The 72,089-nt window shown below is 38.5% G+C and overlaps 4 protein-coding genes across 8 annotated transcripts; 1 reads left to right on the top strand and 3 right to left on the bottom strand.

The window, feature by feature from the left end:
* Positions 1-29,525: 29,525 nt before the first annotated feature.
* LOC142174860 (uncharacterized) lies at positions 29,526-31,329 on the bottom strand. Its single transcript, XM_075241239.1, has 2 exons — positions 30,650-31,329; positions 29,526-30,576 (listed from the first exon to the last, which is right to left on the bottom strand). The coding sequence occupies exons 1-2, from the start codon at positions 30,742-30,744 to the stop codon at positions 30,228-30,230; spliced, it is 444 nt and encodes a 147-aa protein (XP_075097340.1). The 5' UTR covers positions 30,745-31,329; the 3' UTR covers positions 29,526-30,227.
* A 2,902-nt stretch (positions 31,330-34,231) lies between these two features.
* LOC107813557 (PLASMODESMATA CALLOSE-BINDING PROTEIN 2-like) lies at positions 34,232-36,978 on the top strand. The gene is made up of 4 exons (XM_016638838.2): positions 34,232-34,528; positions 34,882-35,127; positions 35,225-35,258; positions 36,332-36,978. The coding sequence occupies exons 1-4, from the start codon at positions 34,471-34,473 to the stop codon at positions 36,597-36,599; spliced, it is 606 nt and encodes a 201-aa protein (XP_016494324.1). The 5' UTR covers positions 34,232-34,470; the 3' UTR covers positions 36,600-36,978.
* A 2,282-nt stretch (positions 36,979-39,260) lies between these two features.
* LOC107813556 (alpha/beta hydrolase domain-containing protein VTE7) lies at positions 39,261-44,162 on the bottom strand. Its single transcript, XM_016638837.2, has 10 exons — positions 43,856-44,162; positions 42,234-42,328; positions 42,059-42,156; positions 41,891-41,940; positions 41,356-41,451; positions 41,158-41,247; positions 40,709-40,801; positions 40,503-40,598; positions 39,770-39,835; positions 39,261-39,663 (listed from the first exon to the last, which is right to left on the bottom strand). The coding sequence occupies exons 1-10, from the start codon at positions 44,051-44,053 to the stop codon at positions 39,490-39,492; spliced, it is 1,056 nt and encodes a 351-aa protein (XP_016494323.1). The 5' UTR covers positions 44,054-44,162; the 3' UTR covers positions 39,261-39,489.
* A 2,248-nt stretch (positions 44,163-46,410) lies between these two features.
* On the bottom strand, positions 46,411-51,302 carry LOC107813554 (alpha/beta hydrolase domain-containing protein VTE7-like). 5 transcript variants are annotated; one of them, XM_016638835.2, is made up of 10 exons: positions 50,989-51,297; positions 49,780-49,874; positions 49,603-49,700; positions 49,436-49,485; positions 48,616-48,711; positions 48,416-48,505; positions 47,905-47,997; positions 47,691-47,786; positions 46,715-46,780; positions 46,411-46,608 (listed from the first exon to the last, which is right to left on the bottom strand). In XM_016638835.2, the coding sequence occupies exons 1-10, from the start codon at positions 51,247-51,249 to the stop codon at positions 46,480-46,482; spliced, it is 1,074 nt and encodes a 357-aa protein (XP_016494321.1). In that variant the 5' UTR covers positions 51,250-51,297; the 3' UTR covers positions 46,411-46,479. The 5 variants fall into 5 exon arrangements, 4 of the variants coding, with proteins under 4 accessions (XP_016494321.1, XP_075095963.1, XP_075095964.1 ...); XM_075239862.1 differs by having other exon boundaries at positions 49,780-49,922; positions 50,989-51,126; XM_075239863.1 differs by having other exon boundaries at positions 49,780-49,895; positions 50,989-51,116.
* Positions 51,303-72,089: the final 20,787 nt, after the last annotated feature.

Below are 72,089 nucleotides of genomic sequence, written 5' to 3'. Positions count from 1 at the left end.
TACTTTCCAGGCCTATCGACCGTTGCTGAGGATCGACCGACCCGAGATGTGGATAGTGGTTGCCGACTGAGTTATGGTTTATCACCGACGGGTGCTGGGGATCTTTCACATGTGCAGGTATGTTTGTATTACTATTAAATTTAAATTTATTTTTATCTTTTTGATTCACCATAAATAACTTTATAATTTTCTTATTAAGGCTTCATCCCCGCCTGTCACGGAGGTCACTTTGTGCGATGCTGACCTGGATGCGACAGATGCTTATATTCAGGAGCCCGATGAAACCATGGTAAGACAATTTAAATTTTTTGGACTTAACACGTATATTACTAATATATATTTTCATATACTGAGCTGACTTATTCTTCTGTAGGTTGTTGTTGGACCGACGACCCCTTATACCGATCCTACCAGTACTACTAACGATCATGTTGTAGCGCATCCTGCGATAAAGAGGCGACGTGATGAGGATGATCCTGATAGCGTAGCCGGGCGAGATAGGATGCGCCTCAGGCCAGCGGCTGCATTGAAGCACACAGGTTGTGGAATACATTGATTTTTTTTTGTATTTTATGTAAATAATAACAATAAATTTTTATGTTTACATTATATGCGCATTATCATTTTTATTTCCCCGTTTTTTCGTAATTTTAATACTACAACATAAACACAAATACAAACACAAACATAGAAACTTAACAAAATTTAAATTCAGTACAACTAACGAAAAAATATGACATGGAAAACATAAAGATAAAGTACTACACTCAACATATACATGTCATTGTTTAGTCACGATCGCCTAGTATTCTCAGCCCCAACCACTTAAATTTCTCTTCGAACTTATTTTTTTCTTTTTCCGCCTCTTTTAGTTTCTCCTTCAATGCCACAATTTCTCATTTCATTTCAATCTCATCACGTTTGTATCTTTTGTTCATATCATGATAATATTACAAAGATCGTTTGTAGCATTCCTACTTATGGGGCTTATCAAGATATACCTCAAAATTATAATAATTTCCGTTGTTGCTTCCAAATCTATTTACACACATCCGGTATCTGCGCCCAACATGACCATCCTCCCAACAATCCGCCACCATACAACGTTTGCCACAAATAGCACATTGGTGCATAAATGCGTTCAAACATTTATTAATGAAAAAAAAACACTTCTAGTGATAGAAACATTTGCTATTTGTTTTGGTTAAGCGCAAATAATAACTAAAATGCGCAAGTTATTTATAGGCAAGGTAACACACATAACGTGGTATGTAACCGCGCTATGCTTCGCGTGTTAATGATTCTTTACTGTACATGTCACGACCCGAATTTTCCACCATCGGAAGTCATGATGGCGCCTACTATTGGAACTAGGCTAGCCAAGTATTAATACATTGCTGATAACATTCGCAACAATATAAATAAAACAAGACAATTAAATAAAAGCGGAAGTCTTTAAACTTAGATAACGGAAATCGAATGCGGAAGTCTAAATACATCTCTACCCAGAGTCTGGTGTCACTAACTCACGAACTACTAGAGAGTACTACAAACAAGGTTTGAATAAAAGATTCAATGCTTTGTTCCGATACAAAAAGGAAACAATCTAAGTAAAATAGGAAGGGACTCCGGCCAGCGGACGTCAGCTAGGCTACCTCGAAAGTCCCTGGACTGAAGTCAGCTCCCGATCAAATCCTACTGCTGAGGTCCAAAAGCTGCTCCTGGATCTGTGCAAAAAGATGCACAGAGTGTAGCATCAGCACAACCGACCCCATGTGCTGGTAAGTGCCCGGCCTAACCCCGGCGAAGTAGTGATGAGGCTAGACGGAGCCTACCAAAAATAACCTGTGCAGATATATGCAATAAAAAGGAATACACAGAATTTAAACAGCTAAGAGGGAGGAGGGAACATGCTATGGGGTGTAGCAGTTCAGATATAAAGTCAACAGATAGAGAAGTGAAACTGTACAATAACAACAGTTAAGGAGAACAGGTTAATCGACAGTTGCACAGCATCAACCTTCGTGCTTTTACTCTCGTTCTCACCAAAACAATCATATAAGGTACACGGCATTAACCTTCGTGCTCTTCCTCACATAAACTCTCATATCAAGGTACAGAATGACCCTTCGTGCATAAATGTTCAAAACATGGCACGGAATGACCCTTCGTGCATAATATTCAAAACATGGCACGAAATGACCCTTCGTGCATAATATTCAAAACATGGCACGGAATGACCCTTCGTGCATAATCATTCAAAACATGGCACGGAATGACCCTTCGTGCATAATTATTCAAAACATGGCACGGAATGACCCTTCGTGCTTTTACACTCTTTCCTCACAATAACAAACAATGCACGGCATCACCCTTCGTGTTCTATCGCTCTTCATCACCCAACAACAATCACAAACAAAGGGGCAAGGGAGTGAACAAATAATGATAGGAAATCCCGGCAAGGGAATGCAATTAAACAGCTAAATCCCGGAAAGGGAGCACAATTAAACAATCAAAGCCCGACAAGGGAAATAACCAACAAAAGGGCAAACATCCCGGCTAGGGAACAATTCGATAATTCTTTCTCTTTCTTTCACTTTTGCCTCTTATCTCACTTTACCACCTGAGCCAACGCTCCAAAGGGGTTCAATCATTTCATATACTTTCACGCTTTATAATATACTCGAGCCAATGCTCCAAGAATGTACAAATCATAATTCTTCCTCAAACTCTTCACATCATATGAAATTTATCAATTTAACAAGGAAGAGATATTACAAAATCCGAATAAACACAAATAAGACTCACGGTCATGCTAGATTCCGGTGTATAGATACTCGTCACCATGCCTATACACCATACTCAACAATTAGCAAGTAGCAAATAACATCCTAATCCTATTCCCTCAAGCCAAAGTTAGAACAAACACTTACCTCGAATGCTCCAAACTCAACTCACGCTTCTAGTATAGCTTTACCTCTTGATTCCACCACCAATCCGCTCGAATCTAGTCATAAGTTACTTAATCACATTAATAATTACTAAATGAATCACTCCCCATGCATGAAAAATAAATTTTACAAGGTTTTTCCTAAAATGGTCAAAAACACCCCCGGACCCACGTGGTCGAAACTCGAGGTTCGGATCAAAACCCGGTTGCCCATTCCCCCACGAGTCCAAATATATGATTTGTTTTTAAATCAGACCCCAAATTGAGGTCCAACTTCTTAATTTGTAGAAAATCTAGGTTCTACCCAAAACACCCAATTTCACCCCTGAAAATCTTTGACTTGAAGTTGAAATTATGTTAAAAGATGTTAAGGAATAAAGAAATTAAGTTAGAAATCACTTACCAATCGTTTTGGAGAAGAAAGGTTGTTTGGAAAATCGCCTCTTAGGTTTTGTGTTTTTGAAAAGTGAAAAATGACTGAGATTTTCCGAACTTGTATACCTTTCTGAGGACCTGGCGCGGACCGCACAAAAATGTGCTGCGGCCGCGCCGAGTGGGAGAAAAATTGGGGCTTTTCTGAACCCTTCCAGCGCGAACCGCACTGTTTTGGTGCGCGACCGCGCTGGTTAACCTGAAACCCTAGCCCTCAGACTCAGCCACGCGAACCGCACATAAAGGCATCGCGACCGCGCGGCTCCAGCGCGGACCGCGCGGAAATGACCGCGGCCGCGCTGGTGTCTGCAACACCTGAACCTGCATTTTCTTAAGTCCAAGACCTCCCGGTCCCCATTCAAAACTCACCCGAGCCCTCGGGGCTCCAAACCAAACATGCACACAACCTTAAAAACATCTTACGGACTTACTCGTGCGATCAAATCGCCAAAATAACATCATATACATAGGATCAAGCCTCAAACACATGATTTTCTTTCTTCAACTTTCATAACTCAAATTCTCCATTTTTAGTCCGAAACACGTCATATGACGTCCGTTTTTAGCCAAACTTTACAGATAGTACTTAATACATATTTAAGACTTGTACCGGGCGTCGGAACCAAAATACGAGCCCGATACCTATATTTTCTAACTTCTTTTCACTTCAAATTTTCATATCAAATTTCAGAAAAACAATTTCTTTCAAAAATTCATTTCTCGGGCTTGGGACCTCAGAATTTGATTCCGGGCACACGCCCAAGTCCCATATTTTTCTACGGACCCTCTGGGACCGTCGAATCACAGGTCCGGGTCCGTTTACCCAAAATGTTGACCGAAGTCAACATTATGCATATTAATACCAAAATTCATCAAATGTTTCACATAAATTCTAACATAAAAACTTTCTGGCTATGCGCCCGAACTACACACGCCAATCGAGGCAACTAAAAGCGAGGTTTTCAAGGCCTCGAAAGCACGGAACAAGGAAGAACTACGGTGATGACCCTTCGGGTCGTCACATTCTGCACCTCTAAAACAACCGTTCGTCCTCGAACGGACAAAAGAAAGAGGTACTTTAGTCGAGAAATAAACGAGGATAGCGACTCTGCATATCGGACTCGGACTCCCAGGTCGATGCCTCAGGAGGCTGACCTCTCCACTGAACACGCACCGAAGGAAAACTCTTCGACCTCAACTGTCGAACCTGCCAGTCTAGAATAGCCACCGACTCCTCCTCATATGACAGATCCTTGTCCAATTGGACAGTGCTGAAATCTAACACGTGCGATGGATTGCCGCGATACTTCCGGAGCATAGATTCATGAAACACAGGATGCACAGCTGACAAGCTAGGTGGCAAGGCAAGTCTATAAGCCACCTCTCCCACATGATCAAGGATCTCAAATGGACCGATGAATCTAGGGCTGAGCTTGCCCTTCTTCCCAAATCTCATCACGCCCTTCATAGGCGATACACGGAGCAATACCCGCTCACCAACCATGAAAGCAACATCTCTGACCTTGCGGTCTGCATAACTCTTCTATCTGGACTGAGCTGTACGAAGTCTATCCTGAATAATCATGACCTTGTCCAAGGCCTCCTAAACCAGATCCGTACCCAATAATCGAGCATCTCCCAGCTCAAACCATCCAACTGGAGACCGACATCGCCTACCATACAATGCCTCATACGGAGCCGTAGTCAGAGTCGTCTTGAGCTTCTGAAAGCTTGCCTCACACTCGTCTGACCACCTGAACTGGGCACCCTTCTGGGTCAATCTGGTCATAAGGGCTGCAATAGATGAAAACCCCTCTACGACCCGACGGTAGTAACCTGCTAACCCAGGAGACTCCGAATCTCCATAGCTGAAGCTGGTCGAGGCCAGTTCTTGACTGCCTCTATCTTCTTCGGGTCTACCTGAATACCTGTTGCTGATACGACATGACCCAGGAATGCGACCGAACTCAACCAAAACTCGCACTTTGAGAACTTAGCATACAACTGACTACCCTTCAGGGTCTGAAGAACCACCCTGAGGTGCTGCTCATGCTCCTCCTGACTGCAGGAGTATATCAGAATATCGTCAATAAAAACAATCACGAACCAATCCAGATAGGGCCTGAACACTCGGTTCATCAATTCCATAAATGTTGCTAGGGCATTGGTCAACCCAAATGACATGACCAAAAACTCATAATGCCCATACCGAGTACGAAATGCTATCTTAGGGACATCAGACGCCCTAATCCTCAACTGATGATAACCAGATCTCAAATCTATCTTCGAGAACACCCTCGCACCCTGAAGCTGGTCGAATAAATCATCAATCCTCGGAAGTGGATACTTATTCTTAATTGTAACCTTGTTCAATTGCCGGTAGTCGATGAACATTCTCATCGAACCATCCTTTTTCTTCACAAATAACACTGGTGCGCCCCAAGGCGAAACACTGGGTCTAATGAAACCTTTCTCAAGCAAATCCTGCAGTTGTTCCTTTAACTCTTTCAACTCCGGCAGGGCCATACGATATGGTGGGATAGAAATGGGTTGAGTGCCCGGAGCCAAATCAATACAAAAGTCGATATCCCTGTTGGGCGGCATACCCAACAAATCTGAAGGGAAAACCTCAGGAAACTCTCGAACAACGGGCATAGAATCAATAGAAGGGGACCTCATCGCTGGAGTCGCGAACATAAGCCAGATAAGCTAGACACCCCTTCTCGACCATGCGTCGAGCCTTCACATAAGAAATAACACTGCGAGTAGAATGACCAGGAGTCCCTCTCCATTCTAAACGGGGCAAATCCGGTAAGGCTAAGGTCACGGTCTTGGCATGACAATCCAAGATCGCATGATACGGGGACAACCAATCCATCCCTAATATGACGTCGAAATCCACCATATCCAAGAGCAACAAGTCAACACGGGTCTCAAGACCCCAGAATACCACAACATATGAATGATGAACCCGGTCCACTACTATAGAATCCCCCGCTGGCGTAGACACATATACAGGAATACTCAAGGCCTCACTAGGCATAACCAAATAGGGTGCAAAATAGAACGACACATATGAATACGTAGATTCGAGATCAAATAGCACAGAAGCATCCCTATCGCAGACCAGAATAGTACATGTAATCACAACATCTGACGACTCAGCCTCTGGCCTGGCTGGCAAAGCATAACAACGGGGTTGGGCCCCACTTCCAAGAATCATATCCCTGGGACGATCTGCTGCTGGCTGACCCCTACCTCTAGCGGTCTGAGCTCCACCTCTAAGACCTCTACCTCCACATTTATGTCCTCTACCCCCGCCTTTAGCTGGTTGGGCAAGCTGTGGGGCAACTGGTGCCTGGATCATCGGGCGAGGACCCTGTTGCTACGAGCTGATGGAAGCTCGAGGGTAATATCTGGCAATGTGACTCACATCGCCGCAAGTATAACAAGCCCTCGGCTGCTGAGAATAACGGAGTGGTGGTGCACTGATAGGTGCTGATGGTGAACTGAAGAGCTGTTGGTCAGAATACTGCGGCTGAGAACCACGACCACCTGGTGTACCATGAGAAGCCTGGAGAGCTGACTGAAAGGGTCTCGGAGGATGGCCTCTACCATAAGAATCCCTACATCCAGATGAGGTACCACTGAATCTACCAGAATAACGGGGCCTCTTATCAGACCCATGACCACCTCCCTGAGCAAGTGCCATCTCTACCCCGCGGGCACCATCTGCCGCTTCCTGAAATGAAATCTCACTACCGGCACACATGGCCATCTGAACACAGATCGGTTGAACTGCTGAAACCTGAGCCTGAGGAGCTACCGGCTCTGGAGTACGAGTATCGGGAGTCTGAACTCCTCCCCCAGCCTGAAATGTGGTTGGAGCTACGGGAAGCAAACCCACCCTAGAAATGCCATCCATAAAGCCTACCAGTCGGACCAAAGCGTCCTGAAGCACTGGAATGGCTATGAAACCCTCTGGGACCTGAGCTGGGCCCACTGGAGCTGCTGGAGCTGGAACCTCCTCGTCATAGTCAGTACAATGCTCCACCTCTGGGACTGCTACTCGGGGCTGAGCTCTGCCTCGGCCTCGCCCTCTGCCCCTGATAGGAGCTGGAGGCTCATGCTGCGGCGCGGTAGAAGAGGAAGCATGTGTTCTCACCATCTGCAAAAGAACAGAGTAGGAGGACGATCAATACTTGAGAATCAGAATCGCACGACACGAATGAACAAAGTGAAGTTTTCCTAACTCAGTAGCCTCTACGGGATAAATATAGACGTCTCCGTACCGATCCCTCAGACTCTACCGAGTTGTCCGTGAGTTGTGAGACCTAAGTAACCTAGTGCTCTGATACCAACTTATCACGACCCGGATTTTACACCATCGGGAGTCGTGATGGCGCCTACTGTTAGAACTAGGCCAGCCAAGTATTAATACATAGCTGATAACATTCGCAATAATATAAATAAAACAAGACAATTAAATAAAAGCAGAAGTCTTTAAACTTACATAACGGAAATCGAATGCGGAAGTCTAAATACATATCTACCCAGAGTCTGGTGTCACTAACTCACGAACTACTAGAGAGTACTACAAACAAAGTTTGAATAAAAGATACAATGCTTTGTTCCGACACAAAAAGGAAACAATCTAAGTAAAATAGGAAGGGACTCCGGCCTACGGACGTTAGCTAGGCTACCTCGAAAGTCCCTGGACTGAAGTCAGCTCCCGATCAAATCCTACTGCTGAGGTCCAAAAGCTGCTCCTGGTTTTGTGCAAAAAGATGCACAGAGTGTAGCATCAGTACAACCGACCCCATGTGCTGGTAAGTGCCCGGCCTAACCCCGGCGAAGTAGTGACGAGGCTAGACAGAGCCTACCAAAAACAACTTGTGCAGATATATGCAATAAAAGGGAATACACAGAATTTAAACAGCTAAGAGCGAGGAGGGAACCTGCTATGAGGGTGTAGCAGTTCAGATATAAAGTCAACAGATAGAGAAGTGAAACTGTACAATAGCAACAGTTAAGGAGAACAGGTTAATCGACAGTTGCACAACATCAACCTTCGTGCTTTTACTCTCGTTCTCACCAAAACAATCATATAAGGTACACGACATTAACCTTCGTGCTCTTACTCACATAAACTCTCATATCAAGGCACGGAATGACCCTTCGTGCATAAATGTTCAAAACATGGCACGGAATGACCCTTCGTGCATAATATTCAAAACATGGCACGGGATGACCCTTCATGCATAATCATTCAAAACATGGCACGGAATGACCTTTCGTGCATAATTATTCAAAACATGGCACGGAATGACCCTTCGTGCTATTACACTCTTTCCTCACAATAACAAACAATGCGTGGCATCACCCTTCGTGTTCTATCGCTCTTCATCACCCAACAACAATCACAAACAAAGGGGCAAGGGAGTGTACAAATAATGATAGGAAATCCCGGCAAGGGAATGCAATTAAACAGCTAAATCCCGGCAAGGGAGCACAATTAAACAATCAAAGCCCGGCAAGGGAAATAATCAACAAAAGGGCAAACATCCCGGCTAGGGAACAATTCGATAATTCTTTCTCTTTCTTTCACTTTGCCTCTTATCTCACTTTACCACCTGAGCCAATGCTCCAAAGGGGTTCAATTATTTCATATACTTTCATGCTTTATAATATACTCGAGCCAATGCTCCAAGAATGTACAAATCATAATTCTTCCTCAAACTCTTCACATCATATGAAATTTATCAATTTAACAAGGAAGAGATATCACAAAATCCGAATAAACACAAATAAGACTCACGGTCATGCTAGACTCCAGTGTATAGATACTCGTCACCATGCCTATACACCGTACTCAACAATTATCAAATAGAAAACAACACTCTAATCCTATTCCCTCAAGCCAAAGTTAGAACAAACACTTACCTTGAATGCTCCAAACTCAACTCACACTTCTAGTATAGCTTTACCTCTTGATTCCACCACCAATCTACTCGAATCTAGTTATAAGTTACTTAATCACATTAATAATTACTAAATGAATCACTCCCCATGCATGAAAAATAAATTTTACAAGGTTTTTCCCAAAATGGTCAAAAACATCCCCGGACCCACGTGGTCGAAACTCGAGGTTCGGACCAAAACCCGGTTGCCCATTCCCCCACGAGTCCAAATATATGATTTGTTTTTAAATCGGACCCCAAATTGAGGTCCAACTTTTCAATTTGTAGAAAACCTAGGTTCTATCCAAAACACTCAATTTCACCCCTGAAAATCTTTGATTTGAAGTTGAAATTATGTTAAAAGATGTTAAGGAATAAAGAAATTAAGTTAGAAATCACTTACCAATCGTTTTGGAGAAGAAAAGTTGTTTGGAAAATCGCCTCTTAGGTTTTGTGTTTTTGAAAAGTGAAAAATGACTAAGATTTTCGAACTTGTATACCTTTCTGAGGACCTGGCGCGGACCGCACAAAAATGTGTTGCGGCCGCGCCTAGTGGGAGAAAAATTGGGGCTTTTCTGAACCCTTCCAGCGCGGACCGCACTGTTTTGGTGCGCGTCCGCGCTGGTTAACCTGAAACCCTAGCCCTCAGACTCAGCCACGCGGACCGCACAGAAAGACATCGCGGCCGCGCGGCTCCAGTGCGGACCGCCCGGAAATGACCGCGATCGCGCTGGTGTCTGCAACACCTGAACCTGCATTTTCTTAAGTCCAAGACCTCCCGAGCCCCATTCAAAACTCACCCGAGCCCTCGGGGCTCCAAACCAAACATGCACACAACCTTAAAAACATCTTACGGACTTACTCGTGCGATCAAATTGCCAAAATAACGTCATATACATAGGATCAAGCCTCAAACACATGATTTTCTTTCTTCAACTTTCATAACTCAAATTCTCCATTTTTAGTCCGAAACACGTCATATGACGTCCGTGTTTAGCCAAACTTTACAGATAGTGCTTAACACATATTTAAGACTTGTACCGGGCGTCGAAACCAAAATACGAGCCCGATACCTATATTTTCTAACTCCTTTTCACTTCAAATTTTCATATCAAATTTCAGAAAAACAATTTCTTTCAAAAATTCATTTCTCGGGCTTGGGACCTCAGAATTTGATTCCGGGCACACGCCCAAGTCCCATATTTTTCTACGGACCCTCCGGGACCGTCGAATCATAGGTCCGGGTCCGTTTACCCAAAATGTTGACCGAAGTCAATATTATGCATATTAATACCAAAATTCATCAAATTTTTCACATAATTCATATATTCTAACATAAAAAAACTTTCCGGCTATGCGCCCGAACTGTGCACGCCGATCGAGGCAACTAAAAGCGAGGTTTTCAAGGCCTCAAAAGCACGGAACAAGGAAGAACTACGGTGATGACCCTTCGGGTCGTCACAGTACAATACCAACTTTTCCAGAAGACAGCTTTTGCAGAATGGAAGCTTTATCAGGTCGACAAGACAATCCACATAATGTGGTATGTAACCGCGCTATACTTCGCGTGTTAGTGATTCTTTACGATACAATACAACTTTTCCAGAAGATAACTTTTGCAGAATGGCAGCTTTATCAGGTCGACAAGACAATACACATAACATGGTATATAACCGCGCTATGCTTCGCGTGTTAATGATTCTTTACGTTATAATACAACTTTTTCAAAAGACAGCTTTTTCAGAATGGCAGCTTTATCAGGTCGACAAGACAATACACTTAACGTGGTATGTAACCGTGCTATGCTTCGCATGCTAATCATTATTTCGGTTATAAGAAAGCTTCTTAAACTGAACTAAGTCATATCTATCTCAAAAATCTTTTGAATAAACATTACAACATCTATTAAAAAAATGTCACTAACATTTAACAAGTGGTTCAAAAAGAGGCAAAATGGTGAATGTAGCTCAAATGAGTTTATGTTAGATTGTTGTACTGAAGAATTAATGTTAAATATCAAAAAGATATAACACTAATGGAAACATAATGTTCTTTCATACATTCTGCAAGATAAACAATTATATATACTCATCTTAAAAACACATTACGAAAACAAAACACTACGTGTATTCTTGATAGTTGGGCACATTAGATGAACTTCCACCAGAAGCTGGATTACCACTGCCATCCAAAACTAGCTGAAGGATATTTATGACGGTCGTGTCCTGTTTGCGAGCATATGCCACATTTACGCGCATAAACGGTATCACCAACATCCATTTGGTTCTGTATATGCGTTCTTTTCTAAACTTGTCGCTGACGTAAAAACTCCTTGTTACACACCATTTTAAATGGTTCCGGCGGCTAATAATGCTCAGCACCCACTAGCTGCAACTGCTCACTATAGGTGTTTAAGTATGCAACAACACTATATTGTTTATCAACGTAGTTGGTTGACCCTAAACCTGTATGTTGAAAGCACCTGATGGCATGTGAGCATGACATGTGATAGATGGACCATTTTCCACAAGAGCATAACCGCTAGATTCATTTATGGTGTGTAAATTATTCCCCCAGTTTTCGTGGATAGCGGTGCAAACTTCAAAAATATTACGGTCATGATCATATTGTAAAAATGAATGTCGATGTGCTCGCCGCCTGTATTTATCAAATCTTTTCATTGGTAGTGGCATAAATTCAACACCCTTTTCCATCAATGACGTTGCAGCTGTAGCCCTTTCAACAAACCTCTCAGCCATCTGCTTGAATGACATCCACACCATGGCAGTGTCAGGAAATCCTCGTGCAGACTTCAATAACCCGTTGAAAGACTCTAACACATTTGTAGTCAGAATTCCCCATCTTTTGCAACCATCTACATGCAAAGTCCACTTTTCAGGCTTATGTCGTAGTAACCAACGATACACTGCCATGTCTTCCTGCCTGATAGATTCCATGTGCCTTCGGAATTTATGCTCTTGGTGATCTGTTGCAGCCATCCACATTAAATCATGTAGATCCTTGTTGGGATGTGCCTTCAGGAAATTGGCCTTCAGGCGCCTCACACAGTAATAGTGGTAGCATACGGTTCCTGCCATTCAGAAAAATGCTCTACATAACTGAATATACCCCCATGCCAATCAGAAATTTGACAAATACCTGAATATTGTTTGACAACGTGCTTCTTCAAGTGGTTCAAAATTAGCGTCCATGTCTCTTGGCTTTCATTGGAACATATGGCAAAAACTAGGGGAAATATTTTTCCATTGGCATATACTGCTGTCACACCTCCTTTTTCCGCCCCCGCGAGGGTACAAGGAGTTTTTTCCAATTAAAGGACAATCAAAACGGGATTTGTTTATTTATTTCAGAGTCGCCACTTGGGAGATTTTAGGGTGTCCCAAGTCATCAATTTAATCCCGAATCGAGGAAAAGAATGACTCCATAATATAGTCTGCGTACCAGAAATCCGGATAAGGAATTCTGTTAACCCGGGAGAAGGTGTTAGGTATTCTCGAGTTCCGTGGTTCTAGCACGGTCGCTCAACTGTCATATTCGGCTTGATTATCTGATTTTTATACAAATATGAACTTATGTGCAAGTTTTAACTCTTTACCGCTTTTATTATTATATTTTTAAAAGAATGTGAACATCGTTTAAAAACATGTCTTTGGATTGCGTCACATGAAATGCACCCGCAATCCGGAACACAGTTTTATTCAATGTTTTGGGATTTGGATTTGGGTCGCATGAAATGCGCACCCGAGTTTAAGAAGGTAAGATTAATTAAATCGCGCCTAAAACGATTAGCGTATTTATTATTTGGGGACAGCCATGAAGTTCGCTAAACGGCCGATCCCGACTTCTAAGTAATTAACACATACATTTTATGAGGGCCCCACAATCTATACATTTTATTAAGCGAGGCTCATCTCATTTATTTTAAATGGACAAATCTTAAAGCGACTACATTTTTCTATTAAAATTAGTCTCTAAAATAAAGAAAGAAAATCCTAATTAATTACTAGCTTTTTTTATTATTTTAAGAAAACATGGCATGCTAATTGCTAGATTAATACAAATGTTGATGAAAAAGGAATTTTACTCAAAATTTCGAAATTATAAATAAAATAAAAATTCGACAACTAATATCCAAAAGAATCAAATACAACTCAGCATTGTTATAAAAAATTTATTGAGATTAATTATTCACAACCATTTGAAACTAGATTTAATCATAATTACTAAAGCTTATTAGAAAGTTTATTAGACTTAAACGTTCTTCTAATCCTGCTTGAACTCAAATCATGACTTAATGCCTAATTTACGAAATTTAATTTAAATTCATGCCTTAACTAAATTTATCTACTTATTCATGATTAACCTACTATTGATAATCTTGAAACCTTCATAACTAGTGAATTAACCCGTTTTGCCAAACCGATTCATTAAAGACTAACTTATGTTATTTTTTCTTATTCCAATTATTATTCAGTAATACATGAAATAGCTTAAATACAATCAACAAAAGGAACAAAGAAAAAAAAATTAAAACTTCAAAATTTCATTCTTCATATGTATTCATGCTTCCACATTATTAGCTTGCAATAGCTAGTATTACAGTCGTGTACCTGGTATTGGAAATAAAAGAAGATGAAGATGAGAATCAGCAGCAGTAATAACAGTACAACACAGCAACAACAGCCCAGCAACAACAGCCCAGGAACAGATCTGAAAATCAAAATAAAATCCAGAAACACCGACAACAAACAACGGACAGAAACCAAGGGAATTTTCAGATTTGAAAGGCTAATTAATGTTTAACCCTTAATTTCTAAACCTGTATATCAGAATATTTATCAGGTGTGTACTACTCTCTCTTCTAATTTCCAGCTCCCTTTTTTATTTATATTTTTTTTTCTTTTCTTTTCTTTTTTCTTGAAAGTTTTAATATTTTTCGGAATTTTCTTTCTCTCTTAAATATTCAGTTCTTTTTTTCTCTCTCTCTCTCTATCTGTCCGTCCTCCTCTATTCTCTGTTCGTCCTTCTGTATTCCCCTCAAAACTCTTTCCCAAAATCTGATCAAGTTCTTTTATTTATATCCCATCCCAAACCCTTTAATCAATTAATAAAACCACACCTTCTCATACCAAACCCATTATCTTCCAACTCATCCCCCACTACATTAAACAAATATATCAACCCCACCCCATTACATCTTGTCCCCCATGCCTAACATAAACAATTACCATATTCCCCTCCACTACATTATGTTTTGTCCCCCATTTATATTAAACAATTATATCACTCACATCCCATTACATTTTGTCCCCCATACTTAACATAAAGAATTATTCAAAATGTTCAATTATCAATCTACCCCTCCGACCTTACTAAAATTACCAATTTGCCCCCTGAACGTGCTGCAAATTACCAAACTACCCCATCAGCTATAACCAATTCACCTAAACAATCTTAACCAAAATATACCAATATGATCAATTTCTAACAATGTTCAACAACAAATTCAAACTAAATGATGAACAACAAGGAAACAACTAAAATTATCTTGATTGAACAACATCTTTAACAACAAACAAACCTACTTTCAGATTCAACAACAACAACAACAACAAACAAATATATTCAGATTTCTAAATTCAATAATCATTTGAACTTAAAATCTAACAACTTTACAACCAACAATTCCTATATTAAAACTTAAACAAAATCATGAAGCAAACTGAAGAAATAATCAAAAATGATAATCAACAAACAAGAAGATCAAACTATACTAATTTCGGATTCAAGATCAATCAAACAAAGTATGAACATAAATGAAAAGATTCAACAACAATAACAAACAAGCTTTATTCAAACTTCGAATTAAACTTAAACAAAATAAATAAACATATTCAAATCACTAAACTTCAAATAATCAATTAATCTTTTTAAATTAAATCCAACAAAATTATAACAAAGATACATGATCCAAAAATTAGAAACCAAAACATAACTTCACATTAAATCACTGAATTAAAACGAACTTCAAAAAAAATGAATACGAATTAAATCTATATTAACAACAAACAACGGATTCAAACGATTTAAGCTAACACTTTTCTATATTAAAACTAAATCCTCTTAATATTAATAAAACAAACTGAAAAATAATTAATTGAATCCTCAACTTAAATCTAATAACAATATAATTAAACTAACATTTTTATCTAAAAATAAATAAGAAAATGAAACAAACTTATACTGATTTCAAATCTGAAAATATCAAACAAATTACGGACGAAATAAAACTTAAACCAACTAACTGGATCAGAACGATGATGAACTCGAACGAAAACAAATCTGCCCGAAAACAAATATCGCACCAAAACCATTTGACGCCGAAGACGATCACGAACGGACAAACTAAGAACTTGAAGGAGAAGTAGCGGACAGTAATGGCAGCAATGGTCTTGAGCCAGATGCTCGATGAACTTGGATGCAGCAGGAGCAGCAGAAGAAACCGGCTACGGAGAAACAACGGCAAAACACTGTTGGGACGCGAGCGGCAGCAGCAGTGGTGGAAGCAGCAGCGACGATGGTCGTTTGGACGCGACGACGATGGTGTAGTTGTTGGGGGTCATTGAGGTCGTCATGGCTGCTCGTTCATGGCTGCTTGGGGCTGTTTGAGGTCGTCCATGACTGGACGTGGTGGAGAAGACGACGAAGAAACAAGGGGGGGAACAGCCATGGATGTCGAAGCTTGAAGGTGGTCGTTTGGTTTTAATGGCGGACGGAGGGTCGACTTGGGTGGTCCGACGAGGGGGTTGTGCGTGTGTGTGAAGGTGAGGCAGAGGGGGAAAGGGTAGCTGCCATGGTTGCTTGCTTGAAGCTTGAGGAAGAAGAAGGAAAGAGAGGAGGGGGGCGGATGGGTAGTGTAGGTTTTTTTAGGTTTTTTTGTTTTGTTTTGTTTTTTGAAATGCAAGATAGGGGGTGTTGGGTCTTTGGGGTTATGGACCGGGTCGACCCGGTTTGAAATGGACCGGGTCGTGGGGAAGGTTGGACAATTTTTTGGGCTTGTGGTTTGAAATTGAAGAAGAGGCCCAATTCCGATTTTCTTTATATTTTCGCTCTCTTTTCTTCTTTTATTTTTCTAAAACTAAATTATAAAAATACTTAAATTATTATTAAGAACTAAATTAAGTTATAAAAGCACAAATTAACTCCCAATAACAATTAACGCTCAATCAAGTAATAATTAAGCATAAAATTGTATATTTGGACATTAAATGCTAAATATGCAAAAGATGCCTATTTTTGTAATTTTTAATTTTTGTAAAACAAACTCAATTACTAAAAATTGTAGAATTAAATCCTACATGAAAAATGCGACATATTTTTGTATTGTTTTATTAATTTAACAAATAAACATGCACAGACAAACACAAATAATTATCCAAAAATGTCATAAAAATTCTCAAAGTTGCACACCAAGGAAAATCATTTTATTTTGAATTTTTTGGGAGTAATTCTCATATAGGGCAAAAATCACGTGCTTAAAGCTGCCCCTCTTTGCCCGAAGACACGAAGGGTTTTCGTGCAAAGATAAAGTGAGCGATTTTTGCCCATCCGAGTACTCCGTGTGAAGCATTTTTTGAAAAAGATTTAACCGAACCTTTGCTTCAAAGGTTTCCTACATATCCCTGGCTAAAGGGGAATCAGGTTAATGTAGTTCGGGAAGTTTTGGTAGCTGGAACTACCGTGGGACTGCAAGGTTACTGCTGTTGCATGCTATTAACAATGCTTACCGATCTCCTTGTTACACCGTGCTTAAAAGAAAACAAGAAGCTAGGCTAGACTGCAATTTGTTCTTGTTGCCTTGCTTTCTTGTCGGCTTGTGTTTTCCTCCGGTGCTTTTCTTCTGTGAATGTGGGGATGACACTGGCCTTTTGCTTTTCTGAATACCAGTTTTCATCATTTTGTTCGGTCCGCTGGGGATATGGCTTTCTTCATTAAGCTTTTCGGCGGTTCCTCTGGGGATACGACTTTCTTCATCAGATTTGTTATGCTGAGCATGATTTAATGTTCACCAGCCGCTTCTTTCAAGACACGTCCTTTCTTCCTTTTGACTCAGGCGCTTGAATTTGTGCTGGGACCTCTTGTTGCAACCTTTTGCTTCCCGGTGCTGGGGATTTTTATTGTTTCCTGCTGGGGATTCCTGTTGTAACCTTCTGCTTTACTGTTTTCTGACTTGATCTTGAAATGTATTCCTCTGTTGTATGGGCGGGCTCCCAACTTCAATACTTGAAAAGTAATACTGAAATGTATTCCTCTGTTATATGGGCGAGCTCTCAACTTCAACACTTGAAATGAAAAGACTGAAATGTATTCCTCTGTTATATGGGCGGGCTCCCAACTTCAACACTTGAAATGAAAAGACCGAAATGTATTCCTCTGTTCTATGGGCGGGCTCCCAACTTCAACACTTGAAATGAAAATACTGAAATGTATTCCTCTGTTCTATGGGCGGGCTCCCAACTTCAACACTTGAAATGAAAATACTGAAATGTATTCCTCTGTTCTATGGGCGGGCTCCCAACTTTAACGCTTGAAATAAAAAGACTGAAATGTATTCCTCTGTTATATGGGCGGGCTCCCAACTTCAACAACAACTTTAAAATAAAATGCCATTCCTTTCTTTAGGTTGGCGAGATTTCAACAACTTTTAAAAATAAAACGTCTTTCCTCTCTTCAGGCGGGCTCCTGACTTCAACAACAATTTTGAAAAATAAAACGCCTTTCCTCTCTTCAGGCGGGCTCCTGACTTCAACAACAACTTTAAAAATAAACGTCATTCCTCTCTTCAGGCGGGCTCCTAACTTCAACAACAACTTTGAAAAATAAAATGTCATTCCTTTCTTTAGGTTGGCGAGATTTCAACAACTTTTTTTAGAAATAAAACGACATTCCTCTCTTCAGGCGGGCTCCTGACTTCAACAACAACTTTAAAAATAAACGTCATTCCTCTCTTCAGGCGGGCTCCTGACTTCAACAACAACTTTAAAAATAAAACGTCTTTCCTCTCTTCAGGCGGGCTCCTGACTTCAACAACAACTTTAAAATAAACGTCATTCCTCTCTTCAGGCGGGCTCCTGACTTCAACAACAACTTTAAAATAAACGCCTTTCCTCTCTTCAGGTAGGCGAGATTTAAACAACTCTAAAATAAAACGCTTTTCCTCTCTTCAGGCGGTCTCCTGACTTCAAACAAACAACTTTTAAAATAAACACCATTCGTCTCTTCAGGCAGGCTCCTGACTTAAACAACAACTTTAAAAATAAAATGCCATTCCTTTCTTTAGGTTGGCGAGATTTCAACAACTTTTAAAAATAAAACGCCTTTCCTCTCTTCAGGCGGGCTCCTGATTTCAACAACAACTTTGAAAAATAAACGTCTTTCCTCTCTTCAGGCGGGCTCCTGATTTCAACAACAACTTAGGAGGAAATGCATCTCCTATGGGTAAAAAAAAACTTAGGAGGAAATGTCTCTCCTATGGGTAAAACTAAACTTAGGAGGAAATGCCTCTCCTATGGGTAAAAATAAACTTAGGAGGAAATGCCTCTCCTATGGGTAAAACTAAACTTAGGAGGAAATGCCTCTCCTATGAGTAAAACTAAACTTAGGAGGAAATGCCTCTCCTATGGGTAAAAAAAAACAAACTTAGGAGGAAATGCCTCTCCTATGGGTAAAACTAAACTTAGGAGGAAATGTCTCTCCTATGGGTAAAACTAATTTAGGAGAAAATGCATCTCCTATGGGTGAACCATTTCCTTCTTCCTGAATTATTTACTTACCTGTGTTGTCTTCCCTCGAAACTGCTGGGGATTATTTTGCTGGGGATGAATTTTCCTTTTCTTCCTTACCCACTCTGGGTTGTCCGACCCTCTTGAAACTTGGTCGAAACTCTGTCGAGGATGCTTCTACATCTCGATGGTCCGCTGGGGATAACACTGCGAACTGCTGAGTAACCCTGCTGGGGATAACACTGCTGAGGATAACTCTGCTGAGTAAATATGTTATCTTACTCCTTCCAAAATTACCTCCTTTTAAGTAGGATGTTTCATTCCTCTGCAAACTACTTCCCCCTTTTTTCTTTTTCTTTTTTTTTTTTTTTTGCATAGCTTCTTCCTTCGAAGACTACCTCCCTTAAGACTCGTTTTGCCTTTCCCCGAAAGGAACCGCTGAGGATACCGATTTTCACCAAACTTGTGTTGGACTCCTCGAAACTGCTGGGGATAACCCTGTTGGGGAATTATTTACTTACCTGTTGGGGGATAAAATGTTATCACTGGGGATAACGCTGCCGAGGATAAAACTGCTGGGGGATTCTGATTCCTTCAAAACTAGTGTTTCACTCTTCGGAAGGCTGTTGGGAATGATACTGGCCTTTTGCTTTTCTGAGCACAAGTGTCATCCCTTTGTTCTGTCTGCTGGGGAACAACTTCCTCCATTGAAACTTATTATGTTAGGGGCAACACTGGTTCAAAGACCACTTCCCTTGAGACTGGTGTTATCTTTATTCTTCCTCGAATGGGTACCTGACTTCCAGAAAATTTTCTAAATGAAAGAAAAATTTTCTGCCCCAGTTTGACAGTCTCCCTTATGGCATGCATTTCTGTCATCAATGCCATTTCCTTTACTTGTTTCAAATCAAACAAAATTTGTTAGTTTAAAACGCGGTGGTTGGTTGTGATACTCCTACTGGGGATGGTTTTCCCTTTCTCCTTCCTTGCTCTGCGTTTCACAACTTGTTGGGGATAATATTATTTGCTGGGGATAATCCCTTTCTGCTGGGGATATCTCTCTTCTTTTGTGGCATAGCTCGGAAACTGGCATTTCCCCGACCTTTTAGTCTAGTATGAATTTTCCCAAATCATGCTCACTGCTCTCCTTGCTTTGTCCACGGGCCTCGGCCTTGAGGTTTAATAACCTTTGATTTCGGCTGGGATATCTTTCTTGACACTGGCCTCGCGCTTGTTCCTTGCTGACTACACCACTTGGATGTACTAGCCAGATCTCATCTTGCATAATTGTAAAGCTGATGGCATATTTTGAAGTCAATTCTCACTTGTTCTAACCAAACAGACTCTACTGGGGAATTTTTCTATGAAAGGAAAAGATAAAAGGGAACAAAATAAAAAAGAAAAAGGAAAAAGATGACTCTTTAACAAAAGAAACTATAAATAAAAACCTATCAAACGCAGATACCGACTCTAATGGTCATGACATGCACATGTGGCCTATCCTCCACCGTCAATCGTCTTTCAAGACCTTCAATTGAAAATTCCCCATCTGATTCTCAATCTTATTCGACTTGTAGTGCCCGAAGGGTTTTCACTATCAAGCCTCTCTCATTTGGTTTTTCCCTCAGCTTTCATCGCCTTATGGTGTTCGTGAAGATTTTTACCGATAAGACTCTATCATTTATATCACTTTCTAGCTGGGGATTTGGAGTGTTGCCGGGATGACTCTCTCTGCCGGAGATTAGAGTCCTTTCTGCTGTGGAACAGAATGTTATGTTCATCGGTAAGACTCTCATTTGTCTGACTTGGCATCTTTCGAAGACTGATCAAAAGGTCTTTCTTTTGACCGTAATGTGGGTTTTTGGACAGGCTAGAAAGAAAGGGTATTTAAAGGCTCAAAAACAAATTAATTTGAGGTTCAAAATTACAACCTTCAGAACCATATTTGTTTACAACAAACGCAACCCTTGCCCCAATTTCTTGCTTGGGGATTATTTATTTATATATATATATATATATTTTAATTTTATTTATTTTTTTAATTTTTATTTCACCATGACCGAGCCGTGAGGCGCCTACGTATCCTCTTTGAGGAATCAGGTCGAACGTAGTTCCCCATTCCTTTGTTTTCTTCTGACTTTCTTTTGTTTTTGTTATCATTTTCTTCTCTCTTTTTTTCATTTTTCTTTTGTCGTTTTGTTGATTTTTTTTCTTTTTGTGTTTTTTTTCTTTTTCTTTTCTTATCTTTTTATGTTTGTGTTTCTACTCTTTGCTACTGATTCCGAAAGAGGGGTATGAAAGAAAAAATAAACAAGACTCAAAAGGGGTAACGAAGGATAAAGTGTTTAGGTAGCAGAACGAAATGCCTTCGTCATTCCAGTCTTCAAAACATGTCAAGTGCAAACAACACAATTGAACAAGGATTTATAGTCTCTTCTGATGGTGCTGGACTTGACAATTATATTCAACATTTGCTTTTCATTTGTCATTTCTAAAGCACCGTTGGGCGACACTCTCACTCTTATTATCATGAACGACCCTCATGCCAATTTGGCGAATCTTGCTTTTAAACGGGTTTCTTTGTGTTTTACTTGCCCTAGTTCCACATGACTCGAGCTCCGAATAATCTCAATCGTCCTTATTTCCTTTAAATGTTATGACCACCTTTCCGGGATTTTATGATTAACTTTTAAGATTAGGCCCAAACTGTGTGCGCATATCATGTCACTAGAATCGGCGTTGTATTAAAGTGATAAAAGGACTATACAAAAAGATGACGGGAAATAATAAAAGACCGGATTTGCATTAGATTACCGGTGAAATGGTTGGAATAGCAAAACAAACGAAACAAACCAGAATAAAATCCTAAAATAGCCTGGACAAAACTTAAACAAACCGCTATGACAAAAATGGAAAGATAAGAAGGTTTGACACAAGACAAAATCCGAATTACAACCTTAATAATCATTAGAACAGAAATGACAACAAAATAAACCATCAAAAGCTTCTCTCTTGATAACCAAGGAACGAAGCGCCCTCCCAATTATCAAACCTGGCATCTTAGCCACTGAGCTTTGCATCAATACTGCCCAGACCATTACCAGCTTCAACATCATCCACCTCCGTCAACAAGTTCTCGATAGGGTTAGAGTGCTCCATGTCACTGTTATTGATCACAATCCGCCCTTTTTGGATCATTTTCTCTACTTCCCTTTTCAGATTACGACAACTCTCAATGTTGTGCCCTCTGACATTGGAATGGTATGCACATCGTGCTGCCGGATCAAAGTTTCTTGCACGTGGATCTGCAGTATACGCGGGGAGCGGCTCAATCAGGCCAGCATGCCTTAGCCTTTCAAACAGACTTGCATAAGATACTCCGATAGGGGTGAGAGCCTTTCCTCGTTTCAGCAACCTCTCGTTCCTAAATGCTTGATTGGGCCGGAAACCTGATCCAGGGGGCTTCCGGTAGGTTTGTGAGGGTGGATAGGCCTTTTGTGGAGCTGGGTATTTGAAAAGTGAAGCATGTCTTTGGGAGTCTCGTGGAGAGAAGTAGTGTTGGGGAGGGGAGTAGCGTTGACGAGTGATGGAGCTACTCGGGTAGCTGGGAAAGCTGCCATAAGTGGGTTGGGATGGAGAGTATGGGGGATCTTCCGTTATGGTGTTGGGTGCTTGGGTAATAACAGAGTTCGAAAGGCTTGGCGGTGGAGGGGGTGGTGCTTTCCCAGTTATCCATGCCTGATACATGTCTGCCACATGTTGTCTCAGCATTTTCACTTCTTCTACCAACCCGTTGTTCCGTTCGACCAATTGTTGTCGGTCATCAGTACCGACCCACTCTGTTTTGCGGTTCTGAGCCATTGTCCTTTGACTTTGCTTTGCAGGGAGGAGTGACCACAACCAATCACTTTTCTATATATGAACAACAGCAAAGTTAAGCCATCACGTTAGTGTTAGGGCATTTGACAGATAATCATATATCAGAGATACAATGCACCTTGTAATTGTGCCCCTTTGAAAATCTCCCACGCTTTCCTTTATTTTTCTTCTTTTTTTTTTGATTTTTTTGATTTTTTTTCCAGTGGTGGTCGAATCTTATGGAGATTGCCTACGTATCATGACCCGCATGAATCAGACCTTGCGTAGTTCGGACTAATAAAAGATAAATAATAATAAAACATTTTTTTTCTGGAATTTTCAATTTTCATATTAAAACAAACTTGATTACAAAAATTTTAAAAAAAAACTGACCATACTAACAGACCAAGCCTCGAAAACCAAATAACGCGCATACTCTAATCAAAGAATTACAAACTCAAAAACAAACGGCCAGTTCCTTTCCCCGTTTGACAAATGCAACCAAACGGTTATTTTTTTAAATGTGGCCCCTTCCAAATTTCACATGAATTTTGAGGCCGGGGAGGATTATTTTATGACACTTAACAAACTTGCCCATTCTTTTACGAAATAGCCTTTCGACAACTGAAAGATACTTGAGGCTATTTCGGCAAGAACGGTTTAAGACGCGGCCGAAGCTGGCTTGGCTTATTTTTGACTAAAAATCCAAACGGTGTTCACCTGACCGCTGACTCTTTGTTTTTTTTTCTTCAAATTACAATGAAAACGTGGTGTTGCAAACACGGCCCTCAACGCCTCGGGGACGAAGATTTTTAAGGTTGTGTGGGTCAACTGGACCAAAATCCTAAAAAAAATGACCCAAGGTGGCTGTTTATACAAAGTCAGCCTTCCGGCGTCCCTTTCGGGAACATTTGGCTATTTTAGACAAAAACAGCATCACCCGACTTATTTATGACTCTTTTTATCGTTTTTCAAATTAGAAAACTCAATATTGCAAACACGGCCTTTCAACGTCTCGGGGACGAAGATTTTTAAGGCTGTGTGGGTCAACAGGACCTAATCATCACCCGACTTATTTATGACAAAATTAAAATTTTGACATGTTTTTTTTTTGTTTATTTATTTGTTTTTGGCTATTTTAGCAAAAGGAGAGGTTGGACCCGATGAGGGTTGCCTACGTATCTCACATCTGGTGAGAATCAAACCCGCGTAGTTCGGGACATTAACATAAACTATTTTAAACTCTTTTTTTTTTCATTCATTTTTGGCAACAAATATCAAACCCACTTTCAAAGCACGACTCTTTTCCTTTTCGATTTTGGGCGTTTTCATAAAAATAAAAATAAACTATTTTAAAAAAAATAAGACCCTTTTTTTTTCATTTTCCATGGCAAGACAAACTATTTTCCTTTTCTATTTTTTTTTTCATTTTGAAAACAAAACAAAGTGAAGATTTTTTTTTTCGTTTCAACAAAATGAAACTTATTCTTCAATCTAAAAATAAGAGACTCTTTTCTATTTTTTCTTTTGTTTTTTTTTGAGTGAAACAAACTATATAAAAAAAATATTTTTTTTTTCATTTTTCCCAAAATTTCGCCAGTATTTGGGGCATTGTTTTTTTTTTTCCGAAAATAGGCAATTAACTCTCTACACAGTTACTTCCTTCTTTTTCGCAATTTTCCAATATTCCCGATTTTTTGAAGCCGGTCAGCATGCAAGTCCGAAACAAGTAAATGCATAAAGCATACAGTATGCAGCAGGATGGTCTTTTCACTTCAGGTTGCTAGTCCTAGACGGACCCAACCCCTGTGTTGAGTCCCCTAAGTCAAATGCGCATGATGCAAATTAGCGTTCCTAATAGGGATCCGACATGTGGCTTTGTTATACTAGGTTCAGAACCTGGGTGTTTGTTCTAGACCTGGCTTACCCGAGCGGACAGCTCGAGCCGGGGGGGGGGCAGCGTACCGGGAATACAGAAGCTTCACCGGCTTAGCTACTTGTCCGAACCTCGTTCTAAATTGGGATTTGACACTATACAGAAAAGAAGTCGTACGAAGTACACCCTCCTTCATGATTCAGAAGACTCAGAGAGGAGATGGGTTTCGGCACAATTTATATACAGTTCACATAATATCAAAGCGGTAAAAGGCAACCAATTAGCACATTGAGCCCAAACATGTAACAAAATCAGATAAAACCAAATATAACAATTTATATAAGCTCGAATTTCTAACCTGAACCAGTGGTTCTGTGTCTGATCCCCAACAGAGTCGTCAGAGCTGTCACACCTCCTTTTTCTGCCCCCGCGAGGGTACAAGGAGTTTTTTCCAATTAAAGGACAATCAAAACGGGATTTGTTTATTTATTTCAGAGTTGCCACTTGGGAGATTTTAGGGTGTCCCAAGTCACCAATTTAATCCCGAATCGAGGAAAAGAATGACTTCATATTACAGTCTGCGTACCAGAAATCCGGATAAGGAATTCTGTTAACCCGGGAGAAGGTGTTAGGCATTCCCGAGTTCCGTGGTTCTAGCACGGTCGCTCAACTGTCATATTCGGCTTGATTATATGATTTAATGCATATTGAACCTATGTGCGAATTTTAACTTTTAACCGCTTTTATTATTATATTTTTAAAAGAATGTGAACATCGTTTAAAAATATATCTTTGGATTGCGTCACATGAAATGCACCCGCAATCCGGAACACAGTTTTATTCAATGTTTTGGGATTTGGATTTGGGTCGCATGAAATGCACACCCGAGTTTAAGAAGGTAAGATTAATTAAATCGCGCCTAAAGCGATTAGCGTATTTATTATTTGGGGACAACCATGAAGAAGCGGCCGATCCCGACTTCTAAGTAATTAACACATACATTTTATGAGGGCCCCACAATCTATACATTTTATTAAGCGAGGCTCATCTTATTTATTTTAAATGACAAATCTTAAAGCGACTACATTTTTCTATTAAAATTAGTCTCTAAAATAAAGAAAGAAAATCCTAATTAATTACTAGCTATTTTTTGTTATTTTAAGAAAACATGGCATGCTAATTGCTAGATTAATACAAATGTTGATGAAAAAGGAATTTTACTCAAAATTTCGAAATTATAAATAAAATAAAAATTCGACAACTAATATCCAAAACAATCAAATACAACTCAGCATTGTTATAAAAAATTTATTGAGATTAATTATTCACAACCATTTGAAACTAGATTTAACCATGATTACTAAAGCTTATTAGAAAGTTTATTAGACTTAAACGTTCTTCTAATCCTGCTTGAACTCAAATCATGCCTTAATGCCTAATTTACGAAATTTAATTTAAATTCATGCCTTAGCTAAATTTAGCTACTTATTCATGATTAACCTACCGTTGATAATCTTGAAACCTTCATAACTAGTGAATTAACCCGTTTTTCCAAACCGATTCATTAAAGACTAACTTATGTTATTTTTTCTTATTCCAATTATTATTCAGTAATACATGAAATAGCTTAAATACAATCAACAAAAGGAACAAAGAAAAAAAAATTAAAACTTCAAAATTTCATTCTTCATATGTATTCATGCTTCCACATTATTAGCTTGCAATAGCTAGTATTACAGTCGTGTACCTGGTATTGGAAACAAAAGAAGATGAAGATGAGAATCAGCAGTAGTAATAACAATACAGCACAGCAACAACATCCCAGCAACAACAGCCCAGGAACAGATTTGAAAATCAATATAAAATCCAGAAACACCGACAACAAACAACGGACAGAAACCAAGGGAATTTTCAGATTTGAAAGGCTAATTAATGTTTAACCCTTAATTTCTAAACCCGTATATCAAAATATTTATCAGGTGTGTACTACTCTCTCTTCTAATTTCCAACTCCCTTTTTTATTTATATTTTTTTTCTTTTCTTTTCTTTTTTCTTGAAAGTTTTAATATTTTTCGGAATTTTCTTTCTCTCTTAAATATTCAGCTCTTTTTTCTCTCTCTCACTATCTGTTCGTCCTCCTCTATTCTCTGTTCGTCCTTCTGTATTCCCCTCAAAAATCTTTCCCAAAATCTGATCAAGTTCTTTTATTTATATCACATCCCAAACCCTTTAATCAATTAATAAAATCACACCTTCTCATACCAAACCCATTATCTTCCCACTCATCCCCCACTACATTAAACAAATATATCAACTCCACCCCATTACATCTTGTCCCCCATGCCTAACATAAACAATTACCATATTCCCTCCCACTACATTATGTCTTGTCCCCCATTTATATTAAACAATTATATCACCCACATCTCATTACATTTTGTCCCCTATGCTTAACATAAAGAATTATTCAAAATGTTCAATTACCAAACTACCCCTCCGACCTTACTAAAATTACCAATTTGCCCCCTGAACGTGCTGCAAATTACCAAACTACCCCATCAGCTATAACCAATTCACCTAAACAATCTTAACCAAAATATAGCCAATATGATCAATTTCTAACAATGTTCAACAACAAATTCAAACTAAATGATGAACAACAAGGAAACAACTAAAATTATCTTGATTGAACAACATCTTTAACAACAAACAAACCTACTTTCAGATTCAACAACAACAACAACAACAAACAAATATATTCAGATTTCTAAATTCAATAATCATTTGAACTTAAAATCTAACAACTTTACAACCAACAATTCCTATATTAAAACTTAAACAAAATCATGAAGCAAACTGAAGAAATAATCAAAAATGATAATCAACAAACAAGAAGATCAAACTATACTAATTTCGGATTCAAGATCAATCAAACAAAGTATGAACATAAATGAAAAGATTCAACAACAATAACAAACAAGCTTTATTCAAACTTCGAATTAAACTTAAACAAAATAAATAAACATATTCAAATCACTAAACTTCAAATAATCAATTAATCTTTTTAAATTAAATCCAACAAAATTATAACAAAGATACATGATCCAAAAATTAGAAACCAAAACATAACTTCACATTAAATCACTGAATTAAAACGAACTTAAAAAAATGAATACGAATTAAATCTATATTAACAACAAACAACGGATTCAAACGATTTAAGCTAACACTTTTCTATATTAAAACTAAATCCTCTTAAAATTAATAAAACAAACTGAAAAATAATTAATTGAATCCTCAACTTAAATCTAATAACAATATAATTAAACTAACCATTTTTATCTAAAAATAAATAAGAAAATGAAACAAACTTATACTAATTTCAAATCTGAAAATATCAAACAAATTACAGACGAAATAAAACTTAAACCAACTAACCGGATCGGAACGATGATGAACTCGAACGAAAACAAATCTACCCGGAAACAAATATCGCACCAAAACCATTTGACGCCGAAGACGATCACGAACGGACAAACTAAGAACTTGAAGGAGAAGTAGCGGACAGTAATGGCAGCAATGGTCTTGAGCCAGATGCTCGATGAACATGGATGCAGCAGGAGCAGCAGAAGAAACTGGCGACGGAGAAACATCGGCAAAAACAATGCTGGGACGCGAGCGGCAGCAGCAGTGGTGGAAGCAGCAGCGATGATGATCGTTTGGACGCGACGACGATGGTGTAGCTGCTGGGAGTCATTGAGGTCGTCATGGCTGCTTGGGGCTGTTTGAGGTCGTCCATGACTGGACGTGGTGGAGAAGACGACGAAGAAACAAGGGGGGGGGGGGCAACCATGGATGTCGAAGCTTGAAGGTGGTCGTTTGGTTTTAATGGCGGACGGAGGGTCGACTTGGGTGGTCCGACGAGGGGGCTGTGCGTGTGTGCGAAGGTGAGGCAGAGGGGGAAAGGGTAGCTGCCATGGTTGCTTGCTTGAAGCTTGAGGAAGAAGAAGGAAAGAGAGGAGGGGGGCGGATGGGTAGTGTAGGTTTTTTTAGGTTTTTTTGTTTTGTTTTGTTTTTTGAAATGCAAGATAGGGGGTGTTGGGTCTTTGGGGTTATGGACCGGGTCGACCCGGTTTGAAATGGACCGGGTCGTGGGGAAGGTTGGATAATTTTTTGGGCTTGTGGTTTGAAATTGAAGAAGAGGCCCAATTCCGATTTTCTTTATATTTTCGCTCTCTTTTCTTCTTTTATTTTTCTAAAACTAAATTATAAAAATACTTAAATTATTATTAAGAACTAAATTAAGTTATAAAAGCGCAAATTAACTCCCAATAACAATTAACGCACAATTAAGTAATAATTAAACATAAAATTGTATATTTGGACATTAAATGCTAAAAATGCAAAAGATGCCTATTTTTGTAATTTTTAATTTTTGTAAAACAAACTCAATTACTAACAATTGTATAATTAAATCCTACATGAAAAATGCGACATATTTTTGTATTTTTTATTAATTTAACAAATAAACATGCACCGACAAACACAAATAATTATCCAAAAATGTCACAAAAATTCTCAAAATTGCACACCAAAGAAAATCATTTTATTTTGAATTTTTTGGGAGTAATTCTCATATAGGGCAAAAATCACGTGCTTACAACTGCAATGACGACCAACAACTTCATATCATACTTTTCACAGAGATGAGTACCGTCTATGAATATTATCGGATGACAACGCACAAAACCATCAATTGTTGGTTTAGATGCCTAAAACACGTATTTGAATATATATTCCGGTATTCCCGAACTACGCTCAAGTTTCCATTCAACAACTGTCCCCAGGTTAAAGTGTTGCAATGCGGTCATGTACCTGGGTAGAGCTGCAAATGACTTATCTCAGTTACCATAAACAATTTCAAACGTACGTTTGTGCCTGAGAAATGCCTTTCTTTTGGTAATGGTATGGTCGTATTCCTGGTGGACGGATGTAATACACTATTTGATCTTGTACCTTATGGACGCTTCAATGTGTGGAATCAGGACAAGAGAAATCAAGTCAACATCCAAGTTGAAGTGATTCCTATTGAATGTGTCCATTTCATAAGTGTGGGTGCCAATATATTTCCCTACTTTCCACAAATCCATTTTCTTCTTGCTCGCACGCAACATCCAATGACAACCCGTAAACCATCTACGGCAAACAACCTTGTATACATCCGGACTTGACTCTCATACCATCATCTCACGACACTCTTTTACGCTGTATATTTTCGCTGCCCTGCTTAGTCGCGCTTTATCAGGAAAAAGCATGCCCTTTGCTAGCACCATTGGTCTAGACTCATCCTACATTGCTGTTCGAATTTCATCAAAATCCCTTGTAAGGGCATCCACATCCGGCATACTAGGCAAATGATCAAGGTAAGGAATATGTCTTGAATGAAACGACACGTGAGACTCGTACACTCTTGGTCTAACGGGGGATGGAGCATGCTCCCTCGTCAAATCATGTCCATCATTCTCTTCTTCCTCATCACCACCCTCATCATGAAAGGGCGTGTCATCTTCGGACTCATCGGTATTGTTGTCATAATTAATGTTCTCTTCCTGACTCTGTGCATCTGCTAGATCCAGATTAAATATGTTGTCTTCGGGAAATTGAGTCAAGACAGGTGGTTCAACTTGCTCGTTTTCACTGCACAAACAACAAAATAATAAGCTACTCAAATTGATAAATACTTTACATATAGCTATATCACTTCACTTACAAGTCGTAATGTGTTGACATTCCATGATGAACATTATCCTGTTGGTGATGACTCTCGGATCGACCACCATGATCCAACACACCAAAACTACGCATATTCCAACTAGGCGTGGTTCATAACTTGTAAAATTCATATCTGGATGTACCCCATGTGGAATATATGAGTGTTAATACAAATTCAATACAACAAAAATAAATATCGTAACACAAAGGAAAATTGAAGTTTACCAGTCGTCTTGTGGATTATGTAAAACATGAGAGAAATTATTTCCTCGCTCCTCATTCGCCCGTGGAGATAAGTTTAGATCCGGCCAATCTTTTTTAGCCGGAACCTGTTCGGCTGAAACTGCTTCAGAATAACCACCCGATGATTAAGGGCTATCCCTGCTTTGCGCAACCTCATTATTGCGAACGTCTTCAACCTTCACGTACTTTCCAATTTTTTTATCAAAATGAATTCCCGGTATTCATCCAGAGTCCCCAAAAAATCTCTCAGAGTTTCATCATCCTCGATGTTAAACTTAGCGTAACTAGCAACCCCTTGCGGAGTGATAGAATACGGATATCTTCCGGTTACTTTAAGGTTCACCAAAAGTTTGCTCACACTTGTTTTATTACACAATAATGATACAAGTCTATCGTACTCCATTGTAAGTGGTAATTTAACATGATTCTGTGGAGATAAACTATAGCTAACTGAGTTATTTGCCACCACAACCCCTCCCCCCCCTCCCCCCTCCCAATATAATGAAACCCTTACTTTTCGCTCTTCAGATATTATGACAAAATGCTTAAGAATTTAACAAGAAGAAAAATTTACTAGGAGTTGAGAATATTTCTAAATGGATTTTTGCAAAACCTTTATCACCTTTAAATAGAGCAATGCCCAATCCGGGGTGGTCGAATTTTTTGAGGTAAAATGCCCTTTTAAAATGTGTTTTACCTATTTGAATTATTGTTATGTCAGTTAAGCGTAGAAAAATTATTGGTGGGCCCACAAAACATGTATAGAATATTTCAAAAATGCGTTTTATATAAAACATGCTTTACCTTAACGTCCAAAACAGACGTTAAAGTAATACGCGCTTGAAAACCGCATTTTATATAGTTTGGTCACTTAATTATTTTTCACTAAAGACCACATTTAGATTTTGGACTCTACTAGGCTGTCCTTTTTATGTTATAAATAAGTTCATTTGCAAATGGTCATTTGAAATTAAAATAACCATTAATTTGACAAATAGACCGATTTACAACTGGTTGTTCAAAAATAGCCCAATTTTAAAAGTAATCGAAATTTAGCTACTTTTCATGTAAAGATAAATCTGAGCAAAAACACTGTTCAAAACCCGAAAAATACGCTAGTATATTATGCTGAAGTTCCAGCATAAGTATACTTGAACTCCAACATATTATACTGGAGTTCTAGGATAAGTATGCTGGAACTCTAGCATAATATGATGGAGTTCCAACATAAGTACACTAGAACTCCAGCAAAATATACTGGAGTTCCAGCAAGTATATCTGTCCAGCATAATATACTGGAGTTTGGAGCACCGGTGCTCCAGTCTCTAGTATATTATACTGGAGCCAACAAAGTATACTAGTCGAGCATAATATGCTGGAGTTAATACACAGGTGCACCAAACTCCAGTATATTATGCTGGACCGGTCTCTGTTGCAGCAAAATAGTGGCTATTTTTTATTGACTTGGTAAACGCTGGCTATTTTTGAATGACCAGTCCGAAAACTGGCTATACCGTGCTATTTTTACGTACTTTTCTATTTCTGTCCAATTTCATACTCCATTGAATATTTGTCAGTGTGTATAAGAATATTAGCAAATACAGTATAATAGTAATATTGAAATTAGTAATGTTGAGATTAGTTATGTTGAGATTATCTTATCAACTATTTGGTTAGGTCATATTAAAAATAAAATGTATTGCATAATTTTTTTAATTATTTGTTTATAAAAATGCCCTCTACATTCTTTGAAAATGATTTGGAAAAAGGTTTTGAAAGGACACTTTTATCTTTATACATGCTTATCCATGTTTTAAATGTTATGGTATTGCTAGTGCCATAGTTTGTTATGTATAAAAGTAACACTGAATATGATGTATAACTAGTACATGTATTAGCTATACATAGTAAAAAAAAAATACAACCAAAGAAATTAATAATATCAAAGTTACAATATGTATTATTTTCTCTAATACATCCTACCAAAGCGAGGAAATGGGCCATCGTATCCCTTTACAATTTCAAAATTTAAAAATTACCTTTTAGATCTCTTATGTGTAAATGACAAATCTCTTATGTGTAAAATCTCCCATATTTATATATAAAAAAGAGAGGTAACATTATAAAACTAAAAATAAATTTGTAAGAAGCCACAAAATTGATTAACTATTTTGGAATTAATTATCCCATATTTCTATGGAGATAAAAAAATCACTATAATTTTGGAATAACTAATCCCGAGATTGATTATATTATAATTTTATCTCAATTAAACGTAAAATAAACTTATTTCAAATTTATTATCGAAATTAATTATACCTTATCTCTTGTACTAGACGAGCCCTTAAAATAATAATAATATGTTAAGGAGATTCTGAGATTTTCTGGTACCACCATTGAATGGCAAAGGGACACCAGTGCAAACTCAAACAGTGACAGCACACCAGGAAAAGGTGTGCTAAAACAAACCAGCCTCGTGGGGGCCTCTTCTGTTTCAAGGCTAGACTCGTGCCCCTCCATTATTCTGTAATTAAATGACAAAAAGGTCCCTTAATGTTTGTGATGGATTTACAATAGCCTCTCCAAAACATTTACGGACACTCTTGGTCCTTTGATTTTACCAAAAGTGAGTGCTTTTGGTCTTCCTAAAATACTTAACAAACTCTACCTGTTAGATCTACCAATAAATTTTTTTAACAAAACATCAGAAAAATCTCGTTAGATTTCAGAAACTGCAACACAAAAATTTACACCAGCTACAACAAATTACGTATACAAAAGATAACAAAACTACACAAGAAAACTGCACCAAACAGTTAGATGTTTAAAATATATTATATATTTGACGAAATGTAAAGGTATTCATTTTAAAGAATCAAAATTGCTACGAGGACTATTTTGCTTTCCAGGGAGCCTTGGAGTAATGATTAAGTTGTTTTATGCGACATATAAGTTATGGATTCGAGCAATGTAATTTTTTTTTGCAACAGGGTGGCTGACGCATCCCCAAACCCTGCCTGAACACATAATACTTTGCTCACCAAACTATCTTTTACTATTTTGCACCTACCCAAACAGGAGGGATCAATTTTTGTCATTTTCTTGGAAATATTTTCGACTTACATTATGACCGTTTGGCTGAATTGGAACCATAGAGTTAATTTATGACCGTTTGAGAAACAATACCACTGACATATTACATAGTACAGAGTACAGTCAAATACTTATATGACAAAAAAGCTTTGCCATTGCTGCTCACTTTCCTAAATCACAGTCCCCTATATTACTATTCTTTTAACACCCATATAGTAATTTGTGTGCTAAATACATAAAATTTTATACATATAAAAAGCCACCCAAAATAGACATTGAGCTCCACCTTGCACCGTCTACTATACCATTTTTCTTGTCTCGAGAACTCCTTTTCCCTATAACAACACCCCTTTTGGAGCTTCTTTGTTAAAATCTCTTCTTTCTTCTTATTCTTCTTACTCACTAGCTCTATTAATATTCTTGAAAAGACAGGGAACAAGAATTTCTTCATAACTTGTTCTAAGTTCTTGGCACAAAACAATCATGGCTACTGCTTTTGTACTGTCTTTAATACTTTTCTTGGCTTTCACTGGTTACTCAAGTAAGCTGCTTGTTGCTACTACTTTCACTTCAAGATTTTTTTTTTTTTTTTTTTTTTTGCATTTTCCATGTGTTTCTTATGACGGGGTTTCATCAGATTTTGCTCTTAGTTTGTGTATCCAACAATTTTTCATTTAAAGATTGAATTTTTAGCTCTCCCACTTCAAGATTCTCTGTTTTCCTGCATTTTCCATGTGTTTCTTCATAAAGGGTTTCACCAGATTTTGCTTTTAGTACTGTATACAAGAATTTCTTATACAAAGTTTGAGTCTTTTTTTTCCTTAACAAAATTTCAATATTTCTGTTTTTTGAGCTGATTTATTTTGGTGGCTTTCTTTTGTTTTGTTTTTCTAGGTGGTGCTAATTACTGTTTGTGCAAAGATGGGGTAGGAGACAGTCTTATGCAGAAGAGCATAGATTATGCTTGTGGAAATGGAGCTGACTGTACTGGTATCCTTCAAAATGGACCTTGTTACAACCCTAACACTATCAAAGATCACTGCAGTTATGCTGTAAATAGCTATTATCAGAAGAAAGCTGCATCTGGTGCAACCTGTGACTTTTCTGGAACTGCAACTTTGAGTTCAAATCCACCATCTTGTAAGTTCCTAAAAGATCTTTTTTTCCTTTGTTTTAACACACTTATTCCTCTCTCAGTCACTGATATTGTTCTTATGTTTAATTTTTTAATCAACAGCCTCTACTTCTGGATGTTATCAGACAACTCCTGGGTATGTTTCTTAAGATTTTGTTGTTTTTGATGCTAGATCTTGTATTTATCTTGTCAATATTGAATGAAGCATCTCCTTAAACTTGCATCTAATTCTCATTTCAAAATCTTTTTGTATTTTCTCAACAAAAAAAGGAAGAGTTTCTCTCCCTTTAGATTGCAGTGAATGCCATTCTTTTCCTAGGGCAAAAATGGTGATAATTCCCCTCGTTTAATTAAAAAATAGAAGGTTCTTTTGGTCCCTTTTTGGCTGGATGATGCTTGCTTCACCTTGTAGCTCATTCTCAATTTGATCTTGGAAAAATATTTTTTTCATGATTTTTCTATAAATACTTAAAGTTCTGTTCTCAGGGTAGGAAAGGACCTATTACAAGAAAAAAAGGTGAACTTTGATGTATGAGTGAATGGTTGGAAGCTTTTCCTAATATAGTGACCTTTTTTCGTGAGGATATAATTAAAGATTGTTGTTGGTGCTGTCACTTGTTTTCTTTTACCTAAATCTATCAATAGTCATTCTTAGTGTCCTAACTGAGACAATAACATTCAAACACAAGATGAGTTAGATTCATCATTATGTATGCCCATGTGACCTGTTTTTGATGTTGATATTATCTGTATTTTAGTGTTGTATTTGTCACTTTCTCCCATTGTCATGACGAAAATCTTTAAGTTGACATTTGTTTCCAGCCATTATGCAATATTTTATAGAACTAAAGTCATTTCCACCATTTCTTTATCATTCATGGAACATGCTTACTCTAGACTATACTATAATAACAACATTAACATGCTTAGTCTGGACACTATAATATAATAACAACATTAACATGCTTACTTTGGACTGTACTATAATGACAACAACATTAACATGGTTAGTCTGGACTATACTATAATAACAACATTAACTACGCCTCAATCTCAAGCAAGTTGGAGACTGTTAGATGAGTTCTCATTGTTTATGTTACTCTATTTAAGCTCGTCTCGTGTACTCGGGACTTTTCTGTTCTATAAAACTAATAATTGAATATAGTGGATGATCTTGTTCTTGCTTCTCTGTTTTTTACTTTATACCAGAAACACTGGCGGAGGTACCACAACTGTACCAGGAACCACAACAAATCCCGGCACCGGCACCGGGACTGGGACTGGCACGGGCACTAGCACCGGCACTGGGACTGGCACGGGAACTACAACAGGTATTAACAATCCTACTTTTGGGCTAGGACCAACAGGAAGTGGTGGCTACAATCCAGATGGCAGTGGCACAGAGACTCTTCATCAAAATACTGTCTTTTTCACTATAGCCATTTTGTTTACAAGCTTGGTATTCTTAAGACTCTAAAGAAAATGATGAATGTGAGGCAGTAAATGAAGGAAGTTTTGTTTGAGAAGATAATGTGGACTTTTGGCACAAAGTATGGGTAGCCACTTTCAATGGTCAGCAGGGGAGAATCATCTGGACACTTCCACTTGGACTTCTTTTTATTTCTTTCTTTTGTTTGTTTTCTTCTTGTTCTTTCTCCATCTTCTTCGCTCCTTTAGTGAGTGAAAAAGTTTGGAATTAGATTCCCTTTTGAAAGTGTTGGGGATGTGGCTGTTTCTGGGGTAGTAATGTACTAATGTAGAAGAATCTGATCTCTTCTTTTTAGATTTTCCTTTTTGTATATCTGGAGAGTAGAGACATAAGGCTGTATTGTTTATTTTAGAGATGTTATCAATGAGTACTCACTACCCTACCCCATCTCTGGTAAGATTAGTGCATCTCTGTATTAAAAATATAACCCTTCTTTTCCCTGTCCATCTGTCTTTTAGTGTTTTCTATTCTTTCATCTTGTTTCTTTGTGCGTGTATATAGAGAATATTAGCAAGTATAATTGAAAATCCCACTTAAAGAAATGCAGGAATAGGTTTAAGTATCCAAGTGTCAAGTGAAAGGAATCTTGGTTTTTCACAAGAGAATAAACCAAACAAGTGTGTCTCCTTCCAATTTCTTTACCTTACCCTTTTTGAATGCATCTTAATTCTTTCATGAGAAACCAAACAAGGTTTCCTTCTAGTTTCTTTACTTTGACCTTTTTGGCGGCACCTTACATGAAGGACAAAAGCTACTTAAAATTTTTTAGGGTTGTTTGGTTGGGAAATAAGTTATCCCAGGATCTGGAATTAGTTATACCACCCTTTTATAGGGATAAAAAATATTACAATCCCGGGATAACTAATCTCGAAATTAGTTATACCACAATTTTATCCCAAACATGCAATAAACTCATCTCGATTTTAAATTCGAAATTAATTATCCCTTATCTCTCATGCCAAACGAGCCCTTAATGTATTTTAGCACTCAATGGCGTGAGTAGGATCAATGAGGTGAATGAAAATCATGAGAAACCAATGTTCAAAATCTTGTAGAAACAAAAGAGTTAGATGATCGTTTTTCATATGCTCAAGCTTTGGTAATCAGAGTATTTTAGTATATAAGCTGATGAAAAATAAAAATTTATTAAATGCAACAGTCCTGGTTCAAGCTGGTACAATTACTACTTTTAGGGCTCGTTTGGTATGAGGGATAAGGAATAATTAATCCCGGAACTAAATTTAAAAAGAGTTTATCCCATGTTTGGTTGGTAGAAAATTATGGTATAATTAATCCCGGATTTTAGTGTTTTTTTATCCTCATGAAAAGGTGGAATAATTAAACTCGGGATAACTAATCCTGGGATAACTTCTTTCCAACCAAACAACCCCTTAGGTGCTAAAATAAAATTTTCAAAGCAAGAACTTTTGACCTTAACGTAAGATGTAGGCAAAAGGCAGACTGGTAAAGAATCTGGAAGGAGAACTCGTTTGGTTTCATTAAAAAAGAAAAAGGGCAGCCCGGTACTGTATGTAATCTTACCATTTATGCAGGAGGCTGTTTCCACGGCTCGAACCCGTGACCCCCTGGTCACATGCCAACAACTTTACCAGTTACGCCAAAGTTTCCCTTCGTTTGATTTCATTTAAAAAAAAAAAACCCTTCCAAAGGTTGTTTCACTTGGATGGTGGCTCCAATGCACATGCACGACATCTTTCAATGAGCCGGACCTTATTATGATGTAATAAAGGATAATGACTTGAGAACTACTTTTATACACCAGTAACAACCTTTGAACTTTATGGATAGAGGCGGATCCAGGATTTGAGGCTTATGGGTTCCTACCGTAATTTCAAATGAATATGCAATAATAACTGAGTTCACAGTCAGATATTTACCAATATTTAGTGAGTTTCTTAATATAAATACAGGGTCTACGCAAGAGTTACTAGGTTCCCGGGAACCCGTAGTCTATGCACTAGGTCCGCCTCTGTTTATGGAGAGCCCCCTTTGAAAATGATAGCATGTGAAATGTCGTACTTTTGTTGCACAACAAGGATCTGTTAACAGCAATAGTTCACTATTCCTGGTCTAAGAATGTAGGTTAAGTTGGGATATGCATCAATCACAATACCTTCACTAATCAAATAAGTTCAAAGGGGTAACTGGTAATTGACATATAATAAGATCAGCATCACCAACTCCTCACATCCACTATCTGTATACACTCTTGCATCATAAGCTTAGAAGAGAACCAGATCCCAACATAATAAAAAACAGCCAGAAAACATGTACATAGCTCGGGTTCCGGAACCCATGCAGAATGCAGACAGAAAATACTAGCGACATCTATCTTTCAACAAACTGTCCAGCAATATCCCTTGACTAAGTTACTATAGTTTCTTATCCCCAAGATACGTTATTCTAATTGCCAATATCACAAAAAGATTTCTGATTTCTAGAGATAACATCTTAAACTACCTCTAGTATTCACTGCTAATTCGAAATGTTCCTGAAACTACCATGGTACCTGGCATGAAGCTCTAATAGGAGTGATGTAATCCTAAATACTATATTATACAAGAAAGGTTCACCACTGCATCAAGGTGCAAGCTATGATTTACCAGGCATAGATTCCAGCTCCAAATATTGAAGAACTGAAAGAACCATGTTGAAGAATGCTAAGATATTCAGCTAATTACACTGCTTAGGTAATCAGTTTATTACATTTCTGTACTGGATGCCAAAGCACATTCAATAAGTAGGCAATAAGGCTGATGGTGCTCACTGGAAACTGACCTCATCTTTGAGTAGAATCAGGAAGTTAGATCTCCACATGTGGGGTGTGCTAACAATCTGCTTGTAGAAGTACCAGTAATCAAACAGTAACAGAGATGGTGGAGACAGAGTCAGGATTTGCCCTTTGTGATTGATCAGAGCGAACGAATTCCACGATCAACCTGGAGACAGCATCGGGCTTCTCCACATGAGGGATATGGCCGCACTTTGGTATTTGGCGTATAATAGCATTTGGCAGTTCACAGTGCAATCTCTGCGCACATAAGAGTCAACGGACACTTTAGTAATACTTATGAACCATGTATTTGGCTGCTACAAGCCGACAGGTTTCTATTGTTACAAACTTGAAAGAAACATACCACTCCGAGCTTGTAGTCAATTATCTGATCGTCTTCACCCCATATTATTAGTGTTTTCTGCTTGACCTGTATAACAACCCTCCTGCTCATGAGAACATTGTAGAATTTTCCACAGCAACAAGAAGAAAAACAGAAGATGATATGGAGAATGGAAATACATCTAGCAGAACACATCTTTAAGCAATGGAGCAGCAGAATCAGAAGCGGCGCAAATTCAATCAGCCCTAAGACCTACTAAATTGGTTCCATAGAAAATTCTGGGGGCTACAGATGGAGAAATTTACTATAACACTGGTCTCATTTACATACCATACAATTAATTTATTGACGTCTAAAACTAATAGGTTTGCAATTCCAAGAGAAGTTACATGAAGTTTGCAGTTAACACTTTAGACTCACGGCATATCAATTGTCTGGTCTGTTTTAACCAATACAACAGACAGAATTTTTCTTACTAAAACAGATTAATATAATTAAAACTAGTGGGCAGGAGTTCCTGTATTTTGACTACAACAATTGCATGCCCAAATGGCAACCATATTAAGATGAAACTAATAAGATTAAAATCATTATTGCTAGTCCCCAACTCTCCATTATCAAATCATTGCCTATCAAATCCAACAAGATAATGTTGCTTGATATTAGAGTCAATGCAAAACAGGAGCAACAGAAGGTCGTAACAGATATGTCTATATAGGAAGTGCTTAAGAAAATTTAGTAAATTTGCACATACATGTTCTATCTGAGAAACAACATTGTAACCTCCGCTGATCATGAAATTCACTGTTGCATCCTCCCACCAAGGTAACAAACAATGTAAGCGGCCAATCTAGATAGAAAACCAGATAATCAGGATATTACACCTTGCGTTAAATATATGCCAGAACATCGATCAGTACGATCTTTAGGTTTCTGAAGATTACGGGGGTCAAAACTTACATTAGTCCAGTCTATGCAGGTACTCAATGGTAAGCCATTGAAAGTTAATGATGTTGCATATAAGCGAAGTGGAACACTTTTCAACAAGTAGATCTGCAGCAGGTTTGTTGTCAGATTAGCAGAAAAAACAAGAAATACAGATGGTGGATACTTGCGGAATGCTGAAGAAACATATCTGAGTACATGTTATATCTGTGATCTTTCCATTGAAATTAATGGTAAGAGTTCTTTATTTCTTAAATCAATTAAGGGACGATCATCATTAACAATTTCTTTTTTTTTTGTTGTTGTGAAGTTTCTCTGTTTTTTATTTTTTTAGTTTGCTAATAATCAGAAATCATGTTGTCACTAAACCACAAACCTTATAACATATAAGTGCAGTTACATCAAATAATCCAATATGAGTAGAATGTATCCCTTTGTTTTAAGAGGAGTAGGAGGGAACTCACCCCAGCATAAGCTACTGCTTTAGGTAAGGTTGCAAGGTTTCCTGTACCTTCCGCATAAACACTTGCATCGATTAAAACCAGCCTATCCACCTATAACAGTAAAAGCTACTTTAGAGTAAGACATAATGATACCCCCTTCATAATAGAAAATAAACTATAAAATCTGGATAGGCATTCACAGTTATCGAATGTACTTACTGCTTCTGGATAGTTGACAGAGAAGTCAATGGCAACAGCAGATCCAAGACTCGGTCCGACAAGTACCATTGGCCTCTTGATGTAGGTAGACCACAACTGAAAGATAACAGGGACTGAAAAATTTAAAAACGAGTAAATGGAAGATTCTTTCAGAATATCCGAGTAATTCTTTGAGATGGCCTTTCGGAGGGAGACCTACCTTTTAGTGGTTTCTACAGACAAACTTAGACAAGTAAACAATATTTCCATAATTTCCTAGGGTAGGACTGTGCCTAGTAAGTAAGGGTGCCCCTTCATAATGCTACTTAACTATGGTATATATCATACCACTGCACAATGTGGTATAACTTTGGCACGTGCACCTGCATACTAAGTATTACCACACTACTACGAAAAAACTGAATGTGAGTTTTACCTTAATTTTGAACGTAGAATTGCAACTTTACATTTTAGAATGTGTAGTAAAGAGATCATTTACAACCTTCCAATTTTGTATGCACTAAATTAGGACATTTATTTTAAAATCAGTAGGTACCTGGTAAAGATGATCACGCTTGGAAGCTACATCACATGATGGAAGCCTTTCTTTGATATCACAGGAAACAAAACGATACAAAACCATGAGCAAGTCTTCAGTCTTTGTTTGCAAAATCCTTTTTGAAAAAATGAAAAACCGGGAAAGAACTAGGGCAAGACAATGTACCTAAATCAGAGAAACCCCATCCAAGGATATCAACTGCCCATGTCTCCAGCCCAGCCTCCTCAAGCATCGGAAATGTGTACCTCCACTCTAAACATGAGCTGAACAATGAGGTATAATGAACAACAGGCACAACAAGAGAAAGTGGTCAGAACTATTAGCTTAGCATGCGGCATACCTATCAAAACCATGGAGCAGCACGACTGGGTTGGCAGAGTTCTGTTCTTTTGGCTTCACACAACTACTCAAGACACAACCCTTTGATAAGTTTACCTAAAATGAAGCTGGATCATCAAACTAAAGCAGTAACCAGAGCTTTATAAAGAAAGAAAAAAAAATTGAATTCAGGGCGAGATATTAGATATCTGAGTTTAGGACTATTAGAAGGAAAACACACACAGAAGAAAAATGATTAAGTCGCATATCAGAGGTGGGCATCTCTGTGGCAATGGATACACAACCGCAATTGGGTGCACCCACACCCGCTGCATTCGGCTCCTGTGTGTGTGTACACAAAAATATTTTTACGATATACATTCATAGTAAGCTGCACGCATTGTCACAAAGTAGTCTGTGTTGTATCAGTCAACGCCCAAAGTCTTAAAATCCTGGATCAGCCTCCACTATAGATTGTTCCTAAACAATCACGAATAAGTAAAAAAAACACTCCCTGCTTCCCAAATTTATGATACTCCCTCCATTTTAGGATGTCCCGATATGTTTGACACCATTTCATTTTTATACAGTTTTCACGACTTTCAAGAAGTAAAGTTCATTAAAGTATCCAAATTTTAGACTTGGATGTTTTCTCTATAAAATTAACTTAACGATGACTTTAACTTTTCTTTTTTTGATAAGGAACTATTTCTTTAATAATTTTGTGAACTATCATAAAAAAATTATTGAAGTCAATTAACATCTTAAATTCTAGGTCCAGTGCAATACCGTTATATAAAATGAGATGGAGGGAGTAAAAATTACTTAAGAAGATTTTGTGGGGGGGGGGGGTTGGTCTCTTGTACTTTTTAACCTAATCCATATCTAACATCCACATGCAGAGTCATAAAAATAACCCCTCTAGCTTCCATAATGTAACCAGAAGAAGAGACATAAAAGTTACCCCTGTAGCTGCCATAAGAACGTGCATGCATTTACAGCTGATTTTAGGTTCTAAAGCACTAAATTTGCAAACTACCTATGTGTTCATATAAAGCACAAACTTTGCCGTTGTTGCATGTCAATTCTTCATGCACTTAACAAAATTTTACCCATCCACACATAACCTATTTCACCAAAAAAGGTACAGAATTTGCCCCAATTGAATCCCAATTCTTCATGCACTTTGAAATTCTACTCTTTACTCAACAACCAAAATGCGAATAACATAACATATAAAGAAAAACATCTAGGGAAATTAGCACTTTTAGTCCCTCAAATATTGACAAAATTCTGATTTTGGTCCTTGTTTTTGCTGGTTAAGCACATTCAGCACTTTTGACCATTATTAGGTGTTAAACCACTTAATTACCGATGTGTTAAGTTTGTAATGTTATCCCATATTTGAGAGCAATATATTTCTAAAAATAGTCTAAATATCACATAATTCCTATATAAACCAAAGCCAGACATGTTAGTTAATTGAAGGTTAAATGTGCTTCGCCAAATATTACAAGGATCAAAACCATAATTTACGAAGAACTGAGGGATCAAAAACTGCAATTATCCCAAAACATCTAGAAATCATCCCAAAAGAAGATTGAGTAGCACATTTTGAAAGTAACAAAGAAATGAAAAGCGTACAGGTAGTCTTTCAATTCGTGAAGCCAATTTTCTAGCAGAAGAGTCTTTGATATTCTCGACTTGTTTAGGAAGAAAATCCGGAAATTCAGCAGCTCGGATCCTTAAACGCCTCGAAATGGAGAATCTTACGTTGGGTCCAATTAGAGCAAGTGATGTTGGAAGAGCAACACCAGCTCTGGTTGAGAGCATTGAAAGCATAATAGCGGCTCAGCCCTGCACGGTGGCTCTGGTTCTCTACTACTCATACAGAGAAAGAAGAGCACAACTGATAACTGTAACAAGGCTAGGGCCTTACACTTACAATCACGAGTAGGCGCCGAGATAATACTCGGCCATGTCATCATGTGGCCGCGTTTCACTTTTTTTTTTCACATAGAAAAAAATAATAACTTGACAGAACACGAAATTTAAAATATAAAATAATTATTTATTATGATTTTAATTAGTTAAATGGTGTTTAACATGCCAAAAATATGTCTTAAGCATATAATATTTTATTTTTTTTAAAAGAATGTCGCTAAGGAGACGGATTTAAGATTTTGTGAATATAGGTGCAACACTAAAAAAGTGGGAAAAATAGCATTAAGTGGGAGTTGATTCATGTTCCTCTAGGTGAATAACTCAATATTAAACCAAGTGCACCCTTAAGTCTTTTTGAAGCATGAGTGCCAACATATAATATTAGACAAATTCTAGGGGTTCACGTGCCCATGATTTGGGCTATACATCCGCCCCTGTGACACTAAGGATAAAATATAAAGTTGTGTCATTTTTTTTAAAAAGTAACTACGAAAAATAAAATATATAAACTTAAACAGAAGAAGTTGTGGTGGTAACAAAAACCAATGATTTAAGGATTTTAAGTTCATGAAACTCTAATTTCAATTATAATTAGCCAATGGATATGAACGAAGATACAGAGATAGAATCAACTCAAAACAACAACAATAATAATATACCCAATATAATCCCATATTGTGGGGTCTGAGAAGGGTGTTGAATACGCAGACCTTACCCCTACCTTGTGGAGATAAAAAGGTTGTTTCCAATAGATCTTCGGCTAAGGAAACTAGAAAGCATAAGCACCACATTAATGAAAAGAAAAACATGAAGGAACAACACCGAGAAGTCATATAAAAGCAGCATAAATAACAAGAAAATAGTAAGATGACCAAAATGCAAGAAACGACAAGTAGTCATAAAAACTTACTACCAACAGAAAGCGAGAATGCGTACTAATACTACGATATTAACAATCTAGCCTACCTAACCTACTACCCTAATCCTCGACCTCCATATTTTCCTATCAAGGGTCATGTCCTCGGTCTGTAGCTGCGCCATGTCTCACTTCTCCCCAATTCTTCTTCGGCCTACCTCTGCCTCTCCCTAGGCCCTCCAATGTCAACCTCTCACACCTCCTTACCTCTGCCTCTCCCTAGGCCCTCCAATGTCAACCCCTCACACCTCCTTACCGAGGCGTCTGTACTTCTCCTTACATGTCCAAACCATCTAAACCTCGTTTCCGCCCTACCTTGTCCCAAATAACTTCATTCCTAATCCTGTCTAACCAATTGAATTGAATTTCTTAATGACTGTTTGAAATGAATAAATTAAGGATTGAATAAATATCCAATAACATATCTCCAATACATAATATTATAGAGAAACTAAACATTTACTTACTATCTTTTAAGTGAGATCTAATCCGACAAGTATTATGTAAATTGTAGGCATATAAAACTTAAAATTGAACGAATTTGATAATAATATAAAACTTAAAATCGACAAATATTTATGTACATTTAACTTTCTTTATTTAAAGAAAAATTTACTTTATTTAACACATATCATTCAACTTGCTTTACTAGCACACCTATCATTCAACTAACAGTGCATGAAACACCAATATGCCTTAACTAAGATATTGTAGTGTCTCATCCTCAAGTCTTTATTACACAATACAACTACCCTCTACTATTCACTGCTATTTCGAAATGTTCCTGAAACTACCACGATTACTGGCTTGAAATGTTCCTGAAACTACCATGATTACTGGCTTGAAGCTCCGGCCACATAAGAGTGATATTATTCAAGATATATTACACAGCAAAATTTCAGAACTGCTCCAAGCTCCTCTTGTTCTTTTTTTTTTCCTTTCGGAAATAACAGTGGTCTCTAGGCCAGCTTGTGCAATTTGACAATGTCACCAGGTACCTTTAACTCCCAACAGCATAGATACCGAATTACTCTGTGCTCACGAAGGCTTGCACTGCTCCATGCTATTATTCACCGACCATAAACTTCAGCTCTATATTGGAGAGAAACTGAAAGAAACATGTACCAGAATGCTATAGTATTCAGCTAATTACACAGCTTAAGTATTCACTTTTTTACACTTCAGTACTGAATACCAAAGCACCTTCAATATATGGATAATAAGGCTAATGTTGCTCAAAGAATGAAAGCATAGTTCACTATTGAAGCTGGCCAACTAACCTCATCACTATGTAGAATCAAGAAGTCAGATCCCCAAATGAGATAGCATATGCTAACTATTTGCTTGTACAAGTAACCATTAATGAAGCAGGAACAGAGATGGCGGAGACTGAGTCAAGCTTTTCCCTTCATGATTGATCAGAGTGAATAAATTCCAAAATCAACCTGGAGACAGCATCAGGCTTCTCCACATGAGGGATATGACCACACTTTAGTACTTGGCAGATAATAGCATTTGGCAGTTCACAATGCAATCTCTGCACACATAAGAGTCAATGGACACTTTGGTAATACTTATGCACCACGTATTTGGCTGCTACAAGCCAACAGGTTTCTACTCTTACAAACTTGAAAGAAACATACCACTGCGAGCTTGTAGTCAATAATCTGATCATCTTCACCCCATATTATCAGTGTTTTCTGCTTGACCTGTATAACAGAACTCCTTCCAGTATGAGAATACTGTAGAGTTCTCCATAGGGACAGAAGAAAACCAGTAGACAACATAGGAAATGGAGCTAGAAGAAACAATCTTGGTGCTATAAAAGCAGAAGCAAGTGTGGATCAATCAGCCGCAATTCTACTAGAATGATCCGCCAAAAAATTAGTATGAGGGCCCTAGAGATCAACGGTAACTCCAGTGTAAATTATTACCAAACCAATAATATTGATGATGTCTACAACTAATAAGTTTGGAATTTCAAGAGAAGCTCATAGGTGTTTGCAGTCCAAAATAACTGTGATAAGTATACATGATACTTCCTTTTTTCTTTCTAGAAATGGATGTTTCTTGGGACAACCCAAAAAGGAAAACCGATAATTAATTGGGTAGAAAGAGGAATATGAAGCAAGTGACATGGTTTCCACCTAATAGACGCGTGGTTGAGGCGAACACGTGAACTTCTCAGTATGCCGATTTGCTGGATGGACAAGAATTTGGCATCTCACTTTTCTTTCTAGTCTGTTTTGACAATATAACACAAGATTTTACTTACTACAACAGATTTTCAAAATTAACCATTCGGCAGGAGTTTCTGTATTTGGACTCCAACATTGCATAAATGACTACAACAACGGCCCAGTATAGTCCCACAAGTGGGGTCTGGGGAGGGTAATATGTACGCAGACCTTACCCCTATCCCGAGGGGCAGAGAAGCTGTTCCCACAATTGCATAAATGACTAGTAAGATTATATTTTTTACCGCTAGCCCCACAACATCTTTTACAGCAAGAACATGTTGCTCGATACCACAGTCATGAGAAAAGAAATTATAAAAGGTGGCAACAGGCATGTCTATATAGGAAAAAATTAAAGATTATTTAGTCAATTTCTACATACATGTTGTATCTGATCAATGACATTGTAACCTCCACTGATCATGAAATTCACTGTTGTATCCTCCCACCAAGGTAATAAACAATGTAGACGACCTATCTGGATAGAAAACCATGTAATTAAAAGGTCTGATAAGACAAGTAGTGCAGACGCACATTTCGGACATCTGAGCTCCACGACTTTCAGGTTTCTTAAAGATCAGAGGGTCGATACTTACATTAGTCCAGTCTATGCAGGTATTTAATGGTAAGCCATTGAAAGTCAATGATGTTGCGTATAAACGAAGTGGTATGCTTTTCAACAAGTAGACCTGCAACAAGTTTGTTGTCAAGATAGTGAAAACAATAAGAAATATAGATGGAAGATACTCAAAGAATGCTGTAAATATATTTGGATACATGTTATATCCATGATTTGGATCAGAATCTTTCCAGTAGAAGACTGAATGATAACTTGATATCCGATGTATCTAGTATGAGTTATTTGGGGTTTTGCAGCTTCAAGGGAAAGATCTGACGAACAAACAGTGTCACTATACAAGGGGTGCTAATCTTTGGATCAGTTAAGCTGATCATCATTTACGATTCTCCTTTTCTTTCAAGCTTATCATAAATCAAGTTCTTGGTGAAACCACAGTCTAAGTTGATATAGATGTTCATTTAAATCAAACGGTCAAAATAGGAGTAGACTGTATCCCTTTATTTTAAGAGGACTTGGAGGGGACTCACCCCAGCATAAGCTAATGCTTTTGGTAAGGTTGCGAGGCTTCCTGTACCTTCCGCATAAACACATGCATCGATTAAAACCAGCCTATCCACCTATCAAAGTAAAACCTACTTCAGAGTAAGCCATAAAATGATACCTCCTTAATAATAGAAAATGATCTATAAAATCTGTATAGGGATTCACAGTTATTTAATGTACTTACTGCTTCTGGATAGTTGACAGAGAAGTCAATAGCAACAGCAGATCCAAGACTCGGTCCGACAAGTACCATTGGCCTCTTGATGTAGGTAGACCACAACTGAGAAAAAAACAAGACTGGATATTCAAAGCAAGTAAATGGAAAATTCCTTCGAAAATTTAATACAACAACAAACCCAATGTAATCCCATAAGTGAGGTCTGGGGAGAGTAGTGTGTACGCAGATCTTACCCCTACCTTCGAAAATTTATTATCAGACTAATTCTTCAACATGGCCTTACAGTTATTAAACTTTTTAGTGGTTTCTACAGATAAACTTAGACAAGTAAATACTACTTCCATAATTTCCTAGTGTAGGACTGTGCTGAGTAAGAAAGGGTCCCCCCATAATGCTGCATAACTGTGATATCATACCACTGCACAATGGGTTACAACTGTGGTATGCGCCCTTGCATAGCAAGTATTATAGTAAACTACCAAAAAATAATTGAATGTGACTTTTAACTTAATTTTGTACTTCGATATGGTACTTAATTTGTACTTATGTATGCTATTTTACATTTATTAGAATGTCTAATAAAAGAGACTAATTCCAACATTTGAAGTTTGTGTGAACTAGATTAAAAGGGCATCCCGGTGCACAAGGCATCTTGCATTCACGCAGGGTACGGGGAAAGGCCGCACCCCAAGGGATGTGATGTAGACAGTTCATTAGTGTCTGCTTCCACGGCTTAAACCCACCTATAGGTCACACGGAGACAACTTTACCGTTGCTCCACGGCTCCCCTAGATTAAGACATATAATTCATAAGATCAGCAGGTACCTGGTACAGATGATCACGCTTGGAAGCTACATCACACGATGGAAGCCTTTCTTTAAAATCACAAGCAAACAGAAAGAGATGAAACCGTAAGCAAGTCTTCAGTTTTTGTTTGCAGAATCTTTCTGGAAAAATGAAAATCAGGAAAGAACTAGGACAATACTATTTACCTAAATCAGAGAAACCCCATCCAAGGATATCAACTGCCCATGTCTCCAACCCAGCTTCCTCAAGCAATGGAAGTGCGTACCTCCACTCTAAACATGTGCTGAACAATAAGGTTTGATGAACAACAGGATCACAACAAGAGAAAGTGGTAAAAACTATTACCTTAGCATGAGGCATACCTATCAAAACCATGGAGAAGCACAACTGGATTGGCCTCTGTCTGTTCTTTTGGCTTCACGCAACTACTCATGACACAACCCTTCGAAAAGTTTACCTAAATGGACCAGCAATGAAGCTGAACCGTCAAGGCAGTAACTAGAACCTTATAAAGGAAGAGAATGATGGATTTCAATACAAAACAGGAGAAACAAGATATTTAGATATCTGAGTTTAAGGATTAAAAGGAAAATACATACACAAGAACACTGATTAAGTTGCAGATCATGGGTGGTTACCACTATGGGTCTATGGCAGCAGGTATACTACTGCAAAGGTTGCACCCTTACCTGCTGCATTCATCTAGGTATGTGTGTGTGTGTAATATATATGTGTAAAATGTAAATATATATATTCATATTAATTTCCGTGCATTGTCACGAGGTAGTATGTGCAGCAGTATTGACTCTGTTTTAAAATTTTGGTTTATTCCTAAAAAACCATGACTAAATAGAAAATACTCCCTCCTTCCAAATATATGATAACTCCTTCCCATTTAGGATATTCCAAAAGTTTTTGACACTATATCATTTCTGTAAAATTTTCACAACTTTCAAGAAATAAAGTTTATCAAACTATTCAAACTTTAGACTTGGATGTATTGTTTCCTCTATAAAAAAAAATTCAACCATTACTTCAATATTTCTTTCAAATTTCAGGTCCAAGCAAATACCTTCATATAAATTTGGATGGGGGAGTAAACAATTATTAACTACTTATGAAGAAATTTACATTAAAAAAAATTTGTTCTCCAACACCCCCAAGTAGAGACATCAAATAGCCCTTATGTCCAAGTCTTGGTGGGCATACTAATGGGAGGTAGCAGCTAAACCAGAATAGTCAGAGGTACACACAAGCTCACTTGAACACCATTGTCATAAAAACATCAAAATAGCCTGTCTAGCTACCATAAAAACCTGCATGCATGGTGCAATTCTTGTTCTTGTACTACTGATTTAGGTTCTAAAACACTAAATTTGCGACCTATGTGTTAGTATTTGTCCAAAGCAACAAAATTTTACTCATCAAAACAGAACCCATTTCACAAAAAGTACAGATTTTGCTCCAGGTGATTCCCAATGCTTCATGCAACATTGAAATAGAAAAAAGATACAGAAATCATTAAAGAAAATAGCACATTTTGAAGCTAATAAAAAGAGGGAAAAACATACTGGTAATCTTTCAATTCTTGAAGCCAATTTTCTAGCAAAAGGATCTTTAATATTCTCCACTTGTTTAGGAAGAAAATCCGGAAATTTACCAGCCCATATTCTAAAAGGCTTAAAATTCCAACATTTTCTTTTGGATCCAATTCCAAAGAAAAGTGTTGGTGGCGGAGCACCACCAGCTCTGGCTGAGAGAACTGTTAGCATAGTGGCATTGGGTTTTCTGCTACTCATACATACATACAAAGAAGAAGAGTGAGTAGCCATTATTATATGTCGGTACTTGCCTACTCGGGTGTAATTGGATTTGACATTTGTTCTAAAAAAATCAGGAGAAAGTTCAGCAATGTGGCTGTACATGCATTTCACGTTTTCTTTTAGTTTAATTTTCCCGCTTCCTATGATTAAATTAATGTAGAAAAGTCAAAATATTGAAAAATAGGATTTTTTTTCAAACCAAAATACACCCACATACTATGGGGTGGTTTGGTAGGGTGTACCGTTCCCGTTTGGCCAAAGATTTCGGGGAGAAATTCAAAAATAGCCAGATTTACAATCGGTCATTCAAAAATAGCCCAATTTTAAAAGTAATCGAAATTTAGTTACTTTTCACGTAAAGATAAATTTGAGCGAAAACAATGTTCAAAACCAGAAAATACGCTAGTATATTATGCTGGAGTTCCAGCATAAGTATACTTGAACTCCAGCATATTATACTGGAGTTCCAGGATAAGTATGCTGGAACTCCAGCATAATATGATAGAGTTCCAACATAAGTACACTAGAACTCCAGCATAATATACTGGAGTTCCAGCAAGTATACCGGTCCAGCATAATATACTGGAGTTTGGAGCACCGGTGCTCCAGTCTCCAGTATATTATACTGGAGCCAACAAAGTATACCGGTCCAGAATAATATGCTGGAGTTCATACACAGGTGCACCGAACTTCAATATATTATGCTGGACCGGTCACTGTTGCAGCAAAATAGTGGCTATTTTTCATTGACTTGGTAAACGCTAGCTAATTTTGAATGACCAGTCCGAAAACTGGTTATACCGTGCTATTTTTACAAGATTTTGGCTTCAATTTTTTCAGTTTTTTGTTTGAAAATAATGTTTGCTCATGAAATATGACCATATTTTGGGGAAAAAATATTTCAAATTCTCAAAAACTGGTTTAGGGTATTTCTTCCATTCATAAAACATCAACTTTTCTTCAAATAAATGCATGCCCAAACACAACTTCAAATTTTAAAAATTATTATTCAATACAACTTCAAAAACTCTTTTTTCAATTTCAATCAAATTTATGTCCAAACGCTAGCTAAGAATAGTACTAAATAAGTGTATTAATAATGCTAGGATTAGTAACATTGAGATTAGTTATACTGGTATTATTTCTTATCCACTGTTTGGTTTGGTCTAAAAAACATGTTTTGCATAGGAGTGTATACATGTTTATCCATGTATTACAAACCATGATATTACTAAAGTCACAGTTTGTTATGTAGTATTAGTTATACATAAGATAATACCAAATATGATGAAAAAATACTACCAAACAAAGGATTAATAATACCAAAGCTAATATATATATTATTTTCCCTAATACATTCCACCAAATAAGTTATACATTCATAGTAATTCAACACATTGCATAACGGTAAAAGCTTATATGACATTTACGTCAAATCAGTTATAATAATATATCTATATTCTGTATATGTCACGACCCAATTTCTCCTATAGATCGTGATGACGCCCAATGTCACTGTTAGGCAAGCCAACAGTGAACTAGCCTTGTATTTATTCTTTTTAACAATTTCGAAATAGCTGATTTTTTATTTATTAAGTAAGCAAGAGATGAAAATTTTAATAAAATAAAGTGTAGACAAGTATAAGAACAAGTGTGGTGAAATAAATTCTCAAAAGCTATCAAATGTCTACTAGCATAATTCCAAGATCTGGTGTCACAAGTGTATGAGCTACTAATAGAATATACAAAAACACTAAACTACTGTGTGAAATAGAGTAGACAGAAAGTAAATACAAAAGAGAGACTTCGGGTGCTGCAGAACGGACTCGGAAAGCAGCTCACCACTAAGTCTCGGAGTATCAGGGGTGCGCGTCGGGATGACTGCCAGATGCACCTGCCCTAGATCCTGCACGATTAGTGCAGAAGTGTAGCGTGAGTACATAAACAACATGTACTCAGTAAGTATCAAGTCTAACCTCAAAGAAGTAGTAACGAGGGGTCGACATCGACACTTCATATGGGCCAATAAATACAATACAGAAATTCTAAATAAGCATGGGTTATGTAAATAATAATAATACAATAGCAAGCAACAAATGAATGATTCTTTAACTAATAGCAAATTCCAACATCTCTAACCAACACCTACTAACTGCAAATCAATTTCTATCATTAAATGAATTATAACCTCTCAAGCCATAAAATAATATCAAGCGTAATTAGGCTCCGAGTATTATTTTATAGAAATACCGAGGCGTACGGCCCGATCCCATCATACTGTGTGCACTGCCGAGGGTCGAACGTCACGAACCATAGATGCATCTATTAAACTGCCGAGGCGAACAACCCGCTCCCATCAGAATAGGAAGTTTACCTCGCTCACGGAAGTACTTGTGACGTGAGAGGACATGGATTTCTCAAAGTTATTAAATATTCCTCAATTCTTTCCCAAAATAAGAAATCTAACTTGGAAGTTTTCAACTTTAAAATCTCTAGTCTCAGCTCTATTCAAGATAAATTAATATGCATAACAAACATGGCAGTACAATTAAAGCATGATGTAAACCTAAGACTACCCGGACATCTCATGAAATATAGCTACACACGTCACCTAGTGCATACGTAGCTCCCCATACAAGTAATACATAACAAAAATACACCTTAAGGGGATGAGTTCTCTCCTACAAGGTTAGGCAAGGGACTTACCTTGTTCTCAAGCTCAATTCCGGTCCACAAATACGCTCTAAGTCCTCAACTTGGTGCCAAACAACCAGAACTAGCCAAATATTATATAAATAAGTCAATATATACTCAAAAGTTCATAATTTAACTATTAGGGTAATTATTCACCCCTAATTGGAAGATTTGTAAAATTAACCCCCGGACCCACGTGCCCGGATTCCGAAAATTTTCGAAGATAATTGTTATCCATAACCTCATGAACTCAAATATACCATTTTCAACCAATTCCATAATCATTTTCGTGGTTAAATCCCATTTTTATCAAAATCTAGATTTTTCAACTAAACCCATAATTTTCACAATTTTACATGTTAAAATGTACCTATAATCTATGTATTAAACTTACATTGGGTAGGAATTACTTACCTTCACTAGCTAGGTGGAAACCCCTCTCTAAGAAGCTCCAAAAATCACCTAAGAAGTAAAATAAATGAACCAAAATGGCCTAAGTCCCGTCTTAAATGAACCTTCTGCCTCCAGCAATTTCCGCTTTCGCGGAGAATTGGCCGCTTCTGCGGCTCCGCATCTGCGGAAAATGCATTGCAAATGCGGCCCTCCCGTGGCTGGCCTACTTCTGCTTCTATGGACAATGGCCCACTTCTGCGAGCCCGCTTATGCGGCGTACGCGTCGCACCTGCGACCTTGCCCGCTTCTGCGGTCACGTGCCTCGCACCTGCGCCTTCGCAGGTGCGGTTCCTGCCTAGATTCTGCGACTTCATACCCAGGCTGCCAAGCCGCTTCTGTGAGCTTCACCTTACTTCTGCGAGGTCGCTTCTGCGACCAAACTTCCGCAGAAGTGATCGCACCAGCAACAGAAAATTTCCAGCACTTGAGCATGACCCAAATTGATCCGAACCCTGTTCGAAACTTGCCCAATCCATTCGAGGCTTTAACCAAATATACCAACAAGTCCGTAAACATAAGACAGACCTGCTCGACCTCTCGAAACACGAAAAACAACACCAAAACTAAGAATCACACTCCAAACCAAATCGAATCAACTTATGAACTTCAAGTTCTTCCAACTTGTTCCGAACACACCGAATCATACTTAAACTACTTGGAATGACACCACATTTTGCGTTCAAGTCTTAAATCACCATACGAAACTATTCTCAGGCTTGGAATACTGAACGGACCTCGATATCAACTTCGAACCAAATTTAAAGAACTTGAAAAACCTTCAATGTGCCAACTTTTGATATTAAGCACAGAAACGCTCCCAAGTCATACAAAACCAGATCCGAACATACTCCCAACTCCAAAATCATCATACGAACTTATTGGGACCATCAATTCCGAGGTCATTTACTAAAAATGTTGACCCAAGTCAAACTTAACCCGTTTAAGCCAATAACAAGGAACTAAGTGTTCTAATTTCAACCCGAAGCCTTCCAAATCCCAAACTAATCATCCTCGCAAGTCGTAAAATATTAAAATCACATACGGGGATTCTTATTTAGGAGAATTGGGATCTAGAAAGCAAAACAACCGGTCGGATCGTTATATTCTCCACCTCTTAAACAATCGTTCGTCCTCAAACAGGTCTAGAATCGTACCTGGAGTGCCGAATAAGTGTGGATATCTACTCTGCATGTCTTCCTCGGTCTCCCAAGTCGCCTCCTCGACTGGTTGACCCCTCCATTGTACTTTTATCGCACAAATCTTCTTAGAACTCAACTGGCGAACCTGCTTATCAATAATGGCAATTGAATCCTCCTCATAACACAGGCTCTCATCTAGCTAAACCGTGTTGTAGTCTAACACATGCGACTTGTCGGCATGATACCTCTGCAGCATAGACACGTGAAAAACCGGATGAACTCCCGATAGACTGGGAGGCAAAGCAAGCTCATAAGCAACCTCCCCAACTCATCTCAACACCTCAAATGGACCAATAAACCTTGGGCCCAACTTGCCCTTCTTCCCGAACCTCATGATTCCCTTCATCGGCGAGACCTTCAAGAGAACCTTCTCGCCCACCATAAATGATAAATCACGCGCCTTCTGGGCCATATAACACTTCTGTTATGGACTGTGCTGTGCGAAGTCGCTCTTGAATCAACTTTACCTTTTCCAAGGCATCCTTGACCAAGTCAGTATCATATAACTTAGCCTCGCCGGGCTCAAACCATCTGATAGGTAAACGATATCTCCAACCATATAAAGCCTCAAATGGAGCCATCTCGATGCTGGACTAATAACTATTGTTGTATGCAAACTCGGCCAAAGGTAAGAATTGATCCCACTGCCCTCCGAGGTCAATCACACATGCTCTGAGCATATCCTCCAAGATATGAACCATCCGCTCTGACTGCCCGTCGGTCTGCGGGTGAAAGGCTATACTGAGCTCTACCCGAGTCCCCAACTTACTCTATAATGCCCTCCAAAAATGCGAAGTAAACTGAAGGACTCTATCTGATATAATGGAAACATGCACACCATGCAACCGGACAATCTCCTGAATGTAAATCTGGCCCAATCTCTCTGAAGAATACGTGGTCTCAACCGGAATAAAGTGTGCCGACTTGGTCAACCTGTTGACAATGATCCAAACTGCATCAAACTTCATCAAGGTCCTCGGCAACCCAACTACGAAGTCCATAGTAATGCGCTCTAATTTCCACTCAGGTATAACCATCTGTTGGAGTAGGCCACCTGGCCTCTGATGCTCATACTTAACCTACTGGCAATTAAGGCACCTCTTTACATACTCAACTATGTCCTTCCTCATCCGCCGCCACTAATAATATTGCCTCAGGTCGCGATACATCTTCGTAGCCCCTGGATGAATAGAATATCGAGAACTATGTGCCTCCTCTAGAACATTCTCCCTCAACCCATCAACATTAAGGACACATAGACGACCCTGGATTCGCAGAACACCATCCTCACCGATAGTAACCTCCTTGGCACCACCCTATAGTACTGTCTCTCTGAGAACTAATAAGTGTGGATCATCGTACTGGCGAGCCTTGATCTGCTCGAATAGTGAAGACTGGGCGACGACACATGCAAGAATTCGGCTGGGCTCTTAAATATCCAAACTCATAAGTCTTTTAGCCAAGGACTGAATGTCCAAAGCTAATGGACTCTCCTCTGCTGAAATGAATGCCAAACTACCCATACTCTCCGCCTTTCTGCTCAAGGCATCCGCAACCACATTCGTCTTGCCTGGATGATAAAGGATGGTGATATCATAATCGTTTAGTAACTCAAGCCACCTGCACTGCCTCAAATTGAGATACCTTTGCTTGAACAAATGCTACAAGCTGCGATAATCGGTGTAAACCTCACAGGAGACCCATAAAGATATTGCCTCTAGATCTTGAGAGCATGAACTATCACGACCAACTCCAAATCATGTATAAGGTAATTCTTCTCGCGAGGATTCAGCTGACGTGAGGCATATGCCGGAACTTGCCCCTCCTGCATAAATACATAACCCAGGCCAATGCGTGAAGCGTTGCAATGCACAGTATACATCCCTGAACTGGAAGGCAACACTAACAACCGGTGCTGAAGTCAAGGCAGTCTTGAGCTTCTGAAATCTCGCTTCGCAATCGTCGGACCATCAAAATGGAGCACCTTTCTAGGTCAATCTAGTTAAAGGTGCTGGAATAGATAAGAATCCCTCCATAAACCGACAATAATAACTTGCTAACCCCAAGAAGCTCCTAATCTCGGTCGATGTGGTAGGACGAGGCCAACTCTGAACTGCCTCGATTTTCTTGGGATCAACCTTCATACCCTCGCCCGATACAACTTCCCCAAGAATGCTATAGAATCTAACCAAAAATCATACTTGGAGAACTTAGCATATAGCTTATGTTCCTGCAAGGTCTGAAGCACCACTCTCAAATGTTGCTCGAGCTCCTCCATGCTACGCGAGTAGATCAAAATGTCATCAATGAAGACGATGACAAACGAGTCAATATATGGCCTGAACACCCGGTTCATCAAATCCATAAATGTCGACGGGGCGTTAGTCAAATCGAAAGTATCACTAGAAATTCATAGTGGCCATATCTAGTCTGGAAAGCCGTCTTCGGAACATCCGAATCATGAATCTTCAACTGATGGTACCTCGATCTTAAGTCAATCTTAGAGAGCACCCTGGCACCCTTCAATTGGTCAAATAAATCATTGATATGCAGCAACGAGTACTTGTTCTTAATGGTAACTTTATTCAACTGGAGGTAATCAATGCACATCCGCATAGTCCCATCTTTCTTCTTCACGAATAACACCGATACATTCCAAGGTGACAAACTCGGTCTGACAAACCCCTTTTCTAGCAACTCCTCAAGTTGTTCTTTCAACTCTTTCAACTTTTTCGAAGCCATGCGGTACAATGGAATAGAGATAGGCTGGGTACCCCGAGCCAAATCAATACAGAAATAGATATCACGATCTGGTTGCATGCCTGGAAGATCAGAAGGAAACACATTAGAGAACTCCCGAACCACGGACACTGAATCAATTGTTGGGGTTTCCCTTTTAGAAAAGAGATAACCCGACTAGATGCATTGAAAGACGAACCCTTCCACTACAACCTAGGCAACTCTGGCATCGCCAAGGTTATATTCTTGGCATGACAATCAAGGATGACATGCTATGGAAACAACCAATCTACTGCCCAGGATGACCTCAAAGTAGGTCATATCAAGCAACAGAAGATCCCTCTAGTCTCATAACCATCAAAAGTCATGATACATGATCGATAGATCTGATCCACCATAACATAATCACCCACTGATGTGGACACATATATAGGAGTACCCAAGGACTCGCAAGGAACACCTAGGAAATGAGCAAATAGAGATGAAACATATGAATATGTAGACCCTGGATCAAATAGTACCAAAGCATCCCTACTGCAAACAGAAATAATAATTGTGATCACGGCATCTGAGGCCACTGTATTTGGTCTGACTGAAAAAGCATAGAACCTAGCTGGAGGACCACCTGTCTGGCCTTAACCTCTCAGACGGCCCCTACCCACCTGCTCTCCACCTCTAGGCAGCCGGACAGCTGATGCGACAGCTAGTGCTGTAATCATAAGCTGATGACCCTACTATACTGCCTTGCCACAAAGTCTGGGACAAAACCTCTTCATGTGGCCAGGATCTCCGCACTCGTAACCACCTCTCAGAACAGTGGACTGCTAACCTGAAGTCTAACCCTAATAGCCTGAATACCCACTGGAGGAACCCTGAATAGCTGGAGGGTGGTAGGATCTCTCTAGTATGGCACTGAAATAGGGCCGCACTAGATCACCCGAGAAGGCGGTGGTGCTGGATATGTGGGCTTGCTAGACTGACCTATGCCCCCAGACGGAGCACCACTAAACCCTTCGGAAAAATGGAACCACTTGTCTCGCAGCATCTGCTCTCGGCTCCACTAACGGACACCCTCTATCCTCCGAGCTATCTCCACAACTAGCTCGTAAGAAGTCCCCATCTCAACTTCTCCGGCCATAGTGGCTTGGATACCAGAGTGTAAACCTGCAACAAACCTCTGCACTCTCTCTGCATTGATGGGGAGTATCAAAAGTGTGTGGCAAGACAACTCAGAAAATCTCACCTCATGAGGTCACCGACATCTAACCCTGCTAGAGCTACTCGAACGAAATCGCATATCTTCCCTCTGAGAGGATGGAATATACCTATCCAGAAAGATACGTGTGAATTGGTCCCAAGTCAAAGGAGGAGAACCTGCTAGTCTGCCGAGAAGATATGACTGCTACCACCTACGGTCCCTGCCCTCCAGTTGGAAAATGGTAAAGTCCACCCCATGGGACTCCAATATCTTCATGTTATGCAGTATATCCCTATAACGATCAATAAAGTCATGTGGTCCTCATGTCGCTCACCTCCAAAGACATGAGGGTGTGGCCTGGTCCATCTGTCTAATAGCTTCTGTGGCTAGTTGGTCGCAGCTGGTCTGGGCTCAGGTACAACTACTATAACTAGTTGGGCTCCGCCCACGAGTAGTGTGCCTGGGGTCTGATATATGGCATCTTCATGCCCATGAGCCTGAGCGGTAGGGGTCTGTGCTCCCCCTCTTTCCTGAGATGTGGCTGGGTCTACTGGAAATAAACTAGCCTGAGTCATAGAATCTATGAACCGCAACATACGGCCCATGACCTCCTGGAATCCTGGTGCGGACATGAAATCCACTAGGGCTGGCTCCATTGCAAGCACCTCGCCCTGCTCCTCAATAGTAGGATCTTCCACAGGATCCTCTAGTGGCACAACTACAGCAACTCTGGGATGTCTTTGCCCCCTACACGAGCTGGAGCCTTCCCCCGGCCTCTACCTTGGCCTCTAGCAACAGGGGGAGCAGCTCCTCCATGGTCGGGTACATCCGTCGTGCACGTTCTCACCATCTGTGAGAGAATAAGAGAAAGATACTTAGCACAACATCAACTGCATGATAGGAGATGAAGAAAGAGTAGTTTCCTAACAACATATAGCCTCTCGGAGATAAGTACGGACGTTTCCGCATGGATCCGCAAGACTCAATTAGGCCTGCTTATAACTTGTGAGACCTATATGAACCTAGTGCACTGATTGCTCGTGTCACGACCCAATTTCTCCTATAGGTCATGATGGTGCCCAACTTCACAGCTAGGCAAGCCAATGGTGAACTAGCCTTGTGTTTATTCTTTTTAACAATTTCTAAATAGTTGATTTTTATTTATTAAGTAAGCAAGAGGTAAAAAATTTAATAAAATAAAGTTTAAACAAATATAAGAACATGTGTGGTGAAATAAATTCTCAAAAGCCATCAAATGTCTACTAGTATAATTCCAAGACCTGGTGTCACAAGTGTATGAGCTACTGGTACAATATACAAAAACACTAAACTATTATCTGAAATAGAGTAGACAGAAAGTAAATATAAAAGAGAGACTTCGGGTGCTGCAGAACGGACTCGGAAAGTAGATCACCACTAAGTCTCGGAGTTTTAGGGGTGCGCGCCGGGATGACTGCCAAATGCACCTACCTCATATCCTGCACGATTAGTGCAGAAGTATAGCGTGAGTACATAAACAACATGTACCCAGTAAGCATCTAGTCTAACCTCAAAGAAGTAGTGACGAGAGATCGATGTTGACACTTACTATGGGCCAACAAATAAAATGCAAAAATTGTAAATAAGCATGGGTTATGCAAATAATAATAATAACACAATAGCAAGCAGCGAATGAATGATTCTTTAACTGATAGCAAATTCCAACACCTACTAACTCCAAATCAATTTCTATCATTAAATGAATTATAACTGTAGACATGTGATTTTTGACCCTCCCCAAGATTTTACACATTTTTAGCGTAAAATATTTAGTTTAGGTTTAATATCGTTATTTTAAATAGTTATGACTCTTTTACTTTATTTTATCACAAAAAAATAAAAATTACAAAAAATAAAATAAATATTTTCATCTTTAGGTTAAATTCAATTAGTATATTTATATTTATAGTATTATGATTTTTGAAAATACAAAAAAATTAGCTTCACTCGTAGTATTTAGTTTTATATTAGTTTATTTTAATTTAGAGTGATTTTTACATTTTTTATAGATATATTGTATTATTTGATCTTTTTAGCCTAAGTTCATACCCAAAAAGACATGGTCCAACCCAATTATCCTTAGCTCATTCTTCCCAATCCATTAGCCCACTTAAGTGCAAGATTTAATCCTAGCCATCTATTTCCTTCTAATCCAATGGTCATCATTCCTTCCCGCCTCCATATAAAATACCCAATTATAAAAACCCTAAAAGAAAAAGGTTTTTCAACTCCTAGACCTACACACTCTAAGAAAGAAGGGCACCCTCACAAAAAATCAGCGCCGCTGCCTTATAAAAAACGACCATCATCTCCCTTGAAAAAGAACACTTCAAAGAATTTCCACAAAATCTCACCCCTTCTTATTATTTTTTTTTAATCTCACAGATTCTCTTTTGCTCACACTTCCCATTTCCACTATTTTGTTACAAGTCTTATTGAAGTTGGAACCATTGGCCGAATTTAGATGTGGAATCATCACGTTGTTCAAATTGAGATTCATTTTTTGTTGAGGGCCATTGAGGTCGTTGATCAAGCTCCGGTCCGAAGGTTGATTCAAACCCGTTTGGGATTTAAGGTTCAAATTCTTTCTCTATTTATTTGTTCCTTTTAAATTTTATATACATGTGACACATTGTTTGGCATAGTTATATGAGTATTCTGATGTTGGATGTAGATGGAATGCAATACGTGGTCTTCTGTTCTTTGAAATTTTTGTCGGGGTTATTTGATTAGGTTGGATATGTTGTTCTTTGGATTACTCGTTTGTTGTTTAGATTTGTTGTGTTTCTTTTAAATAAGCTTTTAGTCCTTTTCATTATTTTGTTTGTGTTTTATTTTTATTTTTTTTGTTCTTGTTTTTTTAAAAAAGAAAAAGACAAAATGAATTGTGTTTTTATGTGTAGCAGATTATTGGGGCTGATTTTGTTTTTTTAAAAATTTACTGGTTTGTATGGGAGAATTAGCATGACAGGCCTTAGTTCTCACACAATTCTTCATCTTGCCGATGCCATACATGCTGTTGTTACCAAAGTGGCCTAAATTAGTTCAGTTGCATTCAAGAGCAGTCTTATTTGAGAAATTAACTCTTTTTTCTTTCCCTTTATCTCTTCCTTATCCTTTGATGTTATATTAAAACTTGTATGACTATATAGACGTAGTATTTGGATGTCAGATTTTGAAATCCCATTATAAAGAGATTTGATGAATGCAAATCACCTTCTGTCAAAAAAAGAAAAGCTAGGTATAGATGTAGGTTTGGACATAGACAAATCAGACTTGGGCCAAATGATAAGATCTTACAATGGCCCATACTAATGAAAATCATAAGCTAGCCTATATTTTTCTAGAATTATTTTACTTCATTTCCTCCATAATATTATCCATATCTCATGACCTTGTAATAATATCAAAGTCGTCTTAGAAAGAATTAATCATAGTGCGTAGTTGCTTTAGGCGCGCTATTTTTTTTTTAAAAAAAATTACCTTCCTAAATTCGGGTGTGTATTTATGTGATCTAAATCCAAATCTCAACAACGTTAAATAAAATGGGTTGTAGACCGCGGGTGTATTTATGTGACGTGGTTAAAGATGTGTTTTAGATGACGTTGAATCTTCCTGAAAAATATTTAAATAAAGCGGTTATAAAGTTAAAATTGAACCATAGGCTAAAACATGTATTAAAATCAAGTAAATAGGCCAAATATAACAGTTGAGCGACCGTACTAGAACCACGGAATTCGAAAATGCCTAACACCTTCTCCCGGGTTAACAGAATTCCTTACCTGGATTTCTGTGTTCGCGGACTATAAAACAGAGTCAATCTTTCCTCGATTCAGGATTCGAAACCGATGATTTGGGACACCATAAATTATCCCAAGTGGCGACTCTGAATTTTTTAATAAATAATCTAGTTTCGATTGTCACTTAAATTGGAAAAACTCCCTTATACCCTCCGAGGTGTAGGTAAAAAGGAGGTGTGACAATAACCTCTCCAGCCATAAAATAATATCAAGTGTAATTAGGCTCCGTGTATTATCACACACGATTTATGCCGAGGTTGTACGACCCGATCCAAAAAGATATTGTGTGCAATGCTGAGGGTCGAACGACACAAATCATAAATACATCTATTAAACTACCGAGGCGAACGGCCCGCTCCCAAGAGAATAGAGAAGTTTATCTTGCTCGCGGAAGTACTTGTGACGCAAGAGGACATGGATTTCTCAGAGTTATTAAATATTCCTCAATTCTTTCCCCCAAAAAAGAAATCTAACTTGGAAGTTTTCAACTTTAGAATCTCTAGTCTCAGCTCTATTCAAGATAATTAATATGCATAACAAATATGACAGTACAATTAAAGCATGATATAAACCTAAGATTACCCGGACATCTCATGGAATATAGCTACACACGTCACATAATGCATACGTAGCTCCCCATACAAGTAATACATAACAAAAATACACTTAAGGGGATGAGTTCTCTCTTACAAGGTTAGGGAAGGGACTTACCTCGTTCTCAAGCTCACTTCCGGTCCACAAATACGCTCTAAATTCTCAACTTGGTGCCAAACAACCCGAACTAGCCAAGTATTATATAAATAAGTCAATGTATGCTCAAAAGTCTATAATTTAACAATTAGGATAATTACCCACCCCTAATTGGAAGATTCCTAAAATTCACCCCCGGACACACGTGCCCAGATTCCGAAAATATTTGAAGATAATTGTTACCCATAACCTCACGAACTCAAATATATCATTTTCACTCAATTCCATAATCATTTTCGTGATTAAATCTCATTTTTTTCAAAACCTAAGTTTTTCAACTAAACCCATAATTTTCACAACTTTATGTTAAATCTATCCATAATCTATGTATTAAACTTACATTGGATAGGAATTACTTACCTACAATAGCTAGGTAGAAACCCCTCTCTAAGAAGCTCCTAAAATCGCCTAAGAAGTGAAATAAATGAACCAAAATGGCCTAAGTCCCGTCTTAAATGAACCTTCTTCCTCCAGCGATTTTCGCTTTTACGGCTCCGCATCTGCGGAAAATGCATCGCAGATGCTGCCCTCCCCCAGCTGGCCTACCTTCACTTCTGCGGACAACGGCCCACTTCTGCGGCGCACACATCGCACCTGTGACCTTGCCCTCTTCTGCGGTAGCCTGCCTCTTACCTGCGCTTTCGCAGGTGCGATCCCTGCCTTGCTTCTGCGACTTCACGCCTAGGCTTCCCGAGCCACTTCTGCAACCAAACTTCAGCAAAAGCAACAAAAAATTTCCAGCACTTCAACATGGCCCAAATCGATCCGAGCCCCATCTGAAACTCGCCCGAGCCACTCGGAGCCTTGAGCAAATATACCAACAAGTTCGTAAACATAAGATAGACCTACTAGACCTCTCGAAAGACGGAAAACAACTCCAAAACTAAGAATCACACTCCAAACCAAAAACTTCAAATTCTTCTAACTTGCTCCGAACGCGTCGAATCATACTTAAACTACTCGGAATGACACCAAATTTTGCGTGCAAGTCTTAAATCACCATACGGGACTATTTCTGGGTGCAAAATCCCGAATGGACCTCGATAATACCAAAACCAACTTCTAATCAAATTTAAAGAACTGTAAAAATCTTCAATGTGTCAACTTTCAATATTAAGCGCCGAAACGCTCCCGGGTCATCCAAAACCCGATCCGAACATACGCCCAAGTCCAAAATCATCATACGAACCTATTTGGACTGTCAAATTACGATTCTGAGGTCGTTTACTAAAAATATTGACCTATGTCAAACTTAACAATTTATAATACCCCCAATATTTTAAACGAGGACAAATGGGATATTTAGTAAATAATTTAAGTTTAAAGGGAAAAAAGAGGAACAAACTAATAAAACAAAAAAAAGAGGGGGAAAAGGTTAGGAATTTAAGACAAAAGGGCCGAAGCCCATAACAAACATCTGCCCCAACTTTTTAAAAGGGTTAGGGGAAGGGGACGAAGTAGAAGCTTCAGAAACGGAAAAGTACAGAAGCAGAGAAGGAACGAAAGAGAAAAGAAGAAAAGAGAGGAGGAAGAAGAAAGATTTGGACAAAGGCTTTAAGAAGAACTGGGGGTTGAAATTGAATGTATAAAATTCTCCTTCGGCTCAAGAGGTTAACCTTCTTTTTATCAGTTGAATTATTTCACCACATCTACGCGATTTCATGTAGTACAAAAGAATTCAATATCAGTTTTTTTGTTAATAAATAAATAAGTAATTACAATGGACATTAAGGCTATAAAGTTTTGGTTTAAGTACTGATAGGTCTAATTTTGGAGAAATAAAGTATACTAAATAGTTTGAAATTTATAGATTTTGGACTAGTTCTATGAGTAAATATAAATCAACAAATTAAGACTCAAACATGAACTCCGATGATTGGGTATTCTAAATAGCTATGAATTAGACTAAACAAGGAAATTAACATGAGATCGATATTATGTAATTATAGATTGATTGGAGGAATTTGTACGAATTGCTCGAGGTGAAGCATTTGGTATTTCGGCACGAGTACTGTGAGTAGTAAATCTTATCGCAATTTGTGTTTTCATAACTTGCATGATTTACGCATGATCTTTAATATGAATATGTTGCCGATTATTTTGAGTTGCATGTGGGACAAGTCTTTTAGTCGATATGATACCGAAATAGTTATTCGAGATGATTATTGTTGTTTTAAATATTTTCGTTGTTACTAGATCTATTTTATCATTACTTGAATTTACTGTTATCGAAATGAAATTATATGATTTGATAATAACCGAAATGACCTATATTGTTTTAAAATATTTTATACGAGAATATACGGATTATAGCTAATGGCGGGTTCTTTAGACCTGATGCACCTTGTAATTATCAATTACCGTTATAACCCTCGCTAGTGGGAAGGTAGAACTAGCATACCGTTACTAATTTCCCTCGAGTAGGGACTACCATTATATTTGACTTCTTACGAAAAAGTTCACAGTTATACCGATTAATGGCTCCATTCATTGAAACCTCCCAAATGTGAATATTGATATTATACAGTGGTTACCGAGCTTATTACTAAATTGTTAATTGTATTATACTACAAGAAAAATATGATGAGACTGAAAATTATTTATTGTTTCTGAAAGGGCATTTTTATGATATTTTCTGTTTAATATACTAACATGTTTTCTGACTTATCCCCAATAAAAATGGTTGTGGTTAAGTGTTATTACTCATTGAGCTAGCGACTCATTTCATGCTAATTTTTTTAGAGAGATCGCAATTGACGCAGGTGAGGATTTCGTTAACTAGAGCGCACAAGTTGATAGTTCTTGGTGAGCCTCGCATTTGTTCGTGTGGGCAGAGATTTTATTTATTGTTATAGTCTTTTCTTTGATCTCTTAGAGTCGCTCCATAGTCATTCTTTTATTGTCTTGAGTATTCTTTTGTTATTATAGATTTATGTTGAGTATCGCTCATTCTTATCAAAGTTGGAGATAGAGTTGTATTTCTAGTTGTTAGTGGGTGAACTATTAATGGTAGATATTTGTTTTGGTTAATTGATAAAGTCATTATCATTTGAATTGATATTAGGATGTTTGGTTGTTGATTTGAGATAGAGAAATTTTTGGGATAGTCCAAAATAGGGAAAACTCTGTCCGATTTTCTGTAAAATACCGATGAAGCTTACTTGGGGGCAGTTGCTCCTAAGTGCCGGTCATGATCCTAAATTGGGTCGTGACAAAGTTGGTATCGAAGCTTAGGCTTTAAGTCCCGAGTCATGGAGCAATATTTAGTAGAGTCTTGTTCATGGGTATGTAAGCGCCCATACTTATGATCTTGAGGCTACTGAACATCTAGGAATGTTTTCCCTTCTTTCATTCTTTGATCGTGCGTTGGGATAAATTGAGATTGACTTTGGAATATTTCTTTTGCAAATGGCTAGGACACGCACACCCTCATCTGTTGGATGTGGTGCTAGACGTGGTACTACCCGGGGTGGCTCAAGTTGGGGTTCATCAAACTAGAAAACAGACTACTCCTCAACCTGAAGTTGGGAACATAGGTCAACCCCAAGCTGCTATGCCAGATCAAGTGCAAGGGCAGGGAGTTCAGGACCTCCATCACCAACGCCAACTGTTGTACCTACTATTGCCTTACCTGCAGACGCAGTGGTAAGGTTGTTGAATGTGTTAGAGGCATTGGTGCCTACTCAGGGTGGAAATTCAGCTCCTCAGGCTACTTTACAGACACATGCACCTGCATAAACTCGGACTTTTGAGAATAAGGAAGTACCCCTACAAGCGTTCCTGAAATTGAAATCACCAAAATTCACAGGTTCTATTAATTCAGCAGATCCTCAAAGTTTCTTGGATAGGACACTCAAGGCATTACGTACTTGTCACGATCCTAAACTGGACCCAGTCGTGATGACGCCTATCGTGAAACCAGTCAGCCGACACAAACCCCCAAACCAATTAAACAGTTATAATAGATCATTTAAAGTCATTAATAAGCTAAAAATCCCAAAATAAAGAGTATAATAGAACAATGCGGAGTCAAGTATAGCCCGAATCGGGGTGTCACCGGTCATGAGCATCTAAAATCCGTCTAAGAGTATGAAAAGACAACATAGTCCAATACAAGGCTAGTACAAAGTGAAGTAAAGATTGGAAGGAGAAACACTGGGCTGCGAACGCCGAGCAACTACCTAGTCAACTCCAAACAAGCCTGATGGAAGGCAAATCAACACTCGCTAGTATGACCCGAGACTCCTGGATCTACACACAGAGTGCGGGGAGTAATGTGAGTACGCCAACTCAGTAAGTAATAAAAGTAAAGGCAATTGAGCGATAAAAAAACACATGAAACACAACATAATGCTACAACAAAAATAGTACAAAACTAGGACAATGCAATAAAATAGTAAAAGCTCGTAAAAACACATTAGTTCAGTAAAAACCCCTTTAAAATATCTTTCAGTAGTTCAAACGAGTGATGAAAACAGGGAGAAAAAGATAGAAACATAAATCAGCCCTTCGGGCAAAATATCAGCAGAAACAGCCTCTCGGGCTATCTCACAATCACTCATATCAGCCCTTCGGGCTATAACATGAACAACAACGGCCCTCGGGCAATATCACATCTCACACTAGGTACCCGCGCTCACTGGGGGTGTGCAGACTCTGAAGGGGCTCCTACAACCTAAGCGCTATATCAAGCCATCTCGTGGCATAATCAAACTAGCCCTCGGCCTCATAATCGTGAATCAGTACAACACTGTTACGGCGCGCAGCCCGATCCCATAGTATCCTCACAACACAAGCCATTGGCCTCACTTAGTCAAAAATCTCTCAAACCACTCGGGCAACAGTAAAACAAGATGCCCAGCGTAAAATATCATTTAAAATGTCAAAACGGAGTAAATATGGTTGAGTTATAAAAATAGTAGAATACAACATGACTGAGTATAATATGAAGTCAAAACAATGAGAAATAATAGTAAAAATCCCCTAAGGGTCCAAAACAATTGGCACGAGGCCCAAATATGACATTCAGCCCAAAACATGATAATACTTTTCAAAACACAATGATAGCAAATAGTTTTCAATCAAATACGCGGTTTAACAGTCATATGGGACGGACTAAGTCACAATCCCCAATGGTGTACGACTCCACGCTCGTCATCTAGAGTGTACGTCACCTCAAAGTATCACAACAATGTGAAGTCCGAGGTTTCATACCCTTAGGACAACATTTACAATCATTACTTACCTCTATCCGGTCCAAACTCTAGCATGCGATGCCTTTGCTCCTTGAATCGGCCTCCGGATGCTCCAAATCTATCCAAAAATAGATTTATACCATCACAATATGCTAAGGGAACAAGGCCCACTCGAAAATAACCAATTTACATCAAAAATCCCGAAATTGATCAAACCTGACCCCCGGGCCCATGTCTCAAATTTCGATAAAAATCACAAAACTGAAATTCTTACACTCTCACGAGTTCATACATATCAAATACATCAAAATCTGACCACAAATGATCTCTCAAATCTCTAATCAAAGGTCTCCAACTTCAAGCCCTAGTTCTCCAATTTTTAAGCACCAATTTCCATAAATTTCAAGCCTAATTAGTGAAATAACACCCTAGAAATGGGTTTTAGGTTCAACAATCTTACCTCAACGAAGTTCCCTTGAATTCCCTCTTCAAAAATCTCCCAAAAAGCTCCAAAAATGACTTAGAAATGGTGAAGAAAGGCCAAAAATCGCGAAGTCCATAATTTATATGTTTTGACCCAGCTAAACCGCTTCTGCGGTCATAATCTCGCACCTGCGGACCCGCACCTACAGTCCCAGGTGCGTATTTGCGCAAATCACTTAAGCGCCTAAGACCGCACATGCGATCAGAAATCCTACACCTGCGCTATCGCAGGTGTGCTCGAACAACCGCTTCTGCGGTTCCAGCTCCCATGCCCATTTCCGCATTTACGACCCTCTGGGCACTTCTGCGAGCCCGCATCTGCGATCCCCAAGCCGCAGGTGCAATTATGATAGACTTCAGCAGCTTCAGCTCTCCAACTCCAACTTCCGTCAACCATCCGAAATCACCCCGAGGCCCCAGGACCCCAATCAAAAGCACGAACAAGTCATATACCACTATCCACACTTATACCAATCTCCGAAACACCTAAAACAACATTGAATCAACCGAATGACATCGGATTCAAGCCTAAGGTTCCAAAAACTTCCGAATTCCGCTTTTGATCAAAACATCTATCAATCCTCGTCCGAATGACCTAAAATTTTGCATACACGTCAGAAATGACACAACAGATCTACTCTAACTCCCGAAAATCTATTCCGATCCCTATCAAAATCTCACCTATCAACTAGAAAATGCCAAAATTCCAAGTTCACCAATTCAAGCCTAAATCTACTCTGGACCTCCAAAACACATTCCAACCATACTTCTAAGTCCCAAATCACCTCCTGAAGCTATCCGAATCATAAAAACCAAATTCCGAGATCGAATGCTCACAAGACAACTTTCGGTTGACTTTACAACTCAAAGGCTAACTTTAGAGATTAAATATCTCAAACCTTACCAAAATCATTCTAGATTCGAACCGACTAACCCGATACCATATAACACAGATTAACAAGGCAATAAAAAGTAGAAATAAGGGAAACAAAGTGGTAACTCATGAAATGACGGGCCGGGTCGTTACATCCTCTCCCTCTTATACAATCGTTCGTCCTCGAACGGGTCAAGAAACACACCTAAAGCCTCAAACAGGTGAGGATATCTGCTCTGCATCTCCTGCTCGGTCTCCTAGGTAGCCTCCTTCATGGGCCAACCTCTCCACTACACTTTCATTGAAGCTATATCCTTTGATCTCAACTTTTGAACCTGACACTGTCGACACCCCCTTTTTCTATTTGGGTCAAAATCGGGTATACGACATTGGGAGGACAACTCTATTCCCTTTCGAGAATTGGGTTTAGAAGTTGAAGAGTCGTCACCTAATGATTATAGTGCATTAGGACACTTTAAGAAAGGTTTGAGTTGGAAAAGTAGAGTTCGGGTAAGGGCTAGAATTTATCTCGAGGCGAAGGTGTTAGGCACCTCTCAAGATCCACTAGTGTGGTCCCGACCATGTTACAATTGTGACTTCATATAATCAAATAAGCAATTAGGGGTTCAAATAGAGGGACTTACATATAACATTGCAAATAAGTTGAAAACTTTTGAAGGTAAGTAGAGAGGGCAGAAATTTATGAAAAAGATTTGAATAGTTTTACAAGAAGATATGAAAGCAAATAAAGGGAGAGGGGTCCTAGGTTTATGATTAATATGGATCACTTCAATGCAATACCCAACAATCACTCCTCAAAAAAGGGGTCGCACGTGATGTTAGTGCACTGGTCATCATATCTATATCTACTCTTCCCACCCCGTTAAGGTATTAAAGCGCGGAATAGTATCGTTACTTATTGTATGCTATTACTCATCCCAATCCTATCAGTACCGGAGGCATATGGGACTACTAATCCTAAAGGGGAGGGAGATTTGGGTTTTTATGGTTTTAAAAGGATAAAATTCTAGGGCGGCAGACAAAACACATAAAGCAGATATGGGAAAACACATAATAGTTAAAAGGCTCAAACATGCCTCCTCATTTAAAGACAGATTGTTTAGCATGTCTTGCATGTATTGGTTATGGTCTGATTAACTTAGAAAAAATGCGTGAGGCAGACTGATTTATTACGTATTTCAGATAAGAAATCCGAATCAGACCTGCCTGCTGGTTGGAATTTAACGAAGTCTGATTCAACTAACTAATTCATCTTATGGCTTGACTAGGTGAAACCTATAAGCATGATATCTAATAATGCAGGAGAGAAATATACTAATTTTACAGAAGAAGACTTATTAATTGCAGGAACATGAGTTATGCAGATGTTCAAGCATTATTGTTACTGATTTTAGACTTATAAGC

The sequence above is a fragment of the Nicotiana tabacum genome, chromosome 20 (genome assembly GCF_000715075.1).
Source record: "Nicotiana tabacum cultivar K326 chromosome 20, ASM71507v2, whole genome shotgun sequence".
NCBI classification, from domain to species: Eukaryota; Viridiplantae; Streptophyta; class Magnoliopsida; order Solanales; family Solanaceae; genus Nicotiana; species Nicotiana tabacum.
Note: the sequence above shows the minus strand (reverse complement) of the source record. Positions and strands in the feature narration are given on the sequence as shown.

What these genes read in the sequence shown, in the direction of transcription:
- LOC142174860 (XM_075241239.1), bottom strand. Translation starts at nt 30,744, where the DNA reads ATGCGTAGTTTTGGTGTGTTGGATCATGGTGGTCGATCCGAGAGTCAT. An exon ending in ATGTCAACACATTACGACTT is followed by an intron (nt 30,577 to 30,649) that starts GTAAGTGAAGTG and finishes TTGTTTGTGCAG; the next exon opens with TGAAAACGAGCAAGTTGAAC.
- LOC107813554 (XM_016638835.2), bottom strand. Translation starts at nt 51,249, where the DNA reads ATGGCTACTCACTCTTCTTCTTTGTATGTATGTATGAGTAGCAGAAAA. An exon ending in AAGCATTAGCTTATGCTGGG is followed by an intron (nt 47,998 to 48,415) that starts GTGAGTCCCCTC and finishes AACTTGTTGCAG; the next exon opens with GTCTACTTGTTGAAAAGCAT. An exon ending in TTGACTACAAGCTCGCAGTG is followed by an intron (nt 46,609 to 46,714) that starts GTATGTTTCTTT and finishes TTATGTGTGCAG; the next exon opens with AGATTGCATTGTGAACTGCC.
- LOC107813557 (XM_016638838.2), top strand. Translation starts at nt 34,471, where the DNA reads ATGGCTACTGCTTTTGTACTGTCTTTAATACTTTTCTTGGCTTTCACT. An exon ending in GGCTTTCACTGGTTACTCAA is followed by an intron (nt 34,529 to 34,881) that starts GTAAGCTGCTTG and finishes TTGTTTTTCTAG; the next exon opens with GTGGTGCTAATTACTGTTTG. An exon ending in TGTTATCAGACAACTCCTGG is followed by an intron (nt 35,259 to 36,331) that starts GTATGTTTCTTA and finishes ACTTTATACCAG; the next exon opens with AAACACTGGCGGAGGTACCA.
- LOC107813556 (XM_016638837.2), bottom strand. Translation starts at nt 44,053, where the DNA reads ATGCTTTCAATGCTCTCAACCAGAGCTGGTGTTGCTCTTCCAACATCA. An exon ending in CTGTCAACTATCCAGAAGCA is followed by an intron (nt 41,248 to 41,355) that starts GTAAGTACATTC and finishes TTACTGTTATAG; the next exon opens with GTGGATAGGCTGGTTTTAAT. An exon ending in CCTGCATAGACTGGACTAAT is followed by an intron (nt 40,599 to 40,708) that starts GTAAGTTTTGAC and finishes TTTTCTATCTAG; the next exon opens with ATTGGCCGCTTACATTGTTT.